The sequence below is a fragment of the Cariama cristata genome, unplaced genomic scaffold, assembly GCF_000690535.1.
Source record: "Cariama cristata isolate BGI_N322 unplaced genomic scaffold, ASM69053v1 scaffold14107, whole genome shotgun sequence".
In the NCBI taxonomy this organism is placed as follows: Eukaryota; Metazoa; Chordata; class Aves; order Cariamiformes; family Cariamidae; genus Cariama; species Cariama cristata.
The window spans coordinates 711-72,799 of NW_009625041.1; the positions used below are offsets into that span (position 1 = coordinate 711).

Below are 72,089 nucleotides of genomic sequence, written 5' to 3' on the forward strand. Positions count from 1 at the left end.
TCTGATGTAGGAATTTTTATGTAGCTTCCTAGAAACTTTTCAGCTTTTCAGACATGATAAAGTACTCTGTGCCCTAGGTATTTCTTTCTGGCATGCTCAGCGTGCTTACTCTGGATCCCAGTATGGTATGTCTTAATATGAAGCCTGTGATTGAGGCTGATATATGTTGAGCCTTGAGCAGGAACACTTTTTGGAAAGGTGTAAAGAGGCTAATTCAGGATTTAGAGTTGAGACCTATACACTTAAAATGGGAAATCCTGGGGTTTTTTCTTTTTTTTTTTTTTTAAGTCTATGTAAGTGGCTGACATTATGTACCAAACCTGGATGTTTTTCAGTACCAGTTACTGTTGCTAGTCACTGGTCTTTGTTCCTTTTAGGACTAAGAGTAGACTGGAAGTTTCCTAGTAGGGTAGATTTAGGATAAGTATATGTTTGTGCCCTCTTCAGGGGGCAATTGTCTATCTCATTGCAAGTTTCACTTGTACTTCAAATGCTGCTGATCTGTGCTACTGATGTTATGCAAAATAATTCTGAGGTTGCTGTGTCTTACTTTAATTTTGCAAGATTTTAAGGAAAAAAAAAAGTCAACCATGTAGAAGAAATTGTGATTGCTGGTACCAGTGGTACATAATGAGTGTGCCAAGGGAATGCGAAGTCGTAAAATCAAATGCTTGAGAATGTTCAGGCCTGAGAACTGAGATTGTTTGTTCAAATATAATGCGTGTGGCCAGGGGGTATGAATTTCGATGATTTTGGTAATGAGACAGAGCCAGGAATATAATCAGATTGCCTGGGTTCTGCTCTCAAATCTTCAATAGTAGGAGATGCCCATTTTCTTTTTGTCAGCACATTTCTTTATTTCCTGCTCATTCTGTGCCAGAGGAGGACTGCACCTTCTGATCATGCACAGGTGGTGCGGTGTAATTGAAGACTGTATCTCAATAAGCGTTAAAATTCTATAAATACTAATATTGAAAAGTAAAGCAATGTTCTAACAAGTTTGTTAGGGTTTTTGTTTGTTTGTTTCTGCAGTTTAGTCTGGTTTTAGTCTTTAATCTTCAGATTTCAACTATGGGAGTATTTCAGATGTTGGTAATACTACTGTAATTCTATCCAGGCTTGTCACATGCTGTTTTTTATATTCTTTCTGCTAGCGTGATTTTCTTAATTCTTATCTGAAAGTTGGGGTTCTGGTGTTGTCCCGTCCCCCCCCCCCCCAATTTGGAAGCTCTCTCTGGTGTAGTATGAGAAGTTATTTGAGGGAATAATGCATTTGTTATGTTGAATTTGCTTTTGATTTGGTTCTTTTCAGGCGATAATGACATCTGTTAGGAGAAGTCGTGCCACCATGGGATATGAGCACCTGGCATGCTAGTCGCAGAGTGCCAGTTAGGCTCTATTGACATGTATGGACATATTTGCTGTGGAGGCACCTAACATATGGATTACCATTAAGCCTGGGTTTCTGTGGTGTCACTCATGTATCCTACAGGAATAGTGTCATACTTGACTCATGTAAGTGCAAAGTACTTGCAGCTCTCATTGAAACGAAAATGCCAGTTGCTTGTCATTTCTTAATCAGTAAATAAGTTTTTCTAATTAGATCTTTTTTCTACCTTTTTTTTTTTGGCAGTTGGTAGGTAAAGAACATCAGTCTTAAAATTTTTTACTGTGTTCTGTTCTGTGGTTCCTCAAGAAATTAGAGTGTGTCTAAAATCAGGGTGTTACTACACAGCTGGTTTTATGCATGAAGGCCCATAAATGTCCTGACTGAATCTTGCTTCATCTTCTACTTCTTTCAGCCTTCAGAAAACTTTTTAATGGATGTGTAACCACTGCTTCAACAGTCCTGTGGTGATCTCTAGCACAGTACTTTCATGCTTTCTGTATTTGTACTGAACAGGTCTAGCTTAAAATATCTTATATTGTCTTAGCTGTATTCAACTTGACACATCCTCTAGAAGAGCCCCCATATGCACCTTAAAATGTACGTGGTTTGTTACTATGGTGATGGAAAAGAATTGTGCATGTTAACAACCCCGTGTTTCGTAATGGAGGATTTGCAGAAATCAGTTAAGTGTTTGCCTGGGGCACTGAAAATTGAGTCTGTGACCATACCTCCACCCCAGCCTCTTGGCTACAGGCAGGCTGAGAGAATCTTGTTATGGGATTAGATGCTTCTCTGTTTTCAGGTTGTTTAGAGGGTGAAGAGGACTTTCTGGAAATGGTTTCGGAAGAAGCTGAAGTAGCGTTGCTTTGTCACGTGCTTTTAAGTATTTTACATCATATACTTAGGGTGCCCTGTACAGTATGAAGGAGATGCTTGTGCAAGCATGTTGTGTGTTTGTCACCGATATAAAACCGGTTTTGCTTTACTCTGAACTCCTTAGGTTGACAGTGCAGGAATTCACCACCTTTCAATTCTGTGTTATGGTTGTCTGCAAATCCTGCAAAGGGAGAATATGTCCACATTCATTCCCCTGAAGCAAGGTAGGAAACATGAGCTCTTTCTTCATCTAATAGTTGGATTCTGGATGAAGAACAGGTCTATTCAAGGAAGGTATGCCAGAACAAGACATGAATTTAGAGTGCTATAGCTTAGTATAGTGTAATTTCCCGTGGGGACCTTGTGTTCTCCTTCTTCTGTAGTAAGTTGTGGTTAACTAGGGGAAAACTGGTAAGCTTAGTTATCTAATAAGAGGAGCTTTTCAGGTTCTCCCCTCCCTTTCCTTCTCTGCTGTACCTTTTTAAAACTGTAGTTTCCTTGCATTAGTTGTTTTATTATTTGGTTTTGGGTATTTGGTTTTATGTTTGGTTAGTTTGTGGTTTTTTTCGTTTTGTTTTACTGCTGAAAGTGGCATATCCTTCTATGTTTTGAAGTGTGTTGGCTTTTAGAGAGACCTGTTCTTGTAGATTTTTGGTTTGGGTTTAGAATTTTAGGAAGCAATTTTCTGAGCCTTTCTCTGTATTAATATTCTCGTACAGCTTATTTGGAAAATAAGACACTGGTTAGTATCTCAGAGACATTTTGACTGGCCCACTGAGCACCCTTATGGGTCTTAATACTAGGGTTTTACCCTTGAGCAATGCTAGCAAGAAGCCTGGGTTTTGCCACTCTGGGACAACAAAAACATAACCCAAATAAAAACATGTACTTCCTTTGCTGTGGAAGGACAGAATGCTTCCCACAGGCTAGGAGTTCATCCTCCTTTCAGCAGTGAAAGGAGAAGACATTACAAAAATGTTAAAAATCAGTGTTGAGTGACTTCTCCACTATAGAAAATTCAACTTTTTTGATGTTTGTGAACAAATCTTCCTGAAGGAGAACTACAGTTATATGTATAGCTTCTTTTCTGAATAAAATCAAAATGTATGGATTAGATTTGTGGAATAACTGGAAATAAATTTACCAAATCTGTTACTTGAGCTGATTTTTTTTTAGGCCTCAGCAGCTCCTGGGAAGTGTAGGATTAGCTTTGCTATCTTCCGGCAAGTCTGTGCTGCATGAGCTTGATGCCCACAACTGAACCTCAATGGATGAAGTAAAAGCTTTAAGTAAGCCTTAAGGTCCTCGTGCTCTTTCCAGCTGGAGGGTGCAAACAGTGAGCTTTGATCAACGTATCATCCCAAGTAAGGCATGGTGATCCAAATCCCTGCCATGTGCTTCAGGAAAGATCATTTCAGTAGGGAAGTTGCTAGAGATATCCTAGTTTACTTTCACATGTCAAAGGAAGGAACTAGTGTCACTTCTCAAGGGCAAGAGTAATTTTGGCCTGCTTTTCTGAGGTTGCTTCACAGTTTGTTTCCAAGGCAATTACAATCAGATAGTGCAGAAATAATAGTATCTTACAGTAGAAAGGATCTGCTTTCTACATTTTTTGTTTCTTGTCTGACTTAGGTATTTTACAGTGAATAAAGCATAACTGTAATTTCCCAGTTACAGCATTAATATCTATAATCTAGAGTGTATTTGGTAAGAGGGGATTTTTTTTTTCAGTTTTAGTGTTCCTCGCCTGAGACAAATATTCCTTATTTTGTCTATATACTGAAGTGGTGTTTTTGATTGCTGAGAAATGCAGGCTTAACAGTTAAATTGAAAGATGCTGTTCAAGCTTTTATCATTGACCAAGAAAACTAGTTTGATTGTATCATGTTTTCAGTAGGATGCAACTTCTGTTATCTTTATTTGCACTGGAAAATGGTGTTCTCCAGAGGACTATTTTTACTTTCCTCTGCAAGGAGTTCTTATAGCTCAGCAAATAATTTTGTCCGGAATTGCTTCTGTTTGACTTTGTTGTTGCCAAAGGATATATCCCAATGCTGGTCAAAAAGTAGGAAGTTCTCTTGGTCTAACCCTTTCTTCATGCGTTATTCCAGTAGATTTTTTTTTTAAGGTTTGTTTTTTTCCTAATGATGAAACTTACATTCATTCATCTTCAGTTTCTTAAGCTCCATTATATACCATTTCCTTCACAAAGGAAAGTGGTTTATGTGTGATTTATTCATTTCAGTATATGGCCTTGCAGCAGCAGTTGCCCAGTCTGGTGGTTGAGGCTGCTACCAAGTGAGGTTACAAGATCCACAGGAATTAAGTTGAATTCAGTATTAATGATACTATTTGGGATTGCATGAAATTGTCTGTCTGTAGCTCTGAAGGTCTGGAAGTTGTTGCTCCTTTGTAAAACTATGCAGAAAAGGGTGTTCACAAGCAAATCTTCATAATTCTGTGGGTGTTTTTAAGAGACATAAAACTGAACTACTTTTTCAGTGCCCCCAACTAGTATGAAGTTTTGTAGTGGTATAACTGATATGTGCTATGGGTGGGTTGGTTTTAATGGTTTTTGATAGACTATTTACATAATTTGAAGTATTCAACTCTTGAGACTGGGTTAGGGGTTTGGGGTTTTTTGTTGGGTGGTTTGGGTTTGGTTTTTTTTAAGATCCTTTCTGTCAACCTGTGAAATGTTTCAGAATAAACTGAAGTTGCATAAGTACACAAGCCATTTAAAATAGAAATAAAAAGAATTCCGTTAATGCCCTGTGTTTTACCAACACTGACAAATCCAGTTTCACTAAACAAATAGCACCAGTGCTGTCATTTTGACACACAAAATAACTTTGTGTAGTTAGTAGCCACCTCTTAAAGCATCTAAAGCAAATTTACAGTTGAGATCAGTTAGTGGGGGAGAGTGGGAGTAGATTTATTTAAAATCCACCAAACTTAACTGCTGACTTGTTTACTTTTTAATGGTAAAGCAGATCTGTGGTTTGAAATTATTTGGGGAAGTTTTTGTGACTGTGCAGATGATGGTTCAGAACTACTTGAAAACTACAAAGGGGTCAGCTACAGTTTCTCCTTTCTGGGAGACTGGAAATTTCCCTTTGAAAATGTTCAAGAAACTTGATAACTGAGATACTGAAGGTCTTCAGAGATGCAATTAATATCTGCACAAAGTGTTCCAAGGACATCACAAATGAATAATGATTTAGTACTATATTTTGTTAAGATGTTAATGCTGCTATTACCTTAAGATATTAATGCTTTATCTAAAAACATAAGAATCGCCTTAAAAGATCTGGCAGAAATTATTGTTGACATCCTTTCTCTGACTTTTCTACTTGCGGTATACTTGGTTAAATTCCATATGCATCTGTTTCCTCATCAGGAAGTTTGAGCTGAAATATATTATTTGTTTCTTGATTCTTTGGTGGAAAACTTTACCATGTGGTTGTTTGGTAGGACTTCATTTTACTTGAGCAGCAATTTAGTTTTTAGATGGCTTATCTGTTCTTAATACAAGTGTTGCATTTTCAGGCATTCAGAAGTTGAAGCAAACTGAAAATGCTATGCCAGGTTATTCAGTTTTAATCTTTTGGTATAGTTTGCAGTTCATGTTTGCATGTTAGAACCTGAAATTAGTCTTAGTATCTAAATGGAGTATTTCAGAGCATTGTGTACTGCATTAGTATTTCTTTTCTTGAAACGGTTTGTCTTAAAAGAACTATGTGAATAAGGTGATGAGATAAAATGGTAAGCATGTCATCTAGGGAAAAACTTGGCAATTCAGTTTTCTTAGGAAATGCATTGAATTTATGGTCATGTCAGCGTCAACTGCTTGCTTTCTGATGCTAAAGTAGTGTTTTAGGAGGAGAAAGGGGATTGGGAGGTGCTGGTACTTTTGGGCTTTGGCCTTGAACAAGGACCTCACGAAGTGGGGAGGGGATCACCCATGTCGCCTTCCTTAAGTCTCCATTCAGTCAGGGCTGGCTCATTAATAACTTGGAAACTGCTCTTTTTTTGAAGATGCAACTTTACACTAAATACATCTGAGGTGCAAACAAAGGATTTCTTGATTAAAAGTTAGATAAATTTTGAAGTATTTACCTGTGTGTTCCGTTTACCTGTAGGTCTATCTGTCAGTTTTATACACAAAACAAAATGTGCTTAATAGAAATCAATGGAATGCAAGGCATATCTAACTGGATATTTGTGCCAAGGCAATACAAACTGTAGCTGTGAAATCACATGGGTTTGAGAGAGCTGCTGAGTATTTTAAATTACATTTTTCCCCTCATTGCTGTTAGTGTTGTTGGACTTCTTGTAGACAATTTCTTAGAAGGAAATTACACCACGGCTGTTCTTGTTGCATGCAACGCTTTCTCAGCTGTAAAACCTTGATGATGGATCATCAGTGAAACTCTTGTTTTTTCAAGGTGGGATTAGAGAGATGAAGGTATCAAATGAAAATAAGGGAGGGGGGAATGGAAGGGCAAAAGTAAACCTGCTGTAAGAGCTGCCAATGTCTACAAAATATATTAATTCCTTTCCCCTTATTAGAGCTGGGCCTTCTGCCAAGACAGATCTGCTGTTGCAGCTGGGGCTTGCACCAGTAGTGACTGCAGGAGATGATATGTACCCATTCTTTTAATTCTCAATGGCATTGATAGTTACCAAAGTTCCGTTCCTTTGCTCAAGTTTATCCTTGCTAGGAGTTAAAATGAGAGGCAATAGAGACAGTATGACAGTGCTGAAAATATAAAGACCACTGACAAGGAGAGAAATATAAGGCCTAGTTTTAGGTATGCATTTAAAAGTCAATTACGCAAACTACTGACATTAAGTTTCTAAAATTATTTCAGATGCCTGTCTTGCTATTTGAAAGCTCTTCTTGTAGCAGATTTTTAAGCTTTTTCATTGAAATATAGTACAGTGAACATTAGAGTCCTTTATTAAGATTGCTTCTCATATTGAGTTATTGCCCTGTCACCCAGTGCATTGGGTTCTGGAAAAATACCTAGTAAACTCCACAGCCTAATTGATGTACTGTTTGGAAGTGTTGGAAGCTATACATAGTTTGTCTAAGAATAGCTTCCAGTCCTACCAGTGGTATCCATGGCACTAGTAAGAAAGCATTTCTAGACAATTTTTGTCGGCTTCACTTGTTAGCTTTCTTGCTACTTTTAAAGAATGCCCAAACACTATTCTGAAACTTTAAAGAAAATGCAAAGGGAAGTTTAAATGTCACTGTGGGCTATGCAGCTGCCACTCTTTGTATGAAGAATGACAGGCTTCACCAGAATGCCTGGTTCTTAAGGCAGGAGACCATGATGCTGAAACACATTAGAGCAATGTTATTTATATTCTGCCAAAAGCAATTATTCTGCAAGACTTACAAATATGTGTTACCTTTTATATGTGTGATAAACTCTACAGACTTCCACAGAGATCTGTAGGTCTACTCACGGTGATATATTTAAATTTTTGCAGGGCTGATGCCCAAGTGCTTGAATAAAAAGATGTTTCTAGTTGCAGGCATATGCTGATTATTCAGTAATGTGGCAGAAGTGTTTCTTTGGGATGGGTCTGTTGCGATTAGGGTTGTTATTATGCCAAGGTAAAGAGTTTTTACTTGTAATAGTATTTGATAAAAGTTGTTTTAAGAAACCTGTTTTGATCCACCAGTATTTCTTTCCAACAACAGCTTCTAAGTTCCTAAGGGCTCTTGGCTGTCCAAGAACCCTATTTTTAATTTCTGTGAACCCTTTACTTTAATCCTCATGAAGATTTATTACTCCTTAAATGTATCTTCAGTTAGCTACTTTAAGCCCTAAAAGTGGCCTTGTTCTGTGCTGTGTCTTTTCGTCACCCTGTGACAAAAAATGAGCTCTACTGTTCGAGGGGAAGGGTTTATACTTTGGATCTTGGCTACCAAATAGAGCAGCTTTTCTGCTCGCCCCACAGCTGCTGTTAATGTTTCATTCTGCAACTGCTAGAGGATGGGCAAGTAACCGTCCTCATCTGAGACAAAAATATCACTCCATTAGTCAGCTGGCGTGGGTTGTTGAAGCAGAAATGCAGGCAGTATTTTCTCCTGGTGGAGAAAAATCCATCACATCCTATTAAAGTTCCCATTAGCTGACTATGGGGGAATGTACATTTCCTGAATCCATGATTGCCTGTTCTCCTTACTTTGATGGCTGTCTACTTTAAAACTTGTAATTTAGTCATAACTATTATAAGATCATGTTGCATCTCTGGGGTTAAATCTATTTGACGTATAATCTGTCTGAGAAAAGCCCTTAAGAAATAATGGTGCTTGACACTAACTGAACCTTAAATTATTGTGGCGTGAATTAGAGAACGCTGTTCCTAAAGAGGTTCCGTGAGCTTTCTGAAATCTATATTGCCCTGTAGGACTTCTAAGACTTAGTATTTTAACTTTTAGACTATTTAGTATTTTAACTCGTTGCTGTTAAATATGAATATCAAAGTTTCTTTCAAAGGTGGATTTGTTTTGTGATTTTAATTTCTTTTTTTTTAGGAGAGTTTTTTCATTTTTTTACAGCTGTCTTCTGAAGGTTGAAAATGTGATAGGTTAGTGACATCTTTGACATCCTCTTGCTGGTGTTCATTGTAAGGTTAAAGTGAGGGAGAGTTATAATCCTTCAACGTTTTCACGCTAACATTTGGACCTTAGGGTTTTTTGATGTTTAATCTTCATAACATGCAATTATGACATAAAGCAGAACCAAGAAAATACAAAGATGCCTGCTTTTCGTAGCTGCTTATCAATGAAAATAAAATTGTTTTTCTTTGTTATTCTGGAAGTGGCAATTTTTAGTAAAGGATTTTTAGTAAAGGATTTTTTCAGTAAAGGATGACTTTCTCTAAGGCAAATACAGATGTGGTCAGGCTTCCTCTTAGTTTAGTGTTTAGTTGTGTTTGTTGTTTTTTTTTTTTAGATTTTGTTAAAATCTCTTGGCCACCTCTTTCCGTATTTCTTTAATTCCTTATGTCCTTTTTTTTTTATGAAGTGTGGACAGAGAGGAATGTTCAAATTTCTTAATTGAGAGGGATGGATATTTAACCTTAACATGAGGAGTGAATGGTTCTTTACAATAACATTTCTGATATTAGTATATCAAATGTCAGGGATCTGTGATTGCAGATCACAGGTGCTTTAACACCTGTAAAGGCAGAATATTATTCAGTCTTGCCCATGTCTGTCTCCACATTGTGTACAATGTTAAAGTTGAAGAAATGATGCAAACTGTGGTCTGGTTTTGATTTTTTTTATTATAGTTGTGTTTTAATATATGCAAATCCTGGATATATCTCCAGCTAGTTGGCAGTTCTCTGTCTCTGTGTTTTGGGGGTTTTTTTAATTTCTTTAGTGCAGGTAATGGGCAACACCTTATGCTGCTTTTCAGTTGACTCCCTTCTCCCTCTGGTACAGTTGCTCCTTGTTATTCTCAATAAGCTATCTATGTAGTAGTAAAGAACTTCAGAACATTGTAGTGAACAGTAAAGTTAAAATAAGAAAATTAGATTACTGTGTTGTTATACAAATATAATTTAATTACATACTTAATGACTCTACTAGCTGAATTAAGATAAAAAGTAAAAATTATGCAGCTCCAGCTGAGGGAGCTATTTTCTGTCAAGTCAGTTCATAGCATGTTCATGTAAGTCGTTTTCCCTAAAACTTAGTATGGAAATGTAGACAAAATTTTGTACTACTTTACGCAAGAACTTGGTCGCTGGGCTAAAGCTGTTGTGAAATGCAGTGATTTATTTTGTAAGATTGAAAATAAAGTGCCTGTGAAAATCTGTTTTAACTTTCCAGAAAAGGAAATGAGCAGGATCCTATTCCAGTGCATTTGATCGAACAATCCTAGTTTTACCAAAGAGCTAAACACAACTTCATGTAGACAAAGGTTGGGCCCTTGTGAGAAATTTACCTGCTCTTCACTGAGAGCAAGTAGTGGAATTCCTCCTGAGGTGCTGTATCTGGGGGTTGTTTTCCTATTGGATTTTTGCACTTTGGTGTTTCAATAAAACTTTAATGTTTTCCCCTCACAAAAGGAAAATCCATCTCCACTACGTTTCTGGTTGGCCTGCCTCCGCCTGGCAGCTTCCGGCAGCTACGGAGGTTTCATTTCAGCTTTCAGCCTTTTTCCTCTTCAGTTTCACTCTCCTGCAAATAGGCTTATCCTCTACATGTGTTGCTCATTAAACAGGCACTGGTTTTCCTTCAATACAGTAATTTTCATTATGTCAGAGCCTTCCTGTGTGCTGAATAATGCATCTGAGTCTTTTTGGTTTTTCTCCGGACTACTCGGAAGTTGCATGTAGGCAGCTGCCTAGTTTGTCTATGGTGGAGAGAGAAGCTGGAGCACGCTGTGAATGCTTGTGTGGGTATGGGAAGGGCTGCCCTTGCCTTTGAAGCAACATTTTCTGTAGTGCCTACTTGGTACTTTAATATATTTGCAGAATTTAGTAACTGGTCTCTGTGGACACGGAGATGTGAACACTGGTATCTGCAGGCGTTCTCTCTTACGTGGGTCTCTTTGGATTGGGTTGGTAGGGAGCTTGTTTTGCCTCTTATGAATTGAAAGAGATAGCCATATGGTCCGGTATAGTTCATGTACACAACTGTGATCCAGTAGAGGAAAGGCAAACTCCCAGCCCCCCTGCTGTTGTTTCAGAAAGGAACAGACAGGAGGAAGTAGGAGTGAGAACAGATTTCTGGATAGATTGGTAGGCAGCGGGGTGAATTCTTAGCACTTCCCACCAGAAGTTTATTCTAATAGACCTCGGGTTTTAACCGTGTAACTGCTGCTTGGGAAGCTGGAACATGGGGATCAAGAGTAAAGACATAAATAGACTTGCAGGGCTAATTTCAAATTTAAATGATAAAATTATTTCATATCTGGAACAAGGCTGTGATGCTCAGCCTCTAGTTGTGTGAAGTTAATCATGGCTTGATTTTTTTTGTTTGTTTGTTTGCTTTTAACTTCTATTTTTTTTTCAAACTTTATGTACGCACTGAATGTAAGCGCTACTGGCTGTATGTGGAAAACACTACTGTAGCAGTATCCTGACTGAATGAGACCTTCCAAAGGTTCACACTTGGTGGTGGGAGTGTGTATATAATTTATTTCAGTCACTGTAGTTCTGTCAAATGCAACAGAAAATTTTTCTTGGTTTCCATGTCTCTTAAAGCAAAGGGGTAATTTTGTCTGTTTTTTTGCCATACTGTACAGGAGGAACAAATGGATTTTTATGTTGGACAAATGGCTACTTTATTGCTCATCAGTTTCAGACTGATTTAAACCAGAGTTGAAGGTGTAAACGAAACAAAAAAGCAAACTATTTAGAATTAAAATTTATGTATGGACTAGAGAACAACTTTTATGACTTTCCTCTGGATTAAAGATGAATTTATATATAAATGCCTCTACTTCTCCCCCACCCCAATAGTTTAGACAAGTCTTTAAATAATTGTGTAAATCTGCATTTCTAATGATGAAGTATAGTTTTGGGCTGCCACTGAAAGGGATAGTTTGCATTCACCTATACAGCCTTGGCCTTTGATCTAAGGGGTACAGGACTGCAGGTGATTTGGGGTGCTGATCTGTTAGAATGATCTTTTGAGGATGATGGATTTTGTTTCAGTTGTGCACCAACTCACTTCACAGTTGCATACAGATTTGATTTGATTTGACACAAAGGGAGCAACAGAATTGTGCCTCAAGTCTGGTGAAGAAAGGGATAGGGATTCAGGCTGGATTTAGGTAAGTAGGTTTAGTTGCCTTCTTGTTACCCCAAAAAGCAAATAATTTTTGCTGCAGACCTACAGATGCTGAATCACTGGTAGAACTCTACATGTATGACTCTTTAGACATCTCCTATGAATAAAATCTTGCAATTAATAAGAGCTTCCAAAATGAGAGATCTATGTAACATTTGTGCGCTATGCATACTATACTGTGCTCCTATCGTATAACTGTTCAATGGAGCATCGCCCTTTGTTTTATCTCATGGAGATGCATCGTCTGTCTGTCTCAAAATACTTGTATGAGTGTGATCTGGAAGCTGTTTTTTCTTATGAGTGCCAGTGTACTGGAACGCTGTGTTTAAAGCTTGAAATGCATGGATTTTGTATTTCCTTGCATTCTCAACAAATACTGAATAACCTTCTGTAAGTAATGATCCTTATTAAAGGATGAATAGCTGCAAAACTTGAAGGGTTTTAATGTATTTTTTTTTCTTTTCTTCTTCCTCTTTTGAAGAGGGGAGATTTGTATTTCCTCTCCCTTATGTGCTTAGCATAATAATGCAGGAGCACAAACTTTAAAAAAAAAAAAAAAAAAGTGGTAACAAGCAACAGTGGTTCATGATGCCAGTAGTACTGCAGTTTGGAAAATGTGTTGTACTAGTAAATTGACTAGTCTTAATTAAATTTTAAAGGGTCTCCATTACAAGTAGTTAACGACATACTCACTTCATTGATTTTTGTTATTCATTAAAATGAATATATGTTTTCTAGCAGAAACCGTTCAGCTGTCAAATGAGTTTTTCTAGGTTGATCTTAAAGGCTACTTTTCTATTTTAAAACTTTTTTTGGGTGATATTTCCTTGAATATTGGTGACTGTGCATCAATGAAGTATAGCTGATGAATCACTTCAGACAAATCACAGTTGTTTGGTATATATTAAACTTCTTCCAAATAGAGGTTGCTATGAATCCTTTCCAATAAAAAGATCCAGACTGAGTACTCTTAACCCCTGCTGCCGTATTACAGTTTGCATTCAGACTTCTAAATTCATACAATCTGACTACAACTTTTAGTGTTACTTTATTGCAAAATTATTGTTCTATGAGTTTAAAAGTTTGGCCAGATATGCTGTATCAATGTTTTAATCTGCAGCAAGATAGTGCTCATTTCTTTTATCTCTGTGTTGAAAATACTAGGTTTTATGTCAATTAATGATACAAAAATTAAAAGCTACATGCAGGTTACATGTGCTTATAATTGATTCTCATATTGTGATGTATTTTCAGTTGTATTTCTTGAAAATTGTGGTTTCTCTGCTTTTCAGTTTTCACCACATTGTGGAATAAACTTTTTGCAGTGTTCAGAATATCTGTTTTCTATGCTACCAGAGTTAATCCCCTTGCGTCTTCTGGAATCAAGAGGGCTTTCCCTTTGTGTATTCAGTCATTACATAAAAGAAATTCAGTTTGTTTTACTAGCATGTAAACTGGGCTTTACAAAGAGGGCCAAAACCTCTCGCAGTAAGAATTTAGAGAAAGAAAATGTACGTTTCTTGCAAGGAAGAAAGCTATTCATAACTTTGTTACACATTTGGTGATGTGTAATTTCCACATGCATGAAGCCAAAAAAAAAAAAGGAAAATTTAAGACTTAAGTTATGTTGATACTGCAGAAAGAGGTCAGATGTGCCAGACTTTGTTAATTAAGTCCTAGGTGCTCACATTGCTAGTTGTGGCTTAACCTCAAAATACATAGTTAATGTAGAGAAGCAGTCAATCTCCAACTGGGCTGTAATGTGACTGACCCCTTCTTTTCCTGCTCTGTACAGACTGAGGTGAATGAGAGGTTGGCCACAGTTGCTGACAGTGAAGCAAACACTCATACGCATGTTCAGACACTGCTCTGGAGCTTGTGTTGAGGTATCATATCTATAGAACCGCTTTAAGAAGTTACAAGGTTGCCTTGTTACCAAAATCAGTCATTTACTGATTAAGGTTGGATAATTACTCTAGCTTGAAGTTAACCTTTCTTTTGGCTTACTCTTGATTCACATCAGCTTCCCAGTTTTGATCACTGGAAAGTTGCAGAAGCAGTAGAGAAAGTCCATGGCAGGAATAAATGATCAGGGCAAGAGAAGGATGGAGGGTGCTTCTGGCAACGCTGCCGAATCGTATTACTTTGAAGTGCTTATACCAATAGTGGTAGTGCAGGTATGAAAGTTGCCTTGGACTTGTTAGTAGAAGGTAGTGTAGAACTGTCAGTAGTTTTGTATTCAGTCTCTGTTACAGGACCTCCTGAAATCAGGCTGCAGAAAGCGGTTACAGGAAGGTTAAGAAGAAATGTGACTGCTGTGCATTTTCATCTGTCTCTGCTTACTCACTGTGGGAATGCTTCTTAGAACCTTTCTTTCCACTCCTTCATGATCCTTTGCAATTTTCCACCCGTGTTACTTTAAAACTATTAATATGATATAGATTGTAATACAATAGCTTGTATTTGCTGGAAATTACTTAATCGATACACAGTTAAAAATGAAAAATTTCAGTATTTTACTGTGAGGTTTTTTATTGGAACTAATCTAACCAAATTTTTACTAGTTTAGATTTAGCTACAAGATTTTATGCTTCCCTTTTAATGCAGAAAAAGATCAGTGTATTATAGAAAGCCATAACATAAGAATTGCATGCTGAACAGTGATATGCTTTGTGATTATGCTTTTCTCATACAGTTAAAACCAAATATGTGTTTATGCTGCACGCATTGAAGAAGGGCACCCAGTTTTTCCCTCATGTGTCTGCTGCTTGTTTGGGAAAAGGAGATGCTGTTTCCTCTCTCTGTCTCCTATCCCCTCCCCCCCTTTTTTTTTCCTCCTTTTTTTTTTTTTTAATGTTATTTACTTGGTAGGGAAGAATTTATGCAAGCTGCATTCTTCCCCTCCGCGATCTTTTTATGTCACTGACTTTTGAAACGTCTGTTACTTCATTTTTGTTACTTGAGTTCTGGCATTTTTAGCTCCCCTTTCTTCCCCTTAAATAACTCTTGGGCAATCTTTTCTTTTTTGTGCTTCCTAAAGAAACAACTGTGTCAGCTGCTTTTCTTTAAACATCAGCTTTTTATGTGGAATCATCAATACTGTTTTTTTTTTTTTTTTACTCAGTCTTTTGTGAAAATGCCTCACATAGATGGTTGAGTTGAATACTGGTCACACAACGCTTTCCAGTCAACATAGGGGTGAAGAAAACAAGGATGAGCTACTTTAGTCATCAGGTAGTTAAAGTTGCAGAGTGATGGTTCTAGAACCCTTTGACTCAAACAATCACTTAGCTCTTGATTTTTCTTTTAGTCAAGTTTTTTAAATTAATAATAAACAAGTCTTTAATAACACTGGGAGGAGTGGATAAAAATTATAGGCAAATGAAATCTGTCTAGGAATTACTGCGTGACTAGGGAATACTCTTTCTTCCCTTCCAAGACATTGACTTTTTGATGTTTGAGCAACCAAATTGAGGCAGCAGAGCCTTCAAAACCACTATTGTACATCCTGTACGTAAAGCTCATACGTGATGAGTGCAATCCCAATGTTGGGTTGTGAACAAAGTCTACAGAATTCCATCAGATGAACTTTTACAATACAGCCAGTACTTTAGGCTTAAATTCTTAAATAGAATTTTGGCTCAAAAATTAGAGATTGTTTGTAAGCATCACTAAAGAAGTTACTTGTAATAGTTATTGGTCTTTTGACCGCACTTTTCAGGACGCATAATAAAATGCTAAGTGTTTTCTTTAGCTAGTAAAACAGTTAATGACTCCTCCTGGTTTATTTGGATTATTTGGACAGTCTCATAGCAGATAAAAGTACTTAAAATTAATTGTTATTTATAATAAGGGAAAATTATTTCTAATTCTTACTGGTTTAATAGTAGACCCTGTGCTCAGGATATGAATAGAGAGGGTCCTTCTGTTGCTGGAATAGGAACAAAAATCCATAGCAAAACATATGGGTACAAATGAAGCAGCCAAATTTAGATTCCTGTTTCTTCAGTTTGATCTTCACCATCTACACCTATTTGTCCATTCTGCCAGTTTAATTTCTCCTTATATTTATTGAATATATAATGTCGTCTTCTGTCTCTCTAAGCAGAGATATTTAATTTTCTGTTTGAATTTCTTCGATTATGCAGTCAGGATTCATTTTCAGTGCTGTTAAATACAAGAACACAGATATTTGTGGAACGGCTTAACGTCTCTCTCATTGACTCAATAAGATTTTTCAATTTTGTAGTTTATACTGTATTTTATAAGCTATTTTATTATACCCTATTTTGTGTAATAGAAGTAGCAAATAGTCACTTAAAACATTTTTAGGGTGGATAGCAATCTGTTTTGTCTAGTAAGACTGTGCAACATAGGTGTCAGAGCTGCACTGAAAAAAATCTGCGTAGTTATTCCTACAGGACATTTTTGTCTCATAGATTGAGTGGAGCAGAAAGACCTTTCTTTTACTCCTTGCTTGGATTCTGCTGTCTAAAAACTGTTTTGAGCTTGCATGGTATCATGATGCTCTTGCTTTCTTGATACTTTAATCATATATTTTGTGCAGTTTGATTTGGCTATCTCCAGCACCCTTTTCAGAACTTCCTCCTATGGTGAAGTCCCACCCTAGACCCATAACTTCTAATGGTATTGGTTTTGAAAAGTCCAAAGAGGAGGCAACAAGATGTAATCATAACACTAAATCATCTCATGATCTCAGTGTTGTAACCCTTTGTTTAGGACTTTGTCGTTGCCAAAACAAGGAAAATGTAGCTGATGGATCCCTTTTCAGTTGCTGAGTAGACTGAGAGATTCAGTGATTATTGTAGGAGTTCTCATGACTACCTATCATTTATGAAGTGTGAATGTATTCTTACTTTGTTTTGTTACATGTTTAGGGTGGGGGGAATGCATGTATACTTTTTACTCTTTTTCTGTGCAGTCGGTTACAGGTTTCTAAACTTCTTTGGGTACAGGAGCAAATAATACAACTTAAATAATACTCCTTTTGAACAGTGTGCTGTTTTGCTCTATCTTATGTTCATGCGCGATCTCTGTGTTCAGTACATATAGCTTTTTGTAGAAACTTGTGAAAAGTACTGCTTTAGCAGTAGTTGGAGCAGGGAATGTAGTTACATGAGGCTTGGTTATACTTTTTTGGTGCACTATTAACATTCTTACATTCTCTGACCTTAGGACTTGTGAATCACCTATTTCTATGCTTGAGGCTGCTGGCTAGGATGGTAATTATTACTGAGATTATCAAACAGAGATCATACAGTTATATATTGGCTATGTAAGTCATGTTATTCATGCTGATGTATTGCAAATATGAAGGGCATACCATTAAAACATTTTGTATAATCTTGTTAATCTTTTGTTTCTTCTCCTTTGATGGATTATTTTAATAGAAGTCTTTGCATTTGTCTTTCACTTGTCTGTCTCAGTTTATTTCCTCTATCCCAAATATTCATGGCTTGTTAAAACTACAAAAAGACTGACTGAAACCACAAAGTGTGGTCCGGCATAGCAAGGGAATGGTAGCTTCATTTTGGTCACTGAACATAGACCTTTAAAATAGATCTGTAAGTTCACAAACTATCTTCCTTAAGGCTCGTTGAGTTTTTCTTTTTTTTTTACTCCGATTTTGGTGCTTTTGTTAAGCAATTTGCAGTTTGGCTTGTAGTCTTTCTGTTTTGTTAGTGTGGACATTTATGGTTAGTCCATTTGTATGTGTTTGAAACATCCTTTTGGATGTTTGTTGTTTCCTTATTATGTTAAAAAGAGTAATTCAGCATTAGGGATATTCCTAGAATATCATTTACTTTGCAAGATCACTTTCATATGTGCAGGTTAAAGTCCTTGAAAAGCCATGTCAATGTAAATGTTGAGACAAGCTTTAGATTTAACAGTATCAACAAATGACACTACAGTTTTAATTCACATACTTTGAAAACACTATTTCTTACACAACATTCATTAGCAATCTCACAGCTCAGCAAGACAGTTAAAGGAAGATTATTTTTGTAAGTGTGGATATGCTTTATTTGGTTTCAGGTTCTGTTCCTTTTCTGTGAAGGCTGAGTGGGAAATGCATGCTAACAATCATCTGGACCTTTTATAAATTTGTTTTAATGTGACAAGATTAAGATTTAAATTTTTTTGTTGCCTACCTAATACCAAGTGTTGCTTGAGGTGAGACAACTCAGTGGGACTGATGCTTTTTTCGCCCATAAATGTGTTGCCCAAAGATCAAGAGTATGTAGCAGCTCATCAGCTGAGCTCTGTATACTGTATACCAACATGCACTCAGGTCTTCATTGAATTATGTTCATTACAGATGGTCCCTGTCCCAAAGAGTGCATAGTCCAGGACAAGCTGAAGGAAATTCAGACATAGTAAAGGTAAAATCTGAGACAATGTTTTTCGGTGTTTTAGAGAAAGTATAGCAGGTTTGTCCTTTATTTTTACGAAGTAAGTTCTTAGATGTGTTAGGAGGAGAATGATAGCTTTTTGGACATTTGTGGAGCACTATTCTTAAATGCAAGGAGCACTGGAATAAAAAGTACACAGGTGCTTGTTTGAAAATAACGTATTCAGTACAGCCTGTCATACCTTCTTAGAATAGCTAAAATTGTTCATAAGGAATCTTAATATGGTCTTCTTTCAGTGTGTTATTTACCTTTGTCTTATTTTACTGGTCAAGAACTGTATTACAAAATGACTTGTTGATGAATATATTCACATCTTCTGTTAACAGGGTCTCCAGAGTCCTGCCATCCTTAATCTTGATGGCTAAGTGACTAATAGCTTTGACTGAGGGTGATCTAATTTTGCTTGCATACTTGAGTGAAGCTCAGGGACTTAGTGAGTATGTAAGACTGGAGGAAAATGGTCCTGAGAGAAGAGAGAATTCTGACTTGTTCAGATGTAACTATTACCTGAAAAACTTCCCTTAAATTATGTATCATAAACTGTAGTAATCATTCCTGTTCCAAAGAAAATAAAAGGCACAACTTAATCTGTATGCTTCGTTTAAAAAAAAAAAAAAAATTCCTTCTAGACTGGATGGATGTTGTCTGATGACATTTGCTGGAAGTGTCAAGTTGCCTTAATTTCAGTGGAATCTGCCTTAGGCTACAAGCTTGTGCTTGTCTTAAGTTTGCTGAAGTGCCGGAGACAATTAAAAGCTTGTCTTCCTTCGTTTCTGTAGATGTTCCTTTGTTTTTACAAGGTTAGAAAGAAATGGTAGATTTTTTTTTTATCTAAAAAATTAACTCTTTCTCTTGTTTTATTTGTGGGCTTTTTCATCTCCATCTACATGTTTCCAAGGTAAGCAAGTTACAATTAATACACAGCATTAATACCCGATAGCTTGATTGCTACTTGATAAGAAATGAGTAGTGATTTCACAAAATTAGAAGAAGGTACGGACAGTTCTGTGCTATAAATGCAGTGAAGAGATTCCTCTGAATCTTTAGAAATTCTGGGGTAAGGAGGAAGAAAAAAACTATGAGTATATATAGAGAGAGGAGAAGGCGGACTGGGATGAAGAGTGGATATTTCTGGAGTTCATGGCTGTCAGCTTGCAAAAATGAGGCAAATTTAGGGTTTTCTGGAGGAAGCCCATTAAACTTGGGGGCATATGAGTAGCAGGATCTGACCACTCAAATTCTGTTATCCCATCTGCCTAAAATTGGATGGAATTTAATCCAGGAGTCCCTGGTACCAGCAGTCCTCTGTTGTTAAGCATGAAGCTGTGGAAGTCATTAAAAAGCATCTTCCATGTCTGCTCGTCTCACCAACTCTTACAAAGGGGAACTACGTACTGTATGCGCTTCTTTTAGTTCTGCTACACTTATCCAAAACCTATGGACCCATCTTTGAATGTTACTTTGGTTCTTTTTAACTTCTGTGGGTTAGGATAGAAAGAAAAATTAGTTTGTTTGGGTTTTTTATTTGCTTGTGTATTTGATATCAGATGCAATTGTCCAAGTAATATGCCTTGACCAGATGGTATCACAGAATCCATATTATTATGAAAACTTTGGCCTCCAGAAGGCAGTTTCTTTAAAGAGAGGTGGAACCCAAGTATATGTTTTGATCTCCTTTAATCTGCTAAAATATTAATTTAACCAGTCCTCATGGATGACATACAGAAGTAACAGAAACTAGCTACAATTATTAAACAAGAGGAGGTGCTGATGAGCATGAATAAAATGTTATTCATGGAAATGTCAAATATCTACTTTGTGGGTAATTCTCATGTTTTTAAAATCTTTTTAATAGCTTCTCTGTTCTTCATGTGCTTTTGTCCTTTGCAAAAGCTCTTGGCGGTAGTAGCCGTTCTTCCTTGCAGGATCAGTTCATTTACAGTCACAAATCTTAAGTTGTCTGTATTCAAACAGGAATGTTGTTCTAGTGCTCCTATTTTTGAAATTGTGGGGTTTTTTTTCTGATGTGTCCAAGAGAACACTTCGTAACAGCAATACACTGTTTTGACAGGTTCCCACTCTGGACACTTGTTCATTTGTGTCTCATTTTCCCTTTTGAATTGTAGTTGCACTGTCAAACACCTTGTTTTACAAGCCTCTCCTGCTAAATAATAATTGTGTAATCAAGTATTTTTCACTCTTTCGGGATACCGGTCATCACCTCCTTACATAATACAGTTTCCCACATAGCTTTTTCCTTCTGCCATTTTGGGTTCAAACCATTTTACTTGGTAGTTCAGGTTTCTGTAACTAGAGTGGGTTGGTGTTGGTTGGTTTTGTTTGAGTAGGAGTGTCCCATTCAGTTTTTTTGGCAAAATCCAAAGCTCTTCAGTAAGTCAGTGTGGGTATCAGTATCCTAAATATAACGGTATTTGTCTATAGTTCCTCCTGGAAATCTATGTCTAAGCTAAGTTCCTCACAAAAATACGTTTCCTAGGCATAGTAGTCATGTATGGTTGCTGTACCTCCTTTACTTCAAATACCTTTTCCCTCTCTCTTAAAGGAGAAAATCTGCAAAGTTTTGCCTTCTGTCAGCATAGTAGTTTGTTTATTCTGATTTGCTGGTACAATTTTGAGAGGAGAAAGGTAACAGTCATGTCAGGCAGAGCCTCATACAGTAGTTGTTATTATGGCAAAAAATATATGTACAGCAGTTTCCTTTTCATAAAAATTAACAAGATATGCTGTCATATGTTTTCTTGATGTATAGTATATGTTCTTTAGTACTCATGCTATGTTTGCATCTCCTTCTATTGTAGATGTCATTAATGTTTTGTGGCAATCATTCTCTAAACCTTCAGTAACAAAGGGCTTTTTATCATCAGCAGTGTACCGATAAATTCATGTGATACTGGTGAAATTAATTATTTTTTTCTAAATGGAGTCAGTACTCAACGAATGTCATCTGCAAGTAAAATAGACTTTAGCTCAGTGGTCCAGTATTACCTTTTGGTACTCTTGGCATGCATGTACTCATGGGCACTTCTCTAGCTGCGAATCATGAAATCTTCTGCTAAGCTGTTTGGATAATAAGAACCATAAAAAGCCAAGTGTAGTTCATGTGTGCTTTTTGGGTGGGGCTACAAACACATAAGTATATTGCACCAGAAGTTGGAGGGGTTAAAGTCCGTGTGTAAAATGCCAGTCAAAGGTAAAGAGCCTTGATCCGTGACCAGTTCGCATTTGGAGATCAGCCTGGAGCTGTTACTTGCGTGCCAGCAGAGGTAGTATAATTTCATAGCAGAGTGTGTCACGATTTTTCAGAATGCCTTTTTTTTTTTTCTCTTAGCCTTGTCAGAAGAGTTTAAATAGCAGTTGTGCATAGCGACAACTCTTACTTCAAAGTATCATGAGTTCTCATAAATTAGAGATTAGTTATATTTATAAAGTTGTATTTTATTGAAATTGCAGTGCTTTGAAATATGATATTGAATAAAAGAAAGAATCACAGAACAATTAAGGTTGGAAAGGACCTCTGGAGGACCATCTTGTCCACCCCCACTGCTCGAGGAGGGCCACCTAAAGCAGGTTGCCCATGGCTAAGTCCAGGCAGATTTTGAATATCTCCAGCGGTTGGAGACTGCAGAGCCTCTCTGGGCATCCTGTACCAGTGCTCAGGCACCCTCACAGTGAAAAGGTGATTCCTGATGTCCAGATGGAACCTTCGGTGTTTCAGTTTGTGCCCATTGCCTCTGGTCCTGTCACTGGGCACCACTGAAGACACCCTGACTCCATCCTCTTTGCGCCCTCCCTTCAGGTATATATATATGTTGATAAGATACCCCCAAGTCTTCTCTTCTCCAGGCTAACAGCCCCAGCTCTCTCAGCCGTCCCTCATATGACAGATGCTCCACTCCCATAATCATCTTAGTGGCCCTTTGCTGGACTCCCTCCACTATCTCCCTCTCTCTCTTGTACTGGGGAGCCCAGCACTGGACACAGCTGTCCAGGTGTGCCCTCCCTCACCAGTGCTGAGTGGAGGGGAAGGATCGCCTCCCTCCACCTGCTGGCAGCCCTCCTCCGAATGCAGCCCAGGACACTGCTGGCCTCCTTTGTCCCAAGGGCACCTTGCTGGCTCATGTTCAACTTGGTGTCCAGGTGAAACCCAAGGTCCTTTTCTGCTTTGAAAGAAACCATAATGCTAAATGTTTTTACCAAAGCTAAGAGGGTCAGTTTCTCATATGGTTCAGATCATAATTCCACTTGAAGATCCAGGTTTCTTGATGGTGACGATAGTAGCTTTATAGTACTAAAATCCAATTTGCAATTGCAGTTCAATTGTCTTAACAAACATTTCTGAGATCACTGTTATTTTTCAGTCCTGTGTTAAAATAGAAATGTGCAAGATGCAATACAAATAAAAGAATGGTAATGCTTAATATGAATCTATGAGAGGGAAGATTTGCATACTGTTGAAACTGGGTTAAAATGAATGTAGTGCAACAAGATAACTGCTTCCACCCCCCCCCCTTCAACATCTCTTCCCCTTTTTCTCTGGGAAGAGAATATTTTGGCAGAAAACTCTTAACCGTCATTTCCTTCTGGATCGCTAACAGAAGAAAGGACAAATGTAACAACATTTGGTATCTTTAATTGGCTTGATATTACACATAAGAAATACCCTGAATTATCAAAATAATGTATTTTTTACCAAAAAAACCGTAATGATGAAATTCCAGTTGTGTTCCACCAAAAGCAGGATTGTTCATGAGTTGCTGAGCTGAAGGTCCCAGCCTGTCGAGGTCAGTGGAGGGCGTCCTGAGCTTGAACAACAGTTTGGTCATCCAGGTCATAAGTCAGTTTGGGCCCAAGAGCATTTCAGCAATACAAACACACAGCTTTTGGAGGGAGGAGAGAACCTTTAAAACCTGTGGTCAGAGTTCAGTGCTTGGTGCTTTTCAAGTAAAGTTGATGGCAGGCAAGGACCATAAGTCTTAGATCTTTCCTGTCCACTTATGGTTTGTAGCCCTTTGTTTCTGTCCCCTAATGCTTTCTCAGGCTTCTTAGTTCACCCCACTCCACCTTTTGGTTTTGGTACAAGAATCCTCTTCACTTGCTAATATTTTTAGAATGAAACTTTACACAATGCGCTATGCCATCTTAAAATAACTTCAAGTTTAGTGGGTATATTGTTCAGACATGTGCTGTGCTTTTCAGTAACACTTACCTACTAGGGGAAAATAACACTGTAGATAACTTTTTTCTTTTTTTTTTTTTTTGTCTCCTGCTTCATCACAATTTATAACTCGGTGTAATCACATAAGAATACCATACTCTCATATCCTTACCTGAGGCACTTAACTGTTAGAGAGAAGATCTGTTTCCACAGTTGTTAGGAATTGATCTTGGATTCTGGTGTGGGTGTCCCCAGTCTTCACTGGTGCTCAGCGCTGACTCTTGGGAAGCAGCATGATCCTATGGACAGAATCCCATTTGACTTTTCCTGTAAACATTGGTCTGCCTCAACATTTTCCAGTGGCCACAGCCAAAATCAGGGGGTCTCAGGAAGGGTTGGATGTGGTACAGTAGGTTTGGGCCTGCCTTTGCAATGCTGCTCTTCATGATACGTTCCCCATGCTTGTGGTTACTCTAGTAAAAGGTTTCATAAGAGCAATGCTCAAGTGATTGCCCTGTTTGGTTGGTTTTCTTTTGTTTAGCTATTCCTGATAGAGCTGCTAAACATGCAAGAGTAGGTAAAAATGTTAGGCTGTAGGACAATGCGAGCCTGGTCTGCCCTTTCTCCCACAGCTAAGCTATACCAGCAGTTCAGTAGTTCGTTCCAAAATTCCCAAAAGTAGATGGGGCTGTAACACTTGGAGACAACAAGACATCTGGGTGGTTTCTGTAGCACCAGTAGTGTGACAGGTAGGTGCTGGTTTTGTTTGCAGAGGATTCTGGAAACGGAGATCACTCTAAGTCCTGCTGCTCCTTTGTGGCTAATTGCAAACCAGCTTGTATTGTTACTAAAAATAGCTATCATTACCAATTGTGAGTTCCTTTAAAGTATAAAAAATACTTAAAAACAACCAACAACAACAAAACCACAAAACTAGGCACTCTCTTCATAGTCTTTGGCATTGTTGCAAGTACAGTAAAGAAGTTGTGTAGTTAATTTACAGGGTGGTTGTCTGGAAAAACTGTTTTGTTTCAATGTGAGAGTTTATTCATTAAATATTACCTGTTGGGGAATTTCACTTTGGCTCTTGCACCACTGCAGTGGATATGACAGTAGTTTCTGAAACATTTGAAAGGATAAATGTTGTTTAAAATAGTTTAGAAAATATGGAAGCAAAACACAAGATTGTTAACTAGGCCAGATGAGGCATCTCAGTATTGGGAAGGAGGAAAAAACCCAACACTGACAGAAAACTTCTGGCAAATGGAAGAAGCTAAGCCACTGAGGTATGATATGTATCCTCCATCTTTGCTTCTCCTTAGCAATTTTTTAAAAGAAAATGGATGTGGGGTGTAAACTTTAATTAAAAAAAAAACCCATCTGTTGTAATTCCAGTTTTCTTATGTAGCCTAAGTGAAGTTCTGCAATATCCCTAAATGATGCTTAACTGACCTCCTGCTGCAGTCTGTTGGTATACAAAAGAAAGCTCTAATATTCAGATTTACAACCAAATTTATAGAATGAATAAAGCTAAATTTGGGGTTTGCCTGTGTGGAGAATAGCAAAGAGTGTGTGTAGGTTTAACTAGTTGGTGCATCCTATTTCTTATTGTTCCAGAGGAAAGTCCCTTTGTCCTCAGTTTCTGTCAGAAGAGGCTTTTCACCTGAGAGAAATGAGACAAAAGACTATGTATGTCTGAAGTGTACAGCTACAATCTGAACTTAATCTCTGAGTGAAACACAGTGATAGGGACTAATGAATGATTCAACTTTCAGTAATATTATTAGGCATCAAGATATAGTAATTTTTATTTGCAGATATTAGAATTGAGAGATGCATACAATGAAGGATTGGATTTTTCTTGATTATATTTGTCTGCTGTGTGGGAGGAGTTACTAAAAGATACCGTTGCAGAAACTGTGAGAAACATTGACAACTGTCATTCTAACTATGAGGTTTAGGGAGGGGAGGAGCCTTTTTTGCTTAGAGGAGGCAAACAAAGTCTCTGTAAACAAATTCACTTGCCTGTAAGCTAAAATTGGGTAGTCTTGGTTTATTTCCCATTTTGCAAACCGTTACGTATTTAAGCTTTAGATGCTTGCAGCAAAATTCTTTTTTATATAGGTGTAAGTGAATCATATGTGTGAATCATATGTGTATGTGAGAACGTAATATATTAATTACGCAAAAAAGCCTACCTTCAGTTATTTTGGGACATTGGGGGGGGGGGAAGGAATAAAGCAGTGATCACTTTAAAATACAACAGTTTGGTGAATGGTTATATCACAAATGATTTTGTACAGAAGGAGCAATTTTGTCCTCTTCTAATATTTCCTGTACAGTCCTTAAATTTGACATCACTAATGCTAACTGGCATAAGTACTGAAACTCTCAATCAGAAATACGTTGCAAAAGATATCATGAGGCTTATTTCTTTTAAAGTGTTGGAATGTTCATTCATGGACTATTACATTCAAGCAGTAAACCATACTTTAAATGTAAGATCTCGTAACATCCTTGGTAAACCATGGGCTTTTCCAACAGATGTAGCAGCAAATTCATAACCAAAACTAAAATGTGTCATTTTATGTAAAAGAAATAAATAAGAGCTGAAAGAAAGAGGAGATCACCAAAAACTCTTTTTCCAAGACTCTGAAAAAGACATTTGGCTTTTAAGTAATGAAGTGATAACCATTTGTTTATTTTATAAAAATGCTAAGTGATGGAAAAAGCTGTTAAATTGTAAAACGCAAGTAATTTTCCAGACACTGCGAATACAGGAGAGAAACAGCTAGTAGACACTGCAATTATTGGGTTTTAAGTAGCCGTAACTGGTTCTGTTGTTGAACGCCACAGCATGTGTGTCCTGACCTACCCTTGCAAAGGACGGGTTATGCGTGTGGGGAGGAGGGAAGAAGGGATGGGTGAAGGGAAGCCGGGTTTCTGGCTAGAAGCCTGTTCTTGTTTAGATTTCAGTGATGGAAGGCCTGACCTCTTTCTGCTTTCGTGTTCTCTTTTCTGTGCAATTTCATGGTGGCTGACTGGCTTCATGATTAGTCTAAAATAAATCGGGGGTTGATCCTTACTCTCTTCCTGCCCCTGGCCCTTTCTAGCTAGATTACTGGCTGTAAAGTTTTTAGAAGAGTATCAGTTTTGATTCTGAGGAACTATATTGTCTGGTTAACTTTCTTTACAAAGAATCACCTGTAAGCTCCAAGAAGTCTTAATGAAGACATAAAAGTACAGAGGAACATTTTTTTAGAGGATCTTCTTAGACTGGTTTCTTCTAGGTGACTGTTATGGAAGGACTGAACCTCCACAATGATAATTATCGTGATCTTGGTTGTGGGTTTGTTGTTTTGTTTTGTGTTTGGTTTTTAAACTAGACTTAGCTGGTTTGCGTTTATGGAAAACTAATTTCTTCTTTTGCATCTCTTCCAGTAATAGTTATGCACGAGTGCGAGCTGTGGTGATGACCCGGGATGACTCAAGTGGTGGATGGTTACCACTTGGAGGGGGTGGACTAAGCTGTGTCACAGTCTTCAAAGTCATTCCCCAGGAAGAGAATAGCTGTGCTGATTTTCTTATCCATGGAGAACGACTCAGGGATAAAACGGTAACAATTTACATCCGTTTAATGTTCCTATTCAAACTACATAGAACCTAAGAATAGATGTTTGCTTATTGTTGCTTGTAGACTAGAAAGTAAATTTATACTCCTAGTCTAATGGTGTTGCTCAGCTTTTACCGATATTGATGATTATATACCTAAAGAGCCAATTACTTATTTTAGGTGTAATATCATGCATTTCTAGAGTTAAGTATGTTGATCTTTTAGAAACTTTAAAACATTTTTTTTCATTGCAAGTTTCCATTTGGGGAAACATTTTGCTATTCAGTTTTTTTTCCAGTGGAGGGTTAAAATTAAAACTTCTTGTTAACCTGTTTGTACACCAATATCTTGTGTTTAATAGAAGTGTTGGAAAATGAAATAATGTGTTAAAAACACAAAATCTGAATGAATTCCTCAGTAATGATTCAGTTAGTTGTGGAATTTGGCTATGACAAAAAGCAGCCATTTTAGATGAAAACAACGTCTGTATTGGAAGAAAGCATGAAGCTGACAGGTCCAATAATTGATCTGGTTTGATGAACACAGAGAGAGTATTCATTTATCAGCTACATTAAATTAAATAAAATACCAGTAGTAAGCTTGTCTTAAATAGCATCACAAAAGTCAGTCTCACAAAAGGAAAACTGATATAGGATCTCCACCATTTCTACATGCAGACCTATGGAAAACAAAATTGGCTTACTAAGACTTGCTTGGTTATTTGTGTGCCAAATAGGTTTCTGAAGGGGGGGCGTGTCTTACTGGGGAAACAAAGAGAAGTGGAGAGAGAACAAAACCTCCATCTTAATGATTTTTGTCAAGAACTTCGTCTTTTCTGCCAATAATTTATGATTCCTGTGTAAGCTTGAAAGGTAGAATTGCTTCTTATACCGTACTGCTGATTCCTTCTCAAGCGAACCAGTTTCTCCCTTGAGGCAGAACTGCTGAGTTTTCTGCCTTGACTGTGACTGTTGTAGGAAGAGAGCATATAAATAGAAATTCTGCTGACTCAGTTGTTTCAGCGAGGCGTGGTGCTATTAGCAGAGTACCCTGTGTTCCTGCACAGCTATGTGCACCTGCAGTTCCTTCCTTACTTTGCAGTAGTTCCCTTTAGAACTTTTTTTAACTTTATTGAGGCTGGTTTTGAGGAGCTTAATTGCATTTAGAGATACTTGACAATTTTCCCTTAATTCTTAATACTTTCGATGTTCACAGCTTGCCTTGAGAATCTGAGAGTAATAAAACGTTCAGTACTGGAGGCTGGTTTAATGTTTCTCCCAAGTACATGTGAAAATGTCGCAGCCATCAGCGTCCCAATCTGTTTGCGCTGTCCCTCCTACTTCCCCTGGGCAAGCCTTGTTTTGTTTCCACTTCTGGTAGAAGGCTTTAAATGTCTCTGCTCCTCTTCCTGTCCAAAATTGAGCTCATGTTAATAGGAATATGTTTTCGAAACCTTTATTGTCCTGAACAGGTTTTTCTGTTTTGTTTTTTGTTGTTGTTGTTGTTTGGGTTTTTTTGTGTGTCCCATCTTGTGTCCATCTGTCCCTCAGCAGCTGCCCCCAAATGTGACCTACTAGTTTGTCAGGGCAGATTTTGATCTTACTGCAGTTTTAGGAAGTTGCTGTTGGAAGTCAGCCCCTCAAAAACACAGGATAAAAGATGGAAGAAATGCAGCTAAGAAGAACATCTATCCAGTGTATATTGAATAAAGCTCAGGGAACTAACAAATACAGATTTAGGCTGTAGGGAGGAATACTGTAGGGCCAGTGATGCTTTGGTAACGGAGTAAGAGAAAGCTATGTATGGATGTATTTCCACAGACTTCAAGTAATGTACTTACAAGCAACAGCTAATGTGTAATGAGTTAACAACAAAGTTGCACAGTATGCAACAAGACCCCTGTAGGCATAAAAGAAACAAGATCCTACACCAAGGTACATGAGGACACCGTTAGGTCATGACACTTGCAGAAGGACCGTAGCAGGGACGGGAAGAGAAATTCTGTTCGATGGGGATCCAGTCACTGATTCTGAAACTGTTCTGATCCTTAAGCCTTCAGTATAGTTAGTGGTTTTACATTTGTTCTTAGGATATTTCTGTGGATTCACTGTTCAAGCGCAATTTTAAACCTTTTCTTTAGTGAAGCCAAACAATTTGTTTCTTAGTCCAAATAGAGTTGACAGGTGACTATTATATTTCATAATGCAAAGAAAAGACCAAGAAAAATAACACCAGGAAGTTGAAATGTAATTGTCTGTTCCAACTGAAAGAGTGGAGAAGGCTGTGCTCTCAGAGGCAACCCTGAAAAGGACTGTTGAAGTTACTTCAGTGGCATAAAATGCTATTTTTTATTTTTTTCTTTAAAAATAAAGTAAAAGTGGAAGTTACTATGGGTTCATCAAGTTTGCTATTGATTAGGAACCAAATATTTTGATCATCTTCTGATTTTGAGTAAGAGTTATACTGAATCTGCTGTTTCTGTGCTCCAGCATCACTCTAATCTCATTTTAGAATGGCCTCAGTGTGTAAATCTGTATACCTGAATAATTTTGAAGTTATTAGTACGCTGTTTAGTTGGTTACTCGGCTGTTGTATTTGCAAAGAGAAAATAGCAATATTGTTTTAAAAAAGCTTCCTAAACCATTTTGAATGTTTCGGTTGTTCAGACTTTGAGCACATGTGTCTTCAGGAATGTTTAATCTGTTGTAGTATCTAGAAGTCATTACAGCTCGGTCAGCTGGACCACGATTTCCAGTTTTCACAGAATCAGAATCAATTAGGTTGGAAGAGACCTCTGGGATCATCGAGCCCAACCTTTGCCCTAACACCACCATGTCAGCTAGACCATGGCACTAAGTGCCACGTCCAGTCTTTTCTTAAACACCTCCAGGGATGGGGACTCCACCACCTCCCTGGGCAGCCCATTCCAACACCTAACGACTCTCTGTGAAGAAATGCCTCCTCATTTCTCGCCTGAACTTCCCCTGTCACAGTTTCAGACTATGCCCTCTTGTCCTGTCACTGGTTACTAGGGAGAAGAGACCGACCCCCACCTTGCTACATACTCCTTTCAAGTAGCTGTAGAGAGCAATAAGGTCTCCCCTCAGCCTCCTTTTCTCCAGGCTAAACAACCCCAGCTCCCTCAGCCGCTCCCCATCAGACTTGTGCTCCAGACCCTTCACCAGCTTTGTTGCCCTTCTCTGGACTCGCTCCAACACCTCAATGTCTTTCTTGAAGTCCAGGGCCCAGAACTGGACCCAGTACTCAAGATGCGGCCTCACCAGTGCCAAGTACAAAGGGACAATCACGGCCCTGGTCCTGCTGGCCACACTGTTTCTGATACAAGCCAAGATGCCATTGGCCTTCTTGGCTACCTGGGCACGCTGCTGGCTCATGTTCAGCCAGCTGTCAGCCAGCACCCCCAGGTCTTTTTCCACTTGATCACTTTCTAACCACTCCTCCCCCAACCTCTAATGCTGCATGGGGTTTTTGTGGCCAAAGTGTAGGACCCCGGCACTTGTGCTTGTTGAACCTCGTGCCATTGGTCTCAGCCCATCGATCCAGCCTGTCCAGGTCCCTCTGCATAGCCTTCCTACCCTCAAGCAGATCAACACACTCACTTTTTGCAAGGTACACACAGCTGTTTCTGAGTATATTTCTATGGATTAAAAAAGAAAGTAATCCTTACAAATGGGGTCTCCCCCCTCCCAAGTCACAATGCTAAAATACCTTTATAACTAGATTATATTTTGATTTCCTCTGGCCAGTACGTCTTTCTTTGTGAACTGGCTCAGCTTCCAGGAAAGGTGCAGAAATTCCCTTATCCTAGAAAACCTGTAGCATGGAACTTGGAGCACTTTTCTGGGGCACAGGGAAGCATGGGTTTTGAAATACCTCAGGTATACCTCAAGAATGGTCCCTGCTAGTTTGCTCAGGTTGTTTAGATTTGTGTTGGAATGTAAGGGTATTCCATGAACACTTCGATGTAATTACATATTTCCTCCTTTATTATGCTCACCTTCCTAGACTTGGCTCCAGCCAGTCTGCTAGGAACAATTGGACTCCTCCTTAACCTGGTCAGGTCTGCTGCTCTCTTTTACTGTGTTTACAGTAGCTGTCTTCTATCTTAATAGCACTAGTGCTAAACATACATTAGGCTCAAACTTACAGGTTTTTAGGCTTTGGTGAATTTTACATTCTTGAATGAAAAGTCTAATAGACTGTTCTGTTTTATTTTCTTCTCCAGTCCTTTGCCATGCAAGTTTTTACTGAAGGAGAAAAAAAAAAAAGTGACTAGTGTCTTTTGGATCGTGAGTCAGGAGTGACAAATCAAAGTTTAAAATCTTTCTTTTGAAGAACAGGTAATTATGTAAAGAGAGAGATACAAAACTGAAACTGAATATAAATACTGTTCTCTTCTAAAAATCTGTTGTTCAAAAACTTAATTTATCATTTACTTTTTTAATTGGCTTTAAAGTTTGAGAAAAGATTGATTCTGATGGGCTGTAGTACAGCCCTTACATCATCTTACTTTTTGAATGGGGGAGGGCGAAGCACGCACAGAATAATACTCGTGTCATAGGGTCATGGTGGCACTCGGGCCACGTGCTGTGTAGCGTGAATATACTGAGGTCATGCTGCTTAGTCCCAAGACTAGAGAAAAGCCTTTGATTCTATTTAGCATAAAAGGCATTCAAAAGTTTCATGAAAAACTATATGCTTATATGTTTGTAGATTTGGGCTGGGAATGAGAAATTGTGAAACTGTCTGTCTACATATAATGTTGTAAGTACAGCTAGAAACCAGTAAAATAGTATCCAGTATCTGGAAATGTTCAATTATAGGGTCTGTTATCAAAACAGAAATTTATATCAAATGCAGTAAATTTTTTTCCATATTTGTTTTTGAAACGAGCCCTAGGTAATGATGCTAATGTATTAAATACTCATTTTTGTTCAGAAATACTTGGTTTTGAAGTGTTGAAGTTTAAAATTTCTGACTTTAGAGATTCATCTTACCTACACAAGCCAAATAGTTTCTAATATCTTTAAAGAATGTAGCTTGTAGAGGTGAGAAAAGAAACATGAAGCAAGCAAGTATTTTTATGAGTAGCTATGAACTCATTAGTGTTGCACTTAATGATGTTCGATATTAAAAGGATTTTTTCATTAAATAGTAGTAAGTAGACATACAGCCCTGTTTATGCTGTGACAATTTAGATCTTGATCGTGTGGATCTGGAGCTCTTCTGTCTTGATCAAGTCTGATAACTCTGCAACGTTTCCCATTACATGCTAAGGTGGCTGCTCTATATTGGAAAGATTTCTTATATTAAATCTCCAAATGAAGAAAACCTTCAGAACAGTAACCCATATTTATTAAAAAATGCAATTTTGTTAAGCCATAGTCACTTAATTTACAGTTTTGCAGCTTTTTGTTGTGCTTATCACTGGAGATCTTAGGGAAGGTCTACCTAAAAAGGTTTGGGAAGAGAGATTTTTGGTAACCGCATAGGAGACTACGGTATCATCTTCTCATATGGTGTGGAGAGTTCCAAACCATAGTGAAGTGCAGTAAAAAATAATTGCAGTAAAAAATAATTGTAGTTTCAGATATTTGAAGACTTGAAAAAAATACCTGTAGTGCTAAAAACTTGGTTTGCGTTTCCAGGCTTTGGAGTTACGTGTATTAGAGTACTTCCTCCCCAGCCCCAGTGATAGCATGCATGCTCCAGCATAAGGAAGCCTTTGACAGCTTTATGTTTAACAGGGAAAAAAATACATTGTTGCTGCAAAGCATAGTAGTGTTTTGGGGAGAAAAAAAGATGCTCTAGGGGATGGTTGGTATGTTTTTTGTTTGGTTTGGGTTTTTAGTATTTTTGGATGCAAAAAAAACTATTGAAGGCTGGGTGTTTAATCTGTGTCCCACTGCTACTTCTGATACAGTTTTTGAGTTTTCTCTCAGGTGAGGCAGGCATAAAGTCTTGCCTATATGGATTCTTGTGTCTGATAACACAGGCAATTTTGATGCAGCTAATTTTTCCCTTTTCAATGCCTTTAACCACTTGTATCTGCTGTGTTAACTGATCTATTTTCATACAACTTTAGATCTGAAAATTCAGTGTTGTCCTGTCAAATTTGTGGTTTCCTTAAATCAAGCTGAAATCAATTATGGTGTTGGATAGGATGTTTGGTTATTTTGTTAATGATTGCTTGTCTTATAAAATGTTGTGAGGGTTGGAGCTGGGGGGTGGGTGGTAGCAGCGTTGCTTTTTGGGTTGGGGATTTGGTTTAGGGGTTTTCTGGTTTGATTTGGGTTTCTTTGAAAATCATAGCTTCCACTCAGCAATCCAGCAGTTTATCTCCAGTGGTCCTATCTTTTAAAAATATTTGTCATCCAAGTCTGAATTTTCAGTATAAAGTAATCTGGATTAACTCCTTTGGGAGCAGGTGTTCATTGAGATGCTATAAAATCAGTATTGCAAGTACTTTTTGTTGATATTCTGGGTGAAACTGCACACAAAATGTAGTGTTAAAATAGTTGGCATTTAATATAGTAGCGATCCCCCGAAAGTGCTCACAGACCTAGAAAATGTAATGATGTGAGAAGTCTTCATTTTTAACTCCTCTTTTGAGGAGGAAGCAAGTTTAAAACCATTAAAAAGAACAAAGAATGATCATTTAATACACCTTAGAACTGCAGAATGATACTACTTTTTTTTTTTTTTCTGCAGCACCTTTTCCTCCACGTCTACATCGAATAGTTAGAGTCCTTCCTATGCTTTCTTGTGAGCAGTTGTACCTACATATTGTTGATCATTTAGGGAATTCAGAGTGGAGTAACAAAAATTATTTTAATACTGAAAGAGTTTATATGTGCAGAAAGAATGTCATCCTTCTAGAGACAGAGCTAAAAGGCAGTAAAATCTTGAGATGATTAGTGGTTGGGTGTAGGGTAAGGGGAATAAATAATGGAGAGCAGGAGAAAAACCCCTATTTGCCTGTGTAATAATTAGACAAGGAAAGGCGAGAAAGAACACAAAGGATATGTAAGAATAATCTAAGTTCAGACAGATTTTCTTCTTTAAATTTGGAGATTTTTTTTTTCTCAGTTGTGTTTATAATTAACTTCATTTTTCCACGTGCGACTTTGCTTCATAACTGAATGTGCATATATACCTGTAACGGTTTTGTAGCCAAATAATTCTGTTAATTATTCCTAATGACTGTTTTCATCATAGCTGAACATGAGCCATAAATATATTTATGTCTAGGTACAGGCAGTAATACATTCAAAAATATTTTAGTTTTTATTAATTTCAGGTTTTTAAAACAGTTCTCCTGTATTATTTTCTCTTGTCTAGTAGCCTTTCTGGGAGAAAACTGATAATGGCCTGAAGGCAGCATAAAGTTTGTCTAGTGCTCAAAAACTTTATAGAATAAGTATACAAATAAAATTCCCTGTGATACAGTAATACTTGATATCAGCACAGTAATGTTTTTTCAGGGTGTGGCCTGTTTCATTTGCTGAACATCTTGCAAGGCTGTACCGACAGAAGTGCTTGCTGCGGGTATGAGATACTTTGGAGGCTGGGAAGATTGACTTGGTGTACAAATAGTGTCCTTAACCCATACCACCTAGCAGCAACCGTTAATGAATAATTTGGCCATAATGGAAACAAAGTTAAAATTACAGCCTTGTAACAGGAAGAAATTTAAACAGAGACTTTTATCTGCTCTTATGATGTATGTTTTCAGGTAATTTACGAAGACTGCATTTTGTTCTCAAATTTGATATATTGGTCAGTGATATCTTTTCTTCCTGTCTTCTTTCTGGAAGGTGGTCTTGGAATGCACATTAAAGAAGGACCTTGTTTACAACAAAGTTACTCCTACTTTTTACCACTGGAAGATTGATGACAAAAAGTTTGGCCTCACATTTCAGAGTCCTGCTGATGCAAGAGCATTCGACAGAGGTGTTCGGAGAGCAGTAGAGGATATTTCTCAAGGTATTTATTTCAGGGGAAGGGGTTGGGGCGGGGTGTTAAGTATTTAGAAAATGAGATAAGTCAAAGCACTTTGCATAACATTAATGATGACAGTATTTAAGGATGTGGATTGATCTATAGCATAGTGAGATTGTTAACAGTTTTTAAATAGTACTTCTGCCATTTTTAAAGTACCATTCATCCGAGTGTCTTAAATTGTTTCACAGATGCTAATAAGCTAATTCCCCATAACATCTCTACATAATAAAGCATTGCCTCTTTTATTCAGAGGTGAGGAAATGGAGGAAGCAAGAATGTTAATACTGTCTTAGTTGGATCTTCTTCTCAGAAGCTTGTTACAGCTTCTGTGTTCTTAAAGGATAAGCTATGAAGTTGAATGATTTTGAGACCTGTTCAGTTCTCTTTTTACCTACACATATTTTCAGTTAATCGTTTTCTTTGTTTACTAACAGCTTACAGAGTAGTTTTGAGGACAGGTTTATATGGGACATATGGCTAACTGGTTCTAGAGCTTCACTGACCTTATGGAAACCAGTTAGCAAACTGGAAAAGATCATCAAACCTTGATTCTGAGCTGAAAATATGATAAATGTATTGCTGAATGGGGAGAGGAAGGGAGGGAAGAGAACAGGTGTCTATTGAATGGAAAGAACATCTCTTTCAGTCTTGTAAAAAGTAACTCAAAGGGAAGAATGTGAACAAAATATTCTGTGCTGTGATGTGCTGTAAATTGAGGGATTTAATGTGTGTTATCATATTAGCAAAGAGAGAAACGTGCTTCTGAAGGGAAATGCTTTTTGACGTACTAGAATGGCTTCTTTTGAATTGTGCTGATATCATCTGTAACGCAAGAGAAATAATTAGAGAACATATGAGTTCTTTTCTCTCTTAGGGTCTCACAGTTCCAATTTCTGCTGATTTATAGCAAAATACAGCACAGCATGCATTCATGCCAACCAAATGTATCTGCCTTTAATTTTCAAAATGCTACATTAATAATAATATATTCCCTTGCTTCTGACTTCTGATGACACTTCGAAAATGGTTTTACAAGAAAGGTGTGAACAAGAGAGAGGAGTGTGGCTAGGAATACTCAGTATATAAAGTACAGAATGTAGAAATGAATGATACTTATTTCAAGTTGATTTTAATACAGTGATCTACTGGTTAAAAAATTAAACAAGTGTATTTATATCATCGTAGCTGGATATTGAAGGATAGTGTGGACTACTAGAAGCAGTAAACTGTAAATAAAAAGAAAATAACCTTGTCTATTTTGGTTTTTTTACTTTTTCTGTAGGTTATCCACACTCTGGAAATGATGTTGAAGTGGCAGAAGACTGCTTTCAAGTGAGCATTTAAATTTTTAAATTAATCGTGCAATTATTTTTTTATGAAATTCATTGAACAATTTTTATTTCCATTAGTGAGAATAAGCAAAATAAGAGCAATAGCAAAATTCAGTCTAATGAAATAAGTTCAGAACAGTTATCTAAAAGACTTACAATTATTTGTCCCAAACTAAGTAGTCAATATTTAATCAATAAGATGATTAACCATTCTGAGTTTAATTTTTAAGTTTATAATGTCTGTTCTAGTTTATGTATCCTCTTTGAACTCATGGGAACATGAAATGTTCTTCTGGGAAAAAAACAATAGAGGAGTCAGGAATCTTGCTCTTTTACGTGCACATCCTATTTGTTTTCCTAGATTTCACTCTGCAGTGATAGACACTTCTAACATTGTATGGTTAGAGTTGAAAAGATGCTGAGATAATGGTTAAAAGAATATAGTCCAAACAAGGGTTGGAAGTTCAGATAATTTTTAAAAACACACTGAAGATAAAGCAGTCATTGTTTGAATCTCAGTTGAGATTCAAATTTTTATTGATCCTTATTGTCACCATTCAATTTCTATAGGCCATAATGGCATAAGAGGTAAAAATTTATCTCCTGCTATGCTTCAGAGTTATAATGCTTCACACAAATACTGTATCTAGTACCATAACACTGATGTGTAGCACTGCCTGGTAATATCCAAGAATCCGGATAATTAAAAAGCCAGTGTAAACAAATATTATGGATCCAAATATACAGTAAATAGCTGTAATATAACTGAGTAAAAACCTACTTAAGTCTGTATGTGCTTGTCATCTCTTCTTTCCTATTTACAGGTTCAGGGAAAGTCTTGGCTTTATTCACACATACATTCAGTTTTCAGAGTCCAGATATTTAAGTTAATATGAAGCTGATACGGAAACTATTTGACTTAGGGGTCTTAGTGACTATTCAGAAAACTGATAGTATTCCTAAGTGGTTTCTTGAGGGAAAAAGTTTTGTCATTTACACAATATTAAATTCTTTATCAGTGTAGATGTAGTGTAGAATCTCTGCAACACAAAATCGAGAAAATTAGCAGCCTACTTTGAAGATATGGGCAAGAATCAAATTATGATAGAAGACTGAGAGTCAAGTATTTAGAAAGGATACTGCAATGCAGTGGCAATGCAGAACAGTCTCCTGATGTCTTTCCATTTTATGGCAGAAGGAATGTATCTCTTTGTGTAAGTGTTGGCTGTGCAACCACCTGTTGTTCTTTATTTGCAGTGCTTTATTTTAAGGCACTTTAAAGTAAAATTGCTATAAATATTAGATATTTTGGATTTAAAATAGCAATGAGATTTTGACAGGGTGGAGGAAACGTGCCAAAGTTAATGCAATCCTTAATCAGCTTTTAAAAGACTTGTTTAAACATGCTTTGTTGCAAGGATTAATAATTGAGCAATTTCTACAGGCCTAACGAGATTAGAGGAAACTAATTACATCTTGATTATGCTGCCTAGTTATTATGTTTCTATATAAGGATGCCAAAATTGAAGCAGATATCTATGATTCTTTATATTTACAAAGTTTGTTATTGGGAAAGTGGAGAAAAGTGTATTTATATCATCTATTCTATATAGATGTAAATACAGATATATTTAGATATGTAAATAGATGATGTACGTTTATTTTATATATATTTTTTTAAAGAAATACATATATTTTTAAAAATACTCTCTGTATATATAACTGACAGGTACAAACAATCTTGTTTGGTGCAAACTGCTGGTAGGATTATCTGTTACATTCCAGACAGGAAAACATATTTCATAACTTCACCACAACACACATTGCTTAATTGTGGATTCGTGCTGTGGATAGATGGCAAGAATTACCTGTTTTCTAGAGGCAAAAAACCTAGCCAATATCTCTTACCATATCTCTGCATACCAAAGTAAAATAAATGATACTAGAATTGCCTATCAATAATGGTACTCCAAGGGAGGGTGGGGTGAGGAAGGAGATGCAGGGAAGGCTGAACCCACCCTAGTTTAGCTATGCTTCATCTAATTCAGGTTTATGTATCAATAACGAAGCCATAATTGCAGGGTTATGAATGTCAGTGTAGAAAGGCTACAGCATTTTAGTTACAGGTACCAGATCTAGTCATCAAGAGTATCTTGGAAATACCAGATAGTGCACATTCTCCTCCAAATAATTAATTCCTTCCCTCTTCCAACGTTGATACTGTTGTAAGTGGAACTTGATACCCCAGGGTTTTTTTAACTTGAAAGGCTGCTAAGACCATTTTATTTAAAGATAATGTATTATGTATTTGAAGGAGTCATGTTGACTTTTCTGCCCTTCTTCCCCCCACTATAGTTTAAAAGGCCTGAAGATTTCTCTTTTTCCCCTGTATATTCTATAAGCTGTTTTCCCAAGTCTCTAATAGTATTTTTGAGTGAGTTTTGGAGTATATATATGCAAGGACATTTTAGAGTGTGGATAGAATGTTAAAGAGCAGGTTGACACTTGGACATGAGGGCAATGGGATGTTTGTTGTTTCCTCAGAACAATCTTCCAGAATTGTGATTTGTAGCCTCTTAAGGAATGAAGTACAAAAGATCAAGCATTGGAGCTCCTCCACTTAATTAAAAATATTAAGTAGTCATAAGTTGTTTCTAAAATAACAGAATATCAAAAAGAGAAAAGTGTTATTTAACACTTCCTTTTCATATCATGTTTGTTAATGCACTTATTTTTGTCTATATCCTATAGTAACTATAATGTGTATTGGTATTCTTCAGTTTCATTTCATTCTTTGTTAGTTAGTATCATAGGTAAAGTCCTCAGGATGTCATCTGTCATCAAGGTACATTTCAAAATACTAATTTTAATAGGTCTTTGTCAGTTATGTCATCTGCTGTCAGGGTGTTTTGCCTATGCTGTTCTAGTCATCTTACACAGAAGGAATCCTATATTGAGTGCATATTTGCAGTATGAATATAGTATGTAGTTTGTATGTAAATTTTATTAACAGCTTTTTTTTTTAAATTAAGATGATTACTGATAAAGAAAACAAAACATGCTTCATAAGTTATTTTACTGTCTGGTTGTATTCAGTGCTACGGAGAGCAAATAAAATGATCCAAATAAGATCAAAACACACAGCCTTCTGACCTAGTCAGTGGCACTGCTGTTAAACCTCAGTGCCTGCTTGTAATAAGTATTACCATGTTTTATAGATGTAGAAAGCAGAAATAGGGATTGTCCAAAACTTGTACGTGCAACTCTAAATGCAAATCCAAAAATTGAACTCTTATCTTGTGCTTCCTAGGCTGGCATTTTGCTCACTATATTGTCTCTTGGGTCACTGGATTATTTTAACAGTCTTTAAATAAAATCTCACAGAGAAAGCGTTCTTACTGAAGATCAAATGTATCATTTTAAGAAGACATAACTTTATTATAGCTTCTTTAGATGCTCTGTTCTCAATAATGTTAAAATCTTAGTATTAAAAAAAATACCCTCACTTAAGGGTGTTCATACTTGCTTGTAAAGGTTGCTTAAATGATTACAATTCCTATTAATAGTTTAATTAATATATTATATGCAAATGTTTAATATAATTAAATAAGCCTTAGTCTTACAAGATTAATTTCAAATAGAAATACACAAATGAGTTAATGCAGAGCTATCTGACTTTCTGTAATGTTTGTAAGTGGATCCTGGGAATGTGTATATACTTAAATGGAAATATACACTGGGAATTTGTTTTGGTAAGAGGTTTGGATTTTTTGGTATAAAACCATGCATTTTGAATGCAGTAGACAAGCAGCTTGTCCAAGTCAGTTTAATTGTTTGTTCAAGGGTTGGCTCAGATTCTTTTCCTCTACCAAATATAGACTTCTTGCTCTAAAACTCATCTAGCTTAACTGAAAAAATGTAAAAATCAGAATTTTTTTTCCTTAGAAGTCAATCTAACTAAATGAAATCTAGAGCTCATGTATTTAAAAGTATTTTTATGTGGGTTTTAGATGCTGAAATGTGTAAGTCTTGCTTTTGAGAACTGAAAAATAGAGCAGTGGAGTCTGAATTTCTTTCAGGTTTTGTTGATTCAGCCATACTGGTGTTATTTATAGGCTACCAACATAACAGTTTTGAAGTAATAAGAAATGGAGCACTTATTCTTTGGAGTTTCTTACTACTGGCAGAAGAAAACTGTAGACTGATAAATTATAAGCAGAAAAAAAAAGTTTGACTTGTTCTTTCAGAAACCAGGCTTTTTGTCCATACGAAGAGGAAAAGGCCTGCAACTTAACATGCATCTTAAGTGGTTTTGGTGCAGGCAAGGAGGACACAAATTGTTCATGTGGCTCTTTGTAAATACACTATTTAGTGACCTTTTATTTGTCTGTAACAAAAGGTTTGCAGAAGTTTTTATTTTACAAGAATAACTTGACATTATCACTTGTAAGGAAATGTGAAATAACTTAGCCTTGACTGTGTTGTTTTTACAGAGAAGAAAATACTACATTGTAAAACACTAAAGATTAGCAATATTTAGTGCACTTAATAAATTGGCTAGGTGTAGTTCCTAGAACTAAAAGTAATACTAATTTATATTATCCGTTTAAAATAAATCTAGTAATATATTGTGCTAAAATTGTTTGGTTTATTAAGCTTTTTTGTGGAGTGGTAGTCAAAAAATAGGAGGATTTTTTTTTTTTTCTCTCACCAGTATCCCTAACAGCCTCTTTGTGTCTCCATCTCTCTCATTTCCTCAAGAGTTGTGCTTTGGGCTTTAATTTATTAGTTCCTTCCTTGGAATCCCTAAAAACCTCTAGTATGCTTTATATATTCAGGTAGCACAGCCTTTGGAGAAAGAGGCATGTCAAATTCCTTATTTTTTACTTTAAACTGTACAAAACATTCAGATTAATCTAGGTAATATTTCAGTCCATGTCAGAAATACATACCTGATTATAATAGAGTTTCTTTGCCAAATATTAAAATAGTTGCTCCATCAGTCTTAGAAATAGCTAAAGTATGAGGAAGTTATTAAAATGTTTTTGAAACCTGTATCATTTATTCACAATTAGAAAATCAAGGAAAAAACATTTAAACGTTTCTTCTGTTGGTTAGCATCAAACAGCAGATTTTCAGGCCTCAAGGGAAGTAAATACAAGAACTGGGATGCAACGGAAATGTGGTCTCTCATCCATCCTTCTGTGTAATCATTAAACTTACTTAGAGCAGAACATTTTTAACAATATTTGCAGAACAATGTTGAATTCTCTCCCAGACTTAATTCTGGCAAACTGGGAGAAGTAAGGAGAGAAAATTTGAAGAAGAAGAGAAGCTCAGTCTGGTTTTCATTTTCTCTACAGCTGTCATCTGGCTTTGAATTCTGCTGGAGAGCTACAGCTGGAGTCATTTTATTGCTTTACCCAGCATCCTTTTGCCTGTGCGCACAGAAATGTTTTAGTAGTCTTGGAAAAAAATTCAGAGTATCTCTTAGCAACCATAGGACAGTAATTATTATACCAGCAGCTGGGAGCAAACCAGATTTCCGTTGTGCATTAAAAACTGGCGTAGGTTACTTTACAGATGATACTGAATAACCTATGCCAGTGCTATACTTTGCAGGCTGTGGCTAAAGGATATTGAATGTGGGCGGTGTAATTGCTTTGGACAGTAGAAAAGGGGAATGTATGCATCTGTGTTTGTGTGTAATATTCTGTATATTTAATATATCAGGCTTAGTTCTTGTGGAAAACTTTGGATGTTTGCTTTTTACTTAAATGCATTTTCAACACAATAGCATTTTTGTTTCTATGGCCTCTCCCTTCGGGTTGTTTCCATTATAAATGTGGGTTTTCAGGTGTTTATGACCTTGTCATAAAACATCACATTGGAGCAGGAAGTTTTGTCCAAAGAAAGCCTTTTTGATTCTAATTTGGCTGTATCTAAACTATCAGTTTAATTAAAAATACTGAGTTCAGGATATTTATCTGGCATTTCTGTAGTTCTGCGTAGCGAATATTTATAGGCTAAATAAGATCATAACTGACCTCATCACTTTCCGTTTTTTGTAAATACCAGAAGTTAGGCTGTGTCCTCATACCTGTAGTGTCTAGGTTGGTAGGCTGAGCGTTGTGCTTTCTGAACAGCTGTCTCATGAGTTCCTGCCTTGCAAAGGTCAGATGCCTTTCTCTGTCTCCTGCCGCCCCCAGATTTGTCCTGGAAGTCAATTAGCTTGAATTGTGGTGTCTGTGTCGGAATTTTATAAAAGCATTCCTTTATAATTGCTGTGTGTAGGGCACAAAGGCTTGCTTTAAGATTAAGGTTAGTATTTCATACATCGGTGTCTGACACTGCTAGTTAGCACTGTAAGAGATGATCAGTGCCTCTGTTCCTTATTAGATGGAGCCCTTCTTGACTGCCAAAGGGGAGCGTGCGTGCCTGTCTGTGTAAACATGTGCGTGTGTCCTTTTTGCTCTATAGTGTAGGTAGTTTATTTCTGAAGGAAGAAAAAAGCTGCAGGAACAGGAAATAATGCAGGCTGTTGCAGATCTCACCCAGGGATAAAGACTGGCTCGTGGGTGGTATGTGATTTTTCCCTGGGAAGGAAGGAGTAGTAGTTTTTTCAGCTCTTGTCCTTTCCCCTAGACCACTCAAATTGATAATAGCTGGGGGGGTAAGGAGGTTAGGTATTGCTTATCGCTGTGGTTTCTGTAAGATGGCGTCTAGCTTAAATAGTTTCTGCTTGTAAGCATTTGTAACATTGCTGAAGCCAAAAATAGTTGCGGGCATTTCTTCCTCATTCTGAATGCAGCTCCCCTGTGGTTTGAACCAGTGTTTTGGAAGCGTTTTATGTCATCAGGCAATGTACCTGTAGGAGGACCTTCTGCTAGGAAGATGTTTGATATTGCACTAATATTTGATCCTTTTTGCTCGTAAAATAAGTATACATCCATGAAAACAACTCTTGCCAGTCATTTCAACATTTCTTTTGTACTCCTTTCCCAACGGTGTTTGACCAGAAAATTTAATTTTGACGACAACAGGGTCAGTTGCTTAGTGGTGTTGTCATGCTCAAAGATCTACAAAAAGTACTTCTTTCTGGAGTTTTGCCTGTCTTCAGAATTTATCAGTGGAGCTTTAGCCTGATTGAGCTATTGTCTTTCATGGGGTGTATGCTCTCTAGTATTAATTAAAGCTGATCATTAATTAATTACTAATTTTAATGTTTTTTTCCACTCAGAGTGCTTCTAAACAATATAGAAATTCTTAGTGATGTGATGATTTTCTTTCTCCTGAAGATCAGCTACAGAACAGCTACTCCCACTTTAGACATCTTAGAACTTGATACCTTAGACTCTGTGTATGTGAGGTGCTAATGTAATCCCAGATTAAGTTCCTTAAGTATTCTGATAAATGAAAACTAATGATTCAGTGTTAGTGCTTAACCTGCCAAAACTTCAAATTTACCTCTGCCTCAGTAGTTTTCTGCAGTATTTTTGTTGTTTCCCCTTTAATGTTTTCTTGATATATACAAATCTTTACAATAAAGCTGAAACATCATTACTGGAAGTTGGATGATGCCAGAATTTTCTCAGTTCTATCAGATGATGACAGCCAGTTAACTTCACATCTCTCGATACAAACAAAACATTGAACAGTACATTTTTTTCACAGCCCAATGAGGTTTGTGTCAATATACTCTACTGTATCCTAAGTATATCCCAGTCAGTTAAGCTTAAAGAATAAGAACGATTTGTTTTTCTGTTCTTTTCAGAAATCGGATCATCACACAAGCCAATATTCCACCCAAACATACTTCCTCTTCCTTATTCTGAGTGGCACACATCCTGCAGATATCTCATTATGTGTTGCCACATGGTCTGATTTTTTTTGTATCAAATTGCCTGATATAACCTTAATTTCAAAACCACAGTCATTAGTTGTTTAATACACACTTGCTGTAATTAGATATTTTAATTGAGCCAGTATATGTTAAAACTGACTTTCTGTTCCTTTCCAACTTACTTTTAATTCCTTAAAAGGTCTAACTAGCTTTTGCCTTACTAGTCTCAGAAACTTTTTCCTCCAGTTGTATATTTGTAAATACTGGCAGCCTTGTAGGGAGTTAGAGAAAGCACAGTCTCAGAGACTGGGCTAATCTCTTCTTCCTTAAAATTCCTCAGTCTGATTTGGCAACTGAGTCAGAGGCATGTATCTCTAATGCCCAAGTTGTGTATGCTCTGTGGAGAAGGAACTCTTACTTTCCAAGGCTGACTCGTAGTAAAGAAAATACTTGCCTACTTATAAGCACTTTAAAAATGTGTATTTAAAAATACTTTTGTTTATAGGTGCTTCTGACATGTTATATAGAATATTAATGCGTTTATGTCTGAACTTGGTGGTTTTGGTGTTTTTTTTCTATAAATGCAAAATCATTTCAAGGGAGTTCTTGTGTATTCTAGACTACTCAAGAAAATACATCTGGTTCATTAATGAAAGATCACCTTTTCCAACATGAAACTGTAGTAACCAGTGAACCTTACAACAGTGCAAATTTAAGGCCATCGGCATTTGAGGATTTCAACACCAGGAGAGCCTGTTTTCCTAGCCAACCTAACCAGGTAAGACTACCAACAAAAGAAGCGGTTCTTACTTTGCTTGCTGCATTAATGGCACAGTATGTAGTTTCTGACAAGAAAGCACTTTCATTCTAAGCCCCTGTATGTAGTATTACACTCTCAACTCCTTGAAATGATCAGTGTAATTTTGCAGCTGAATATATTATTACAACATCATTATGGCAGAGGTAAAGCTTTGTGAAGGTATTTACCTATGCTTGTAGTGCAGCAGACTACACGAATAAATATTTCGCTTTCTTTGAAGTTAGATTTTTGTATCTGCAGCCTTGAAAAGCTGTTTAAATTTGTTCAGAAAATGTTGATTGGCCATGAGCTCAATCTTGGTTACATGTATACTAATATTGTTTTGATTAGAAATATTGAAAAGTGTCTTAAAAATTGGTATCTTGGATGCATTACATAGTGGGAGAGTATTGCTAAATATTTTTATTGAAACATTGTTTATGCTTTCTAACTGCCTATTTAAACTAAAATACTCTATTTTGGTACAGAAAGGCAAACTTTTGATATATCAGTTATGCATGAAAAGTATTAAGCTATTGGTAAACAGATTCTTAAAACAGAAAAAAAACACCCTAATGTGAGGAAGGCTGATGTGCAGACATTTTTTTAAAAGGGGTCACATTTATACAATGGTAGATCGAGGTACGTATTTTTCCCTCTTCCCATTTACTTGCAAAGAGAATTTTAAAATGTCTTAGAATAGAATAGATGGACGATTAGGTTGCTGTAGCTAACACTTAACAGCATATACATCACTGGTTACTGTTAGTCTTCATTGAGTTGTAAAGAAAAGCGTGGTAGCCTAAAATACCTCTATGTTTTAAGAGCACATACAGAATTGACTAGTAAGAAAATTATAATTTAAGCTGTGGTATACTGAGTAGTGCCTGTCTGATAGAAATTAAATAGGAATTTCTTTGAAACGGCAGTGCTAGAGTTCACTTCTTCTAGACAGAAGTTATGGGAGATTCCATGGAAATTTAAGTAGATACTCTTTAAAATATTTATTTCATATTGTAGTACCACCTGCATCTGACACTCCGTGCTTTTTGTGTGGTCCTGTCGTGCATACATTTAGAACATAGGCAAGTCAACAAAATCTCACATTCAGTATGTGCACACACTGCACTGTCTCTGCTGAACTCCATGCATGTGACCATGTGGCAGAGCAGATATTGAGGTAAATACCTAGTTTGTTTCGATTTTGTGTAAATAAGTTTGAACACTCTTACTGTGCTCATAAGTTGACTAACTGAAGAAGTACATGCTCAAACTAAAGAAGTGATTAATGACAGTTCAGATATTTACCTGTAATACTTCATTACTAAAAAATACCCAAGTCCCTCAGCTCTCCAGCTTCTGATACACTGATGTGTGTTTAACTTAAATTTAGCACTTTGTGGTGATGTATTCAGCTGCCGGTGTCCTCATATTGTGGAGTTGCAAGCTGAGCAAAGTCAGATATATCTGTTTGAGGAAGAGACAGTGAAGGCTACAGTACCAAGCAAGTGTCTGTGCCTTGTTTAAAGGTACAGCCCTTCAAGTAAGGTGTAATACTAGTGAGTTTGCTCGTGTGAACAAAAATTTTCTGCCTAATTTCCAGTTGGCTAATTATGTTCATAATGAGATTCTCTGTGGAATTTGTTTGCTGTAATATTCTTCCTCCCTTCCTGCTTCAGCTGTTACATAGAGATGGCACTTGTACTGAGTTTTTTGAATGGCTGGAAGACTATGTGCATTAGTCTCATTGAATTTTGCTGGTATTTGTACCTAACTGAATCCGGACTGGGTATTGTTCTTAAGGTTTCAAGTACCTCATGCTTTCATATAGGTACCCTTAAACACCCAATATGCAAGCACTTGTAAAGTAAAGCTTTTCCAACATTTCTCCTGTTTGCTTGTTTTTCAGCATTTCCCACTTGCTTTCTTAAAAAGTGATTTCTTAATATCAATCACATAAAGAATGTGACGCTGCCTTGTTTGTAACGTGTCAGACCTTAAGCATTTTATTAGGTGTTTGGCCGGGGACTTGAAGAAAAGAAATAAGTTCTATGTATGTGGTGGGTTCTGCTCAAACAAATAAAAAGCCTTCAAAGACTGAGGAGAGGCCAGATTTTACAGTTGTTAGTATTTGTAGTGATCTTTAATGGCTATTAGCAGTCTGGGGAATGGGAGGTTGAGGGTGGGTTTTTCGGTTTGAGGTTTTGGGTTTTTTTTTCTTTTAAACAATGGGTTTTATTTAATGTCTTAAATGCATGCGTAATGTTCTGTGTGGACAGTGGGGTAAGGATCCTTTATGCCTGTGACATACAGAATTGTAATGACATTTTTGATGCTTTTTCCCTTAAATAAATTTATGCTGTTAACTGTTCAAAAAAGCCAGTTAGCCACAGCTATTTATTGATGCTGAAACAATAGGCTCTTTCTCTTGTTTGAAAACAGAATAGAGTTGAGAAGCACCCTGCTTTTATAAGCAAAGGGGGGCCTAACTGCTTGCCTTGGGTGCCCGGGGAAGTATAGAAGAGCAGTGATGTTAGCTGAATGGGATATAACCGTTCTTCACCCTGTATTCTCAAGGCCTTGTGGAAGTCCAACTACGTGCCTTGGAGCCAAGAAAAAAGTTACTCGTTAGCATACTCCCAGGGCAAAGCAGTTCTAATTAATAGTTCTGTACTTACCACACAGGGTACTTCCCAAGCAGGGAAATGATGGTTAGAGCAGGCTACAGATATTCTTGCCTAGTCAGAAGCTGGTATATTTTAAGAAGCTATTCCTTCCTCTCTCCCAGCTGCCTTCCCTCTTCCTTCCTCTGCCTCCTACCCCAAAACCAGGGCATGCAGCCTTTAGTGTAGTAGGAGCATAGTCACATGCAAAGTCAAATAAAAGTGTGTTACCTTAAAACATCATCTTCAGTAGTTGTTACACACTGCAACAGATTAGGAACATGCAGTTCATTTGTTAATTCTCATTAACTTGATCAGTACTAATAAGGTAAACACTGTCAAAACAACCATACTCATGCCAAAGATGCATTCTCAAATAAATCATGATTCTGGAAAAATTTGTAAGGCTAATGGATTAGGGAGTGATTCTTCACTCCCTCCCCTCCCCCCGCCTTTTCTGTGAGATAGTTTGCAGGCTCTGCACTTGACAGAAGGAAAAGGTAAAATTTAACTTAAAGCTCGCTCACATTCTGGCTCCGATTATAATAGCCCTACAGTGTAGGAAAATCATTGCCTGTCTGTAAGGCAGGAATACTGGGATATACTGAGACACTTGCTTTTTTGCTGCACTATTTGCTATTTTTGGGAACTCCGTCGGTACACGTGCTAAATTTGTATCCTGTCGTTGTTTGCACTTTTTTGTGAAAGTCACTTGTAACATGGTTTCAGTAACATTAGTGGCAGTCCACTATCTTACACTTGCATCTAAAATTTGCAGTATTTCAATTTGGATTATTCAAATTTGCCACCTTCAACAACTTTTTCATGCCCCCTTGCCCTTTTGTCATTAAGGCAGAATAAACAAGAACCCTATCTTATCTCTCTGCTGTTTGTTTTGTACGTGTTTAGCACTTTCCTTCTTACTTGCCTTTTGAGGTAAAAGCTCTTGAATTACGGTCAGTTCATTACAAGTAGAGAATTTTAAAAGTACTTAGGTGTTTGCCTGCTGGTGTCCTAAACTAATCCATTTAAGTACTGTATATTAGCTAAGGGGAGATGCATTTAGAAGCCACTGTTATTGATTGAGCATGCTACTGAATATTCTTCTTCATATGGCAAAATCCTTATCTAGAATACAGCTTTGAGAATAAGTAACCAGTAGTCAATACTCTTGTTGCAAAAGTGGAGGGAGTTTGAAAACTTAGAGCCAGGAGTAAAGGAACGCTTCTCCTAGGTAACATGAGTAACTCAAAGTGAATGTATCAGGGAGTTAATGCTAAAGCAGTGAATTGTCACCGACGTGAAATCAGCAAGTTCATGTAAGGCGTAATTGATCTGTGGGATTAGTTGCCGCTGGAAGATATTAAAACCTGAATTTTGTGCATAATTCAAAGAACAGTATCAAGTTTTATGCGGATACCAAAATACCCAAAGCTCTTAGGAGATACTAAAAAGTCAGGAAATAATATTAAAGCTCATGGTCCTAATATCATGTAAAAGGGTTATTATTGTGGGGAAGTCTGTAAATTGTACTAGTCAGAAAAGAAGCTGAAATTTTTACCTTCAGGCAGCAAGGAGGAAAATCTTGGTCTTTATTTTTCTAATCTAAGTTTTACATTGTAGGTGGACATAAATTTGGATCTTTGCTATAGTGAACTTATCTTGCTTTGCCATTTCAGGTCCCACTGAAGTCAATCAGACATGTTAGTTTTCAGGATGAAGATGAAATTGTTAGAATAAACCCTCGTGACATTTTGATACGTCGTTATGCAGACTACAGGCATCCTGACATGTGGAAGAACGACCTGGAGAGGGATGACGCAGACTCAAATATACCATTTTCTAAATCGGACAGTAAAAAATCTGACTATTTATACCCATGTGGGGATGGAACTAAGTTGAATTCCCTGAAAGACTCAAAAAGTTCTGTGGTATTTAAAACTCAGCCTTCCTCATCAAAATTTAAAAACTCAAAAAGAAGAAAAGAGGATGGTGAGCGTTCCCGCTGTATATACTGCCAGGAAAGGTTTAATCATGAAGATAATGGCAGAGGAAAATGTCAAGATGCGCCAGATCCTATTAAAAGATGTATCTACCAAGTTAGTTGCATGCTTTGCGCAGAGAGCATGCTGTATCACTGCATGTCAGACTCTGAAGGAGATTTCTCTGATCCTTGCTCATGTGACACTAGTGATGACAAGTTCTGCTTACGCTGGTTAGCACTGGTGGCACTCTCGTTCATTGCCCCTTGTATGTGCTGCTACCTCCCCTTGAGAGCATGCCATCACTGTGGTGAGGTATGTGGGTGCTGTGGAGGAAAGCATAAAGCTGCGGGATGAATCAGTCTTGTGCCAAACAGAGCTGAAAAATCTTTGTTTCCAGGAAGCATCTAACTTGGATTTGTGGAAGCTTTTTGGCAAGCTGAAGGGAATCTTCTTTCATGTAAGAGATGCTTGATGTGGAGGAAGCAACAAGACTTGTCAGACCTTGGCATTTTACAAGTGCTAGCCATGCCTTACTATTTCTTTTGAGTGCATGGCATTTGTTGCGAGTTGTGAAGGAGATTTTGCAAAGGAAAGCCTATTCTTATTATTGGCTATAAAATGAGTATATAAACTATGATTATACTAAAAGGGATTAACTTTTGCCACTTTGTACATTCATGGTTTAGGTGAGGGGGCTCTTTTAAAAGGATTAAAACTTACCTGAGGGGAAATTTTAACTAAAAGTGCACTAGTGACAGTTGATTTAAGATTAAGAAAAGTTAATACTCGGCAAATAAGAAATGAAACTGATTTTAAGTGCAACTAAATCACTTATTAATAGTTTTTTGGAAGCGACTTTATGTATAAATAACAAATGTTTATATTTAACTAAATGTGTAAGGTACGAATTATTACATGTTAAACTTTCCTTCCCTCTGGTATAGTAGGTATGGACCATATCTACTGTCACATTCCATGGTAGTATTTTGAATATTTAATTAGTTAATTTAGTCGCATTTTTATTCCAGATGGACAAATTGATATTTTCAGTCCTGTTTCCCTTCAGCTACAGTTTGTGTTGAGTTGTATCCATACATTCTGATAATCTAAAAACCTTTAAAATATTAATTATTCTAGTCTCGAGTGACCAATATTTTTTTGTTAAGCACAGATGTAATTGTCTAAAATGTTCTTGTTAGAACATAACATTTATTTTTATATATAAATGACTTTGATTTCAACATAATAGCAAAAAGGAAGTTGTTTCTGTTGCTCAACCAGCAAGTTGTTTTCTTTTGGGGTATCCTCCAAAAATACTTTATTGCATATTCAAATGTTCATTAAGCAAAAGGTACATTAAGGCAGTTGTAACAAATTGTCATCAGTGTTCTTGTTTATCCTTCTGTTAAACTAGGATCCTGTTCAGCTGTTTATCAAGTACTATGATTAAAACAAAAGATTAATAACAAAAGTGAAATTGTTTTCATTATTTTGAACTGCAACTTTTTCTTATTTGAACGGGCAAGAACAGAAGTACTGTGTGTTTTGTTCAAGAACGAGAACAAAAGACTTAGCTTGAGAAATAAATTACAGCCCAGGAAAAATTGGAGTGAACTTCTTAATTGAGGAAATTTGGAGGGAGGATTGGGGGGGGGGAGGAGAGAGAGTGTGTATGTATGTGTATGCATGGTGGTATATTGTCTGTGGTATTTGTTGCGGCTTTGTACTTAGTAAGTGTTTAACTTTCAGATAAGAATTAACTGATTAACCCATAGAGAATTTTTTTAAAGCATTACATGCTTTGCTCTGTCAAGAAGTAAGAAACATTTACTTCTCATTAAAGATATGTAAAACACTAAAACCAGTCATAATTCGTTAGCGAAGGTGCCTGTTTGATATCCTGGATGGAGTGCGACAGACTGTCCTCAGTATACCCATGTTATTAAACAAACAAAAAACCTAACTGAGTTAAAAGATGCACATGACTGACTTTTCTCACTTCCTATGCATTTCTTCAGTGTATTTTGTGTAATTTTTCTTTCTGCATGTATCAGTGCCCTTAATTTTCCTTTGTAGCCCAGAAGTAAAATGAGCAAATGTATACAATCTGTCTGTAAAATACTTTTTAAAAGAAAACGTTTATGTTTATATTTCAGCTTGAATTGACCACCTTATGTACATAGATCACCTCAAAGTATTATTTCACAGTGAAGAGAAGGCAAATATCTTGATAATTGTAGAAGTTACAGAAGAACTTCTAGTTTTGTATTAAAAGTTGATTGGATGAATTAAGTCCAAGAATATGACACGGTAGCAGCAGTCTTGGGTTTTATCATTTATATATTTGAAAGCTGCTACTCTGGTTGATTTTCATGCTTCACACATTTTCAGCTAAACTTGGTTGCCTAGAATAGACTGTTAACTTTAAGAGCAACTTTGATTAAAAAAAAAGGTGATGTTTTTCTAGTGAGTGAGAGGAATGTAGTATTTATAAGTGCTAGGTTCCTAACTCAAGGTGAAGAAAGGTATGAACAACCTAAGAAAAGAACTTGCTGGCTGTATAGGAAAATGCTATAGAATCATATTGTGTATATACTTCAGAAAGAAATGACTTTAACAGTTTCCTCTGAGCACTATACAACATAGTGAAACTCTTGGTCCTGTACTGTATTTTATATGAAACATATATGCTTTAATATTTTTATTGAATGTGTGCATTAGTATTTTCACCTTGCATTTAACCACTTCGCTGCTAAAATGTTTTCACCCTTTGCTTCCCTGTTTGAACACTTGATCCATCTGAAAAGGGTTACTGAACGGGCATACCTTCGCTTTTTCTTCTTGTGCTGGACGCGCCAGCCTGCGCGCCCAGTTTGGGAGCGACTAAAAGAACCGCAAGGATCCGTGGTTACCTAAGGCTGGGCTTTGGTAGGATGGGCACGTGCCCGCTCTTCTGGCGTTGGCGATCTTACCCAACTGGTGCAGTTAGGAGATGAGTAGTGGAAGGTGGACACAGAGCAAAGCCACCCCAGCGCGGGCGGTGACATCCGTGCATCTCTTAGTTTTGACAGCACGGTAACGTTTATTCCGTCTCTTCTGAAATACTTTTTTTAAGCGTTTGGGAAAAGAGAAATTTCTTCCCCGGTTCTTACTCCTCCCCTTAGCCCTTAACACCAGAACTGTAGTTTGTCAGGCCTGTGGCGGCAGAGTTTGGCGTTGCTCGGAGGGGAGACCCGAGCCTGGGGAGCCCCTCACTGACGGCGAAGTTCCTGGCTCGGCGGCCGCCCGGGCTCGGGTGGGAATCCCGCCTTTCCCCTGGGAGCCGGGGAGGAACCCAAGTGGCAGCAGCGCTCGTGCGCCACCTGCTGGGCGAACAGCAGGCGGCTGCGTTCGGGGGTGCCCGGGGTCACACCGTAATTCCACAGGCTAGGGGGGTGCTGCTGCCGCTGCGGAAAGATGTTAAGCTTTAGTTCTGAATTTACAAAACAGTAATTTGGACTCTTACTGTGATTCTTTATCTCATCACGCTTCTTAAGTTTCATAAATATTGATTGAAAGTTAAAATCCTTTAACCGTATGTTTTGTTGGGTATAAAATAGTTACGACAGCCTGTTACACAAAAGTGTAAAAATCAGGGGTGAAATGAAAATTCTTTTGATTCTGTCACTGGGTTCCTAAGACAGTTTCCACACACCACTTCCCCCTTGGAAGTTCTTTCCCACAGCGAAGGGCTGGCGTTGTGATGCTCACGCCGAGGTCACCTGGCCTGCGATGGCGTGGGTCTGTGCGCTCGCACGTGCGATCCGGTAGTTGCGAAGGGCAGCCCTGCAGCCGTGTGCAAGGTTAAAGCAATAGTCTGATAATAATCTACAATTACTAGGGTAACTGCTTAGTAAACAGCAGCAAATGATGGCATGAAACTTGGATGCCTTTCCAGAACTCATGTAAGGGATGTTCCAAACAGTCTTAACCAATGCAGTTTCCTCTAAAGAAACAAAGGTATTTTGAAGAATGTCTTCATTTTGCGTGTTGGAATATAACATTCCCATTTCAGAGATGTTCTCTTCAGAATGATCTGTTCACGTGTAGCTGGAGGATTATGTTGAACTCCCATGTAAATAATGCACAGGTTTAAATAAGACTTTAAATCTTTTCAGAGCTTAGGCACAGTATGCAGGCAGTACAGCGATACATTCATATTAATAAAATGAAGATAAAGGGTGGTGGCTGGCAGCAAAACAAACACTTTAAAAAGATGCCTTATGGTACTGTTAGTCCAGCAGCTGAGTGGATAAAACTTCCGTTTCTTTCGGTGCGCTGATAAATACGAGGAGGGTTTGGGTGGGGGGGGGTGTTTGGGTTTGGGTTTTTTTTCCTGAAAGCTTCTCTTTCTTAATTGCAAAAGTTGTGGTTCGCTTAAGAAATCAAAGCATTTGGTGATGAAGAAGACTTCATGTGCAAAGCTGCGGTATAAGGTGTACATAATTTTCCTTCTTTTTTGCTTGGTGTCATTTGCTCTCCACCCTAATGACCTCAAAGTGCCTCACGTGTATATTGTTTCCATTAAACCTCAACTGCTATTTCTTTCTACTAAATGGTGTATAATTTAGTTAACTCATCCCATAGGTGTTTTCTTTATGAATATGAATATAGCTTGTTACTTTGAGTATATAATGTAAATATGCCTTTAAGTTTGTAACTGGTTTGTTACATCATATCCTTGTAAATTGACATAGCAGGTAACACCATAAAAATTGTTTAAATGTTTTTTTCCTGTAATTACCTGATTAAAACTATCTTGAAATTAAACAACTGACATGTTTTTCCATTCTGTGTTGGGAGTACTTAGAACAGTGCATATGAAGTTAAATGTTGCAGCTCAAGAACAGAATAAAAATATGTAAATACAGGTAGTCATTTTGCCATAGTATTCTGCTTACTGGTTAAACAAAATGTTGATCAGATCATTTTATGATTTTTAAGACTGATCAGACAAACATTGTATTATTACCTTCAAGCTCCAGCATGTTTCATCATAAGAACAATTTTTAAGAGTTGCTATAATGTTTTAAATAAAAATGTGCCTCTACCAGCTTGCTTAGTATGTACAGCAGTACTTGTCCTTGGTGTCATGCTATGGAGGTCAAGATGCTTTCCTGTAAATCATGTTTATTTGAGTTCCCACTCAACCCCACCACAAAAATGTGTGTCTCTGAACAGAATTCTAAGCTTTTGTGCAAGTTAGTTTTCCTTCTTTTTCTGGTGTATATCTTATTCTAATCAGTCCATGAAGAAAAATGAAGATGAACACATAGAAATCTGTGACTCATTTGAAAGCTCAGCGGTCAGGGTTTAGGATGGATTATTCTAAATTGACTTGTATTTGCCTCTAGCTTTTCCAAATGTTTTCTTATTGGCTACAACCGATAAAGCAGTTCGTGCTGTTCATCTGATCAGTTTCTGACTTGAAGAATTTTATTATAGCTGGGTGTAATCGTTACATGGACTATTAACTGTTGGTACTTGAGCTTTTAACTGATGATTTGGAAAAGCGGCTCTACCAGAGAAAGGAAACAGGTAAATGAATTAAGTGAGTAACAAGGTGAGGGGTTAATAGAGAATATCCATCATGGATAATGCACAATCTCCTGGTTTTTGAACAAGATAAAAAGGATAGGTAAGGGGCTCTTTTTTTTTTTTTTCTTGTTATTCCTCCTTTTTTCTTTCTTTCTCCTCCTTTTTTCTTTCTTTCTCCTCCTTTTTGGTTTTTGACAGGTAAGTCATACTCAGTTGCTGGGGTTTATAAATTAAATCAAAAACTGAAGTTAATCTGCAGACTATAGTCTGTAGAGCACAGACCTAGTGGCCAGTTTCTAAAGAGAGTTCATAAAAATACTCCAATTAGTCCTTGTCATCTAGCAATTAACACTCAATATTTTGTATCACTGTTTCTTGAACCTTTTGGCTTACTGTCATGGATCACTGTGCACTCCTGTACTAGGCCAGAAAGACTTCAGTCTGTAGGGCTATATCATCACTTCCATCATTTGGGAACACTGAGCTATGTGGTGTAATTTAACAGCTTGGAAACAGACATAACAAGTAAATGGATCAGAATAAAAAATAATCCCACATTTCATATCTTTAACTTGAGGTTGAAGAGTGTGTGCATGCACAAATAATGGGATCTGACTAAATTATGCTTTGAGTACTGCACAATGTAAGTGACTAGCAATAATTGTTTTTACCTAGAAGGAAAAGACAGACAGACAGAAGTCAGTTCTTCAGGAAGCTTGTAGCTGTAGATATCCATGCCCTGACTTGAGAGATTTGGGAATATTTGAGAAGATGATGACTTTCACTGACAGAATAAGCCTCTCAGATGAATTGTGATTTCAGCTAAGTGGTGATTTGGCAGACTCCAGGCACATCTCTGTATCCACCAAATTATATCCGATGTGATTTTAGCAATATACAGTTATTTATGTCACTTTGAAGTAATGCACAGGAACAATTATTTCATGTTTGGCATTTACTGCTTTTTATATTTATTTTTTTGTTAAACCACCAACAAAAAACTCTTCTGCATTCTGATCTTGAATAATATGTGTGGGGGCAAGGTAAGCTGACCAAAAAGCTCAGTGTTTGGTGGGAGGATGGGTGGAGAGAAAAAAAAAAACAACAAACACGTGACTAAGAAAGCTCTTTTAGTTCCTACCGAGGCCTACATGGTAGACAATGAAACAACTCCTCAGTGAAAGCTGTTGCAGTATGACCTGCTGTCTAAAAATGGAGACTTTCTATAAAGACAGATTTAGCTGCTTTCCATGATAATAAGTAACCTTGCTAAGAGAGAGTTATGATTTCATCACGAATGACAATGTGCAGATGTAAATGAGCTTGCTAACAACAGAAAATACTGGGGGGGTTGTGATGTAGAACCATATTTAGTGGGTTCAACAATAAATGTTTGAAACAGAAGGAACTACCCTTTTAAACATAGATCCAGTATTGATCGATCAAGTCTGTTTTTCCAGTCAATGCTACAATTAGCTGTAAGAAAGCCTGTTAAGATGATGAAACTTCCTGAAGGCAAAACTGGCCTTGAATTATGGGCTAATCTCCCTGACTCCAATATTGCAACCTGCCAAACCATCCCTGTATGACCTCGCTCTCTCCTTCCGTTACTATGTTTGTAGAAAACAAATCCATTTACGTGTATTAAAGACCTGCTAGCCCCGAATATAGGTAACTTGCCATTTTGTATCCCATGTAAACAGCAAGTAGAGTACTGAACTATTTCTGAGGATATGAGAATATTTTTATTATTTCTTAAGTAAAAGGGGGTTATGAAAACATATTACTGCTGTTAGCAGCAATCACCGTCCCTTTGCCAGAGCTGACTGTCCCTTCATACCTGCCAATGTGCTTAGGTGTTTTTCTGTTGTTGCTTTATATTGCCTACGAGGGAGGTGTTACAGCGACTTGGTCTTTCCTATGTTTTTTCCATAACTTGTTCCTTTTTCCTTTTATGTTGTCCGAAGTCGTCTTCAGCTTTTCTGCCAGCATATAGAGTTTTACAGGCTGTGTGTATATCTGATGACTATAGCTGCTGATTACTGAATGCCCATTATAAATAGTATTTAAAAGTTGTATTGCAAGGACCAAAAGAGTACGAAATACTGCATCTCTCTGGAATATGGTAATGCTGAGAGGTTTTCTCTGTTATGTGGGCATCCAGCCACAGGCTGACCAGTCCAAAGAACTGATTCTGAGTCTGATATGGTTTTACCTAAATTTTCATTTGTCTCTTGCCTATCTGTATATAACTGTCTATAAGATAGGTAATGGAATGAACTTCCAGTACATTACTGAGCAACTCTTTCCAAGGGGAGGGGGGAAACCGAACCCTGAAGCTCTAAACAACTCTTGCTTTGCTCTCTTGCCCTAACAATTACATCAGTAATACAGTTAAATAATTTTAACAGTTGTTGAAACTATGTTGAAACCAACATGGTGGAACAAATTTGTTTGGGAGGGTCGTCACTGTTGGCCTTCAACAGTACTAGAAATGCTGTTGAGTCACCAGCTGTGCAGGATCCACTGTTCTTGTTTTCCATGACGTTACAGCTATGTGTTAACAACACTGCTTATGAATGAGAGCGCTCTTTTTCTTTCAGGACTACTTCTGTCATGAGTATGGTGAAAAGATTATTCCTTCTTCCTTGGGCTTGGTGGTCTTCAGTGAGTTCTGAGAAGCCTGGAAATTGGTGGAGGCATGAGATGTGAGAGTGGTGATTCCCGAGCTGAAGAGGTACGGTGTGGGGCAGAGGTTAAATTTTGTGTGTATGGAATAATGGGAATGGAGAGGGTGAGCAGAGGAAGAGGAGCATTGTCTGGGCCCTGTTCACAAAATTAACTTCTTCAGGATGAGCTGACAAGTGATACAGTATTCACAAGAGATTTCAAACTTTCTGAATACAGCTGTGCAGCTTCTGACTTCCCCAGGGCCTTTGAGCTTCATTGTGTACCTGAATAAATATGTAGAGTCTGTTAGAGTCCAGGTCCTGGCTTTTCCATAATAGGCACTGTCTCTGAAATCCACCAAGTCATAGTACAGAACACTTCGTAAATAGCACTTGTCTGGGATTTGCACAGATGAATAGCTAATTGATTGATATTGAAGGTTGACTGCTCTCCAGACATTTCAATTAACACCCTGTTCTAAAGTGGTAGTATTCAGACTTCTGAATAATTTTAGCTTGTGGCAGACTTGTATAGACATCTCAGTGTTAGCTATGTTAGTAAAGTAAACTTACATTTCTAAAGTCATGGCTGTGAAGGAGTATGCAGAAGGTTTTAGTGCATTTGGAGCTGGTTGCCCAAAGAGGTGGACGAGTGTCCATCCTTAGAGACATTCAGAACTCACCTAGGCATGTCCCTGAATACCCTGCTCAAAACTGACCCTGGTTTGAGCAGGTGGGGTTGGACAAGGCAATCTCCTGAAGTCACTTACAGCATCAGCAACTCTGTGGCTTGTTTTTCAAGAAAATGAAGATTTTTGGAGAAGCAAGAGAGCAGTCTTGTGATGCGATTTTGTGCCAGCAGAATCTAGTCTCTCATTTGGAAGCAAATCCTACTGTTAATGCTTGAATATTTCAAGTACCGTAGAAGGACTGTCATTTTAGTCATGTCATCATTATACGTCAGTATTTTTCACTGACAGAATTATTAAAACAGAATATATTTCATGAACAAAGGAACAATATAAGTAATAGGTATTAGCATAGTATTGAGGTGAGGGGGAAAGCTATTCCAACTGTTAGTAAGCTTAAAAATATGCACAGGTGTTTGAATAAGTACTGAACAGCTGCTCCACATGCTCTTTTGGCACAGAAAATGTTTTCCCAGAGTTGCTAACTAACTTTAAGATAGTTTAGTAAAAATAAATAAATAAATAAATCAGGCCCTCCAAATCTTTTCCAGATTACCAATCTAGTTTAAAAGCATCTCTAAGACCTGGCTGGAATCTGAGGCAAGTTTCCTGAGCAAAGCCAGGGAAAAACGCCTGAGCAGAGTGTACTTGGGAGGCACACACACACACGCTCAGACTGAGGCATCAGCGGCAGAGTGAGATGGGTCACGGGTGTCCTAACGCATGCACGCAGAGCTAGCAGCTAGTAATGGCTGCGTCTCTGGGATGCTGCACCTACTACAAAATTTATACTGTGCTCAGTAGTTAGAGCCAAAAAATGGGTGGGGAGTTGAGAAGATTGAGTCATTCCTCTTCATGCCTCTCCTAAAAAATCAAAGTAATGTTACTGCACACAAAGATCCGTCCTGTTTTTAGACAGATATTTGTCTCAAGTGGTTACTAGAATGGATTTTAACTATATAATTGCCAGTTCACAATTCTTAGTCCTGTTTCTCTCTTACAAAGTTTAGTATAATGAAATATTCTAAAAACCTTGGCCCTTTTGTGTTTCTAGAAAATTCAAAAGTACCTGAACTGCATCATTTGCTTGTCAAGTATCTTGTCTATGGATGCTTGCTAGCTTACCTCCAGGTAGTTCTGAAGTGGTAACTCTGGCTCATCAGCTCACTCAGTAACGTGCTGATCATGACTCAAGTCCTTCCTGCACTATCCTTGATCACTTCATGCTCTCTGTAGCTTTTCTCTCCATTGATCTACCAGTCTTTCCAAAAAATGATTATTTCCTGAAGTCTGTCTTTCTTTTAGACCTGTCACCTCTTTGCTTTCCTCTCTGTCTTCATTTGTTCAGCCTGATACCTCCAAATTGACTCAAACATTCACTGTATTTATTAATTGCAGATCTCATTTCTTGGTAAACACTGCCTTGAGGCCTTATAGTAGTATAAGAAAAGTAGAAGGTTTTTGCCCCAAGATCAACAACAAAAAAAAAAAGATAAAGCAACTCGATCTGTCCTTCCAGCAAGGTGCGAAGTAAGCTGAGGGAAGGTGGCAGTGGATATCTGGTTGTACTTCTCCCTGTGATCACTCGCCAGTCGTGCAGTCATATACCTTTGGGCAGGAGGAAAGGTCACACAGGCACCAGAGTTATGACTGTCAGCCGCTGGAGCTGTAAGACTCGCTATGACCTCACGCCCTGAACGTGTGGCCCATGTGTAGGTACTGAAAACTCCTTCATTACCACAGTTGTCTCCATTCTCTCTTCAGCTTCTCTGCTTCTACCTTTCAACTTCTTTAACATATACATTTAGAGGGAAAAGTAGGGTGAGAATGTTAACAGTATGTTAGACAGTTACTATTATTTAAAAGAAATTAGAAAAACCAGTTGAGCTTTATCTTTCTGGATGACTTAGAGCAGTTTTGGATCTTCCACACTAACCTTTACAATGTGCTTTGTCCAGTGCAGGTACTTCTAGTTGGCTATATATCTGCTGAGGCATGATCTAGAAGTTACCTTTACCATACCCCTAGGGTTTAGGCTTCAGTTACATCTCAAGTGCAAAGCTACCTGCACTTAGCAATGGCTTTTTTCAAGTCCCTGATCCCTTGATTTGTACTTTTCACTGTTTTCCTAAGCACCTGCACTTGAAGATCTACTTTTAATCCTCTGAGGATGATATAGAAGCCTTCCCCTCATGGAGCAGGCAATCTTTAGGTAACACAGTGGAGTCTTTTTGTAGACCTGGATAGAACACGATATGGGCTTGCTCTTCAATTCATAAGTAGCGTGTACTAAATCAGTGACGGTTTGTGCTGCCATCCGCAAATAACCTTTAACAAATGTAGGCTTCCTTATCAGGCTGTTGGTTAAAGAACTGTCCTTTGCGAGGTATCGAAGTGATACCGATTTGTAAATGGTCAAACTAGATCCTGCTATGTGTGTGGACCTCTTCTGGGATTATGTGCCTTCTGAAAATTTTGCATGTGTGAAAAATCTCACTTTGTGTAATTAATGATTATATTGTAGAAAAGATCTTTAAGCATGCCCAGTTCAAAACTGTGTGTGTGGTAACTGGACGTAAGAACATTTAAATGAAACTGCTCCCATGTGTTGTGAAGGTCATTTAGGAAAAGTTGACATCATGAGTGATTCATGTCTGCAAAAACAGAGCGACTGACATACTATCACAACATCACTTGAGATGAAAGTCTTGGCTGTCAGACCATTTGGTGAACACGCTGCCAGGACTTGGTGGAACTTTGACATCTGTGATGCAGCCCAAGGGGAATTTCAGTTTGCATATTTACATGGATGATCAGATGGCACCTCATCAGCTGCAGTCGATCTTGCAATGGATTTTTTTTTTTTTTCCTGTTTTCACTACATGGTGTAGTTAGGGCTTAACTATATCTCTGACTTGGAAGATCAACTCTACTTGCAGTAATCTCACCAGCTGCTGACATGTTTGCATAATCACTTATCAGACTTTAAACAACTTCTGAAATGTGGCTAGTAACAACATGCTAATATAATTTTTCAGTGAGTTCTCTTTGCTTCCTTTTTTGGACAGTAAGTAGCTTATCAATAACACATCTACAGCAACAGTTTAAAGAAGATTGTGAAAGATTGCCAGTTCGCTCTTATCTTGATTTGTTACAAAACTGGAGAGAGCTAGTCAAGAGGAGGTAGGTATCAACAGGTGCTTCTTAGTGTCAGTGGATATAGCTAGAACGCAGAAGTATTCAAAAGCCTGCCATGTCACCGCATATCATCACAATACCCGAAAAATTAGTGTCTTACCTTTCTCTGTTTATGATACTGAGTGTTAGATGACAATTGACAGTAATTTGTGATGTCAAATCAGGACTGAAGCAAAGATTCTTCCCAAATGGTGTTTTTTTTTTTGGTAGCATCCTCCATGTGAGTTACATGTTGGAATGTAGCAACTTATAGTTGTCGTAGATGTTAGGTATTCAGGATGTAAAATTGCTTAAAGAGTTAACTGGGCTTACATACGATGTGGTGAACACAAAGAATTGCTGAGTGCACAGTCTTGGTTTCTTCCAAAAACTTAAGCTTGCTGAAGACTTTTACATCCTGTAGCTATGAGCAAGCAGCAGTTTATCAGTCAGCTAGATAACACTGTAGACAATGTCTTAAAATGGTTTATTGACAGTCTTCTTCAGATGAAATAGCTCCTGATGAGTTATTGAGGGCTGATGCTAAACATCAACTGTATAAGGTTATTTCAATTTTTGCAAGCCATTAATGAACTGAATGAGAAAGCTGAGATGGGGTTTACATTGGCAGCTGGGTATTCAACCTTGCTCAACCCCTGCATTAGTTCTGCTCTTGTGTTCAAGTTGATCACGGCCATTCTAGCTCTTCTACCAACACAAATACCCCACACGGCACTCTGCAGAGACATGGCATGAAAAGTTTCTTTTCAGTGGGGCAGAGCTTAGTGAACCACAACATGTCCCCAGGAATGGCAAAAATATCCACTCCCATGTTGAAACAGAATGTGGTATCTCAAGCAAAATCTCCACAGCCAGGTGACTCTGCTCCTCTCTCATCACCAAGTACATCCCAGAAAAGTGGGGGTTTTTTGTTTTTCCCTTGTTCTCAGTCCCTTGTTTGCTTACGTGCAGTGTTCCCCTGAGTGGCAAATGTACACGGTTAGGCTCTTATGCTATTTGCCACCTGTAGCATTAGAAGGGCATCAACTTTGGGAATGTCTGTAGAACTGTCACCTCTATATGCATGCTACTTTAAAGTCCTTTTGACAGGGTCATGGCCAGCTCTTTAGGAAATCTGTTATGAGCTTGAATCTTTGACATCAAACATCAGACAAGAACATGATTGATAGCACTTCTTGTCTTACAGGTTCATGTGGTGTGACTTGAAGGCTCCTGATGCTTTTTGTTAGTCTAGCAGTGACGGATTTATGTTTTATCAGGCACCCCAACAATGAAATTGCAATCTTGTGCTAAGATGTACAGATCATGACAGAGTCTTCTACCAATCATCCCCTAGGAACAACAGCAACAAAAAAAAAAGCAAAAAAAGCATCTCCTAAACAACGTTTCAGGAGAGAAAAAGCATATATTAAGGTTTCCAACAATAATATCACACAATTCTTTAGTTATCAGGTTAGAGGGCAGTATACCTTCAGCCTGGGGTCCCAGCAGAGGAAATTGATCCATTCCTTTTGAAATTAGGAGGTCTGATTAGATGGCCTTCCTGATCTTATATTCTTTTTTTACACCAGCTTTTCTTCTTGCCTCAGAACTTCTATTGTGACCCCACTCAGCATTTAGTGTTTTCATTATTTAAGTACATTATTAAGCACTACTTGCGCAGCTTCAAATGCTGCAAGGCTAAACTAGCCTTCTACCGCTCCCCCTACATGTCCTGCTAGGCCAGGTGGGAACCTGCTCACCCGCTTCCTGTGCCACCAAAGCTCCCAAATACCTAGTTTAGTCTTTATAATTGGATCACTACATAACAAGTTGGAAAGCAACACTCTCAATGTGTGACCCTCCTGTGTGTTGTGTTCCAATGGCCTTGTTGTGCTTTATTTTTCTCTCACTTTCAGATTGTGGTTGTTCCAACTCCACTTTCCCTCTTTGTTTGGTCCACTGCATCCATTACAGCTGGTAACGGGCCTCCGAGTTTGTCATTGCTCGATGAATGAACCACATTGATAATGTTTTTGTAAGTTGCATGGAGAAACCCTGTTGTGCTTTTCCTCCTTTACTCCCTCTGCTGTAAGAAGCTTGCATAAATTTTAGTGTCACTTAGTCACACATGAATAAGACTCTTTCAGTGCCGTGAAAAAAAAAGTCACTGAAAGGCCAGTTATGAAAACAACTTTCATTTGCCTTAAATCCAGTAGAAGCTGTATATTTTCATTTTATCTCTGGATCAGCGCTTTAGCTATTAGAACTTCTTATTTAGGTGTTGTTATTGTGCTATACGTTTTGAGTGAACACTTTTTTTCAAGCAAAACTGTGTAACTGCATGGATTTCAATGTATGGATTGAGGAATGTCAACAGAGAAACACACTGAATATTTCCAAAATTGTCTTAACCCATAAGTGGTTAATGTTAACATTTATCTAGTGCCAATAAAGTTAAACTTATGTGGCACGTAATTTAGGAAATTGAGTAGGCAGAGAGCTGGTGGATGCCTTCTTAGCTAAAAAAAATGTTCACTTTCCGTTAAACGCTCACACACATTTGTCATAGCAACCTTGAAGGTGGCCATAATGCTAAGCAAAATAAACAGTGCTAGCATAATGTTCACTGTAATAACATGTCTCATGAGCTAGTTCAGTACTCCTTTTTATTACCTTATTTTCATTGCTCATTCACTGTGTTGAAGTTCTATTTTGTGGTTTAATCATTATGACATCATTTTCCTTTCTTAATTTAAAGCTGCTGCCCTTTTCCTGTCATTCCATGCCACCTCTTTACTATGTGCACGTATCCCTCTTAACTTGCTTTATTTCTTAATAGTGAGTTCTCTACTCTATTAGTTCCTGATAAAGACTAATATCTAGATAAATTTTGTATAAATCTAACTAGACAATGCTTTGTCATTAGGAGAAAAAAAAAAGAAGGATTAACAGGAGAAGGACAATACAGTTAACAAAATGCATAGAAAGGTTAATCAAAGTCTGTCATAGTCACATCTATGTGAAACAAAACAAAATTCTCAAGTTTATAGCTAATGCTCACCAAATTTCATAAATCATGGTCAAAGCACCCAATATTTTGCACAAATCCTGAGTTTAAAGTAGAAAAACTGTTCTCCATTCCTCTATTCCTTTTGTAGATGAAGAAATGTAGGTAAAATTGAGCATCTTTACAGAACAAGATACCAGAGATTTCCAGCAGATGAACAATTGCTACTCTATGTGCCTTCCCACTCACTCCTAATATATATGGCAAAATCCCCACTGAGGCTCCCTGGGAAAGGCCACCTGCCAGGTCAGGATTGAAGAGGGACAAGGATTCAGGGCTGGCACCCTAGTTCATTCCTTTTACCCTTGAATAATTGACATAATGAAATAACTGAACTGCTTATTCTTAAGCAGCATATAGGTACTGTATGAACAGAAAAAAAAGAAAATACCTTTTTCCCTAAGAAAAACATGCTAGTTCATCATACTGGTAGCTATTTTTATCTAGTAATCCTCCTCATCTGAGAGAGGAAACTATGTTCACCTCAGATGGCTCACGTAGAGGAAAAGAAACACTCACTGTTCAAAAACTCTTCTGAGTCTCATTCACTCAATTCTAGGTAAATTTGGGAAAATAAGCAGTTTTAAAAAGGTTTCGTATTGTCCATCCTCTGATAATCTGCTCAAGTCTCTGTGTATAAATGTATGAAGTGACCCTTGTCATGTCCAAAGTTTATCCACAGTGCTATACTCACGGCAAGACTATCTACAAGTGACGTAGAGTCCTCCAGGTTTTAAAGAAGAGCAGAAGGAACCAACAGGATGACAAGAAATCAAATGTAATGATACATGAAGTATATTTGCTTTATAAAATCCCAAAGAAAATGTCACAAATCCTTCCTCTCAACCCAAAATATAATCCACAGAAAAAATACTTGTTGTCAGGAGCTTTTCCCAGGTGCTGACGCTTCACCTTCAATGATTACTGATGCAAATGGTGACGTGCACCTAAAGCAGCAAAGTTGCTCTCATTTAACTGTCTGCACTGCAATATGATATCATTATTGTTGCAATGGTTGTTTGTTTTCTCTCTTTTCTCACTAATCCCCCTCTCCCTGTGCAATGCTTATCTACCAGAATAATGGGGAGGAAATGCCATTAGGCAAAACTCATTTTCAAAGGTCTATCTGCATGAGTAAGGACTTGCTTGCAAGAGTGCAGATTGAAAGTGTGGGTCAAATTTGGCTAAAGCACAATAGCTTCATTTCAAACCAAAACAAACAAAAAAACCCCTTTCTTATTCCAAATGAAAAGGAAATCCATATAAGAAACATTCTATAAATGGAACAAAAGGTCTTTACTGATATTTTCTCAGCAGTACAATGTGACAATTCATTTATGGAATTGGGTTTATTTGAGTATATATGCCCTAAGCTTTTCATGCAATGGTATTCTGAAGAAAATAATAGATTAGCCAAGAGCTGGTGGGCTAATGCTGTTTGTCTTTGTTTTATGATGTTAATTAGGTTTACTTGATTGTCTGCCATTTACCTCAGACCACAGGATTAACTGAGTGCCCTTCATATTAACTCTCTCATCAGATAATTATCATTGCTTTTTCCATGCAGTATTATTGCATACAACATTTACTTTAATTTCCTCCAAATATTGAATAAAAAGTGTATTCATTATATAAAGTATTTACTCTTAGAGTCATGAAGTCATGAACTTGTTTTAAGGACTGAGGAAAAGAAGCAAATACAAAATGAATATGGGCAAGACACGCTGTCTGCCTGAGCAGTCAGTTTAACATCTATCATGGAGAAATGTATTTTCCAAGGCCAATTGTGGCACAAGTATTTTTAACTTGCCCTTGCTTACACTGGTTTAAATCTGGAGTAACTCACTAAAGTTAGAGAGTAGAAGCCTGGATGAGTTCCACAAAGTGAGAAAAGAATGTGGCTGCCAGCATATAAAACTAAAGCTGTTAATCTTCCTTTTGATTCTAGAGCTGGTCATTTCTTTATAAATGTTTACTACAGTTCTAGTATCTAGGAAGAAACTTATTTAACATTTTTGGCTGAAAATGTATTTTCTCCTCCTGAAATCTATATTTCAATAAGTGTCTTATTCTACCAACTACATTAACCTCCCTCCCTTTCTGTACAGCTGTACTGCCTCTGCACTTCTCAATCTTACCAGGTGGTTTCCTTTACAACACTTCCAGGAAGTAAGGATGTGATAGTATTCCCATTTCATGGACAGCCCCAACTGAGTCTCACAGGGATTGTGGGCTAAATTCAGAGCAAGAATTCTTTTCTCAAGTGTCTCTGTAGGCACTTACAGACACATTCAGTTGCCTTATCTACTCTACATGGAAAGGCACCTAAAGTCAGTCAATACCTAATATTTCATGTGTGAAGTTATACTATCTGTTGGACAGACATACAGGTGCATCAAGTTGCAGCCATATCAAACAGCTTGCTGCTGGGCAGCTCTGGAGCTCTGCCAGAATTCACAAAACAGAGTTTCCTCATCCTTTCCTATCCATGATTTTTCATTCACTACCTAAATCTTGAGTATAAATTCTCCAGTAAGATGGACATACGAGGTGGTGCCAATAGTCCAGCTTGTCTGAGTAACCCCTTGGGCTGTGGGTCCCAGGCTTGGTCCCCATCAGTGCTGGTGTGATTGCACCATCCACCAGGTGCTCTGACAAATTTTTTTTAGTGGAGTTTGCTTTCTATAAAACACATATTTGCTGGGCTAAAAAGGCACATTTTCAAGACATGCAGCTGGGCAGGGGAGAATTGGTTCTAGAAATTTCTCTGTGAAACAAATTTATTCATAACTGATGATCTTCAAGAAGAGGGCTTGCCAGAGAAAGCCTCAGTCTGTTGGCTACACAGTAGAGGTTTTAATTTGGATCTCCCACAATACACAAAATGCTGGAATAGTGAGTTGAAGTGTACCACCTCCAACTCCCTTTTATTTGCTATTAAAAAAAAACAATTTGACTATAACTTAGAAGAAAAGCAGTGACACTTAGACGCTTGCCCACCCCTCAATGTCTTCTACTGGATAACCAAGCTATCTCCTGCTCAGATCACTCAGTCTTATGAACTTCACCCTTCAACATCTAAGTCTTTTCATGCTTTATGGCGTATAGGCTGGGTGCTTACTTCAGGGCATGTGTTACAGCTGGTAGCATGCAAAACCTAGCTGAAGATTTGATCACCTCCATTAACTTGTGTGCAAGAAGACTGACAGAGCTGAAAACTGACCTGGAAACTCTATTCCAGCATGTTATCCCAATTCCTCCCTTCTGTCCACCATATTTTTCATCTTAAAATATAGCAGTGTCTCAGCAGAATCACAAACTAAAAACTTTTTTTTTTTTCCATCTAAAAATACTTTTTTTTGACCTTTATTTTATCTTTATGTTTAGAAAGACAGCAAGGAGCACCAACCCTGTGTGAGAAAGGAGTGGTGAAAAGATCCTTGGGTGTCCACACAGTGTACACAATTTGTCTTGAATAAAGGAACTTTTCCATTGACATCGTGGGACTAGAGTGGGCCACTGACAACTGGTATACTTTGCACATGCTGTGATTTGTAACTGTTCCCAAACAAAGAGCTTCCCATCTTGCAAGACACTGAACTCTTCATCTTAGTAAAGCCAATAGGAAACAGCATACCTCAAGGTTTGGTTGTGTCTCAGCACTACTTATTTTTTTATTCATATTTATGATGATTGCAAACTTTCTAGGTGGTCTGGTGTCTGAATGGATGTTTATGTTGTAAAAAATAAAACAAGGATGAGCAAAAGCTCCTACAAGAGAACTCTTAAGTAATACTAATGTATGTATGAGAACAAATAACGGGAATGATAATTTGTGAAGATCAGAATCAAGAGCTAACATAAAATGTATTAAAAGTAAGTTTATTGCAAAAATGGGAGTTTTGAAAGACTATTAAGGAATATCATTCTCAGAGAAGGACCTAAATGGATCTACATATGCAGCTACATGGAGCTGTGCGTATGGGGGTTACAAAGAAAATCAGTTAAGTTGTGAAGCAAACTTGTTTACTAGTTTGTTTTTATTTATTATCATGTATGCTGGTGCAGAAGCCAGAAGATCTACTGAAGTAAAAACGCTCTAAGAACACACCTGAACAGAAGGAGTTAGAAAGAAAATAAAGGGCAAAGACTATATTTTTAAGTTAATATAACTAAAATTATAAATAACTTCAATTTAATATACTTTTTCTCCCCAAAAGTCCTTTCCATCCCACTAAGGGAAGGCTACATAATAATCACAGTCTACAAAACCACGCTATGCACATACATTGCATATGTGGATAGTATACAGAGCACCAGCTACCGACATACAAAGAGCATGAAATATTCTTCCTTCCTAAATCATCTTCATTGCAGCTCATAATTGTTTGTGATTTTAGTTTTGTTACACCCCACAATCTGTCCTTCATTTAGCTATGTCTTCCAATTCTAATTCACACTATAACATATAAAAGGACTATGAGGCAAATAAAAATATGTTGGGAAGTAATCAGGCTAAGGACTTGCTCTTCCTATCTCTCCAGTCAGCACATGTCCTGAATGTGATTTCTATGAGTAGTCACATCATGTATACAGTAATAAAAATGTGAATTCAAAAAAAAAAAATCTTGCGTTGGCAGAGTGTAAAACATGCATTTGCAGAGGGCATAATCTCTCATTTGTTTTCTCAGTCTGCATCATTTTCACCAAATCCCAGCTTGGATGAATTCATCTTTCACAACAGTAGTCTTAACTTTGCTTGTTTGTGGAAAGAAACAGTAGAAAGTAATATGTTACAGGGATCACTGCCTGCCTTTCCTGTTAAGCTGAGTTTAAAGGTTTTAGTAGACTATTTGAGAGCTGTTGATTAAGTACCACTGTTCTTACTTCCCTCAAACAAGAGGAAGTGTTGTATTTTGCAGTTCCTATTCCTCTGGATTCCACCAGACACACTGAAGTTGAAATTTCAAGACTGTTCGTAGCGGCATTACTGCTGTCACCCTCCAGGTAGGAGCCTGTGTCCCTGAAGTGGCTCAGATAACAATAGTTTGCTGATATGAGACAGTGCAGCTATCTGAGAACTGTATAGAGCTCTGTGGGCTAAATGTTTCTAACATAGGTTTTTTCCCCCCTCAGTTTTATAGAAATGAAATGCAGCTCCACAGAAAGAAGGTATGAATGACAAAAGATGTCTTGGAGACAAAAAGGAAGTTGAGTCTTCCTTACTTCTCTGTTCCATAGTATATTAATTTTTTAAAAAAATCAAATAAAAAACAAATAAAGGGAGCAAGAAATCCAGATACTTTCCCCTATCTGTGTAGTTTAGCCACTAGTTACTTGGTGTATGAATTAGCAATGCAAATAGTGAGAGGGAGACGAGTACAGAGTAACTGGAGGATTTGTGGAAGCCGTCACGCACGCACGATGACAGTGTCATGGTTTCACCCACATTACTCCCTCTTCTCAGTTACAGAGCCCCCAACTCTTTGAGGAGCAGCCATATGGTTAGGGAGAGGGGAACTGATGCTGCATAGACAGGATTTGGGGTTTTTTTCTGTGCTCTCAGACAGAGATCTCCTTGGGGACAAGCTGGGCTTAGGTGGTTGCATAATTTTGCTCTATTTCCTAAGCAATTTTTTGCAAGATCCTTGCAAAGGCTTGCACAATTCTACTTTTCTTAGTTTATAATCTTATCTTTTGGTTTCTGTCTAAATAACTCATGTGAAGGTATGCTATTGGCAAAATCTGTCATTTAACAAAGGCAGTCCTTCACAGCATAGCCAATATTTTAAAGGATTATACCAATATTAAGAGGATGCACAAAAAATCCTGCCAGATTCTTTCTGAAAGAATTGAAAAATTTCTGAGCTTCCTGAGTATTCCCCAAAGGCATTTAAAAAAAATACAACCTAATTTGTGGATGTTGTGGATGACCCTTCTGATTTCATGTCACCAACAGTATGTTGATGTCATCTGAGATTTATGCAGTGCAGACATTTGGGGAAAGGGAGAGGAGACTATTCTTAAAGAGCTTCAAGGGTGCTAACAATTATTGTCATTATACGTTACCAGTAAGCTCAGAAATATATTAGAAGCCTTCTAAGAGCATCAGCCATGATGTTATCATTTGAAATTGGACCCCCAAAAAGGAAAGCATAAGCAATAAATAAGCTGGAAGGTCAGAGCAAGAATTTGGCACTGTCAGAATGAACTGAGTCTAAGCATTTTTCCTGATGGGGAAAAATAACCATTAGAAAAATGATTGTTGCTATTTATGAACATCAGGTTGCTAAGTGACATCATGTGATGTTCACTGCTTCATCGGCCACCCACAGTTCTCAAGGAATAGCAACAGAGGGGGTGAAAAGGGTGAAAGAAAACCAAAAGGCTGAGTTACTATTTAAAAAGAAAGGCCTACAGTTCAAGGCAAAGCAAAATAAGCTTTCTAAAAATACCTTCTTTTTTTTTTCTAGGAGAATCCAATAGAATTAGGTTAAAAACTTTTTACAAAAGCAGTACATAGGTGAATCATTTGAAAGACAGAGCCTAAGAACCAAAACCTACCTCCAACCTCAAATATAAGTTAGTGACCTGCTTTTATATGTACATATGTATATGTATGTATGTGTGCACATATGTAACTTTGCATTAAATTTTCCATGAGAGGAACACTGTATGCATTAAAGGCCACATCATACATTTTTTAATTGCTTCTTATGTTGTCAGACTTCAATCATTTGGGCTCAAATGCTTCATGCTCCTTTAATTTACGCAATTTTTTATTACTTCAGCCACGTCAGCTCAGCTGCTTCGTATAGATTAGATTATTTCAGCAAGTATTTCACTGAACCTTTAGCGGTTCCCGTGCTTTGCAGTCTCTTGAAATTCATGAAGCGAACTGGGACAAGGATGAGATTGAGATGGAAACAAGAAAAAGCCTGGA

The 72,089-nt window shown here is 37.6% G+C and overlaps 1 protein-coding gene across 2 annotated transcripts; it reads left to right on the forward strand.

The window, feature by feature from the left end:
* The first annotated feature begins 27,144 nt into the window (after nucleotides 1–27,144).
* Nucleotides 27,145–51,435, forward strand: SPRED1 (sprouty-related, EVH1 domain containing 1). Of its 2 annotated transcripts, XM_009703457.1 has the most exons (6): nucleotides 27,147–27,223; nucleotides 27,265–27,321; nucleotides 35,157–35,325; nucleotides 36,626–36,675; nucleotides 45,137–45,295; nucleotides 49,659–51,435. In XM_009703457.1, exons 1-6 carry the CDS (start codon nucleotides 27,188–27,190, stop codon nucleotides 50,316–50,318), a joined length of 1,131 nt encoding a protein of 376 aa, XP_009701759.1. In that variant the 5' UTR covers nucleotides 27,147–27,187; the 3' UTR covers nucleotides 50,319–51,435. The 2 variants fall into 2 exon arrangements, with proteins under 2 accessions (XP_009701760.1, XP_009701759.1); XM_009703458.1 differs by having other exon boundaries at nucleotides 27,145–27,321; nucleotides 49,659–51,429.
* Nucleotides 51,436–72,089: the final 20,654 nt, after the last annotated feature.

Bases quoted from the DNA above. Each gene is read 5' to 3' on its own strand.
- SPRED1 (XM_009703458.1), top strand. From the start codon at position 27,178: ATGACCCGGGATGACTCAAGTGGTGGATGGTTACCACTTGGAGGGGGT. The intron at 27,322-35,156 runs GTAACAATTTAC...TCTTTCTGGAAG, and splicing joins AACGACTCAGGGATAAAACG to GTGGTCTTGGAATGCACATT. The intron at 35,326-36,625 runs GTATTTATTTCA...CTTTTTCTGTAG, and splicing joins AGTAGAGGATATTTCTCAAG to GTTATCCACACTCTGGAAAT.